A 70504-nucleotide genomic window follows, 5' to 3' on the forward strand; every position below is an offset into this window, starting at 1 on the left:
GGAGGCTGAGCCCTGCCTCCCACCAGCTCCTGGTCTGAGGAGACTCATGGAATGGCTGGGCATGTCCGATTTTTCAGGGCAGGATGGAGGCAAGGCCAAGCCATTTGGCCTCAGCTTAATGTCCGCTTCTTAAGACACTTGGAGCCACTGTCAACTCCTGTCCTTTCATCAGCAGGCATAAGTGACACCTCCCTGGTGAGTGTGCAAGAGCCTGTGACAACCAAGGAATTAGCTGCCATGGCCACGTATCTTTGGCAGAGACTCAGCAGGCAGAAGGGCTACCTAAGTGATGAGCACCCTGCTGGGGAAGGAGGCCCTGAGGGATGCTGCCCAGTGGAGAAACTGTAGCTGGGATCCCAAAGGGGCTTTTTGGGGTGAGTAAGGGCTGTACCAACTACCAAGGGTTAGTGTGAAGATGGAAGTCGGAGTCAAAGCTAGAGATACTATCTGCCTGTGACCAAGTTCTGCCCTGCTGGGTCATTGGAGCCTACTGACACTGGGTTTACCACTGGCTTCTTGGCCTCACTGCTGCCGGGTGGGCTTAGGGTTTTGTTTTCATACACAGCCCACTGCTGCTTGTCTGTGTTTTCAGCCTATCCCTCCGTCCCTATGCGCTGCACATTGTGGTTCATGTGGTGTGTGTGTGTGTCTGTGTGCGTTTGTGACTGTGTGTGTGTGTGTGTGTGTGTTGAACACATGTGTCGATACCTCAGCTCTCATTTCCAAATGCCATCCCGAAAATGCCCAGCCCTAAGCTCCCTCTTAAGACCTGGGAGTGCACATGAGTGGTGTGGGTGAACCTGGGCTATGTAACCAGCAGAGGCTGGCGTTGATATTAACCACTCAGGCCATTGGAGCTGGAGTTCCAGGTCTGGGACTTGATCTGGAGGGTTGGCATGGACCTAAGGGGTCAGTTTGGGGCCCAGCAGGGAGGGCAGCCAGAAAAAGGAGGCGTGACCCTAAAGGATAGAGCCTAAGCAGGTCCTCCATGTAGTCACGAAGCCATGATGGATGCTGGAGTCTGTCAAGTGCCTGCCTGTTACCAAGACAGGTGTCGTTGGCTGTTGTATTCTGAGTGTCCATCTGCCTGTTCCCTGTCTGGAGAGCTTTTCAGGGTAAACACAATAGAAGCGGGGCCTGTGTTACAGCCTCATCCCCCAAACTACAGCCCTTTGTATTTGAGGCAGTTCTTGGAAGTCCTTGTGGCTTTACAGAGACAGAAGCGAGCTCTATGAGCTTCGGGAAGCTTTCTCTTTCTTGGATTCTGTTGATTAGACTAGCAGGTCTAGAGTATGTTCCTCTCATCACCATGGTGCATGGCAGAGCCTCACAGGCCCTGCTGGAAAGCTGAGTAATGTCCAGTGTCCATCTTCTCATGGTCTGAAGTCTGCCCAAGGCTGAGGCTACTGACACAGGGCCAAGAAAGGCACGCCTACCTTGTTGACATGATGGGTTGTGCATCTGAGTAAACGCTCCCCTGTGGCGGGTGAGACAGTGCTGCACCTCTGCCCATGCCTTCCATTCAGCTGCTTTCACTGGTTATGGAGATGTTCTGGTGGCCTCAGAAGACTATGGTGGCGATGGTTCACACCTTACCTGGGCAGGCTTGGTTACAAGCTGTCTGCACATATCCACCAGCTCCCGACGAGCCCCATGCTACAGCACACTTAGATAAACCCATAGCCCTTGCTCTGTTGCCATGTCTGCCAGTTGCAGTGTTGTGATTTTCCCCAAGCGTGAGGCCTTGGGACCTCGGACACTCTGCTTGGCCTGTGTGTGTTTTCACTGTGCCAAAAGAGGAAGGCCATGGGTAGAGCTGGCCTGCACCACATGGCAAATCTAGTCACCCTGAGAAACAAAGGGCTGTCCTTAGCCCAGATATGCCACCAGCTCAGAGAATGCTCACTCTGGGAGCAAACACCAAGCCTTTAAAGCAGCAGGGTTCAGAAAAGAAAACACCACACGAATCCCATTCACACCCAGAGGAGAGGCAGAGCAGCCGCCAGGCTCAGCCCCAGAGACACTTCCAGGGCCGCTTTCTCTAGGATGTTCAGATCAACTTTCAGGAGATGTCCATCATCAGACAGGACATGGAGCAACGGAGCATAGGGCTTATCACAAGGTTTTGTTTTAACAACTGCATGACAGAGAGTGAACCGAGCCCCTGAGTATTCCTCGGAGGATTGAACTCATTCTGGTGCAGACTGTTCTGTTTAAAGGACATTGTGTATTGGAGAGGCAGGAAAAACAATTTATTTAAATTGCAGATTAGGTTGACATCAAGCTTCCTGTGGATTGGGTTACATTTACAGATGGACTCTGGGGGATGGGGAGATGGCTGAGTTGATACTGTACGAGTGTAAAGACCAGAGTTCAGATCCCCAGGATACACATCTAAAAAATGACCCATCATACCGGCACCTGACACAGACAGAGGGGGTTACCAGGGCAATTTAGACCAGCTGGAATCATTGAGTTCTGGATTCACCAAGAAACCCTGCCTCAGCAAATAAAGGCAAGCGTGATCCAGGAACAGACCTACTGTCAACTTTGGACCTCTATGAACATACGTGTGCACACCTACACACACACATACACACATAAACATGCAAACACACGTACTACACATGTTTTTTTAAAGACATAATCCAACCACCAGAGCAGACAGACAGATGCGGTTTGCTTCCTTGAGGGACCACTGGGACCTTTCCTACCGTCATGGTAGTTATTCTTACAACCAGGGCAAGGTGGGACTTTTTTTTTTTTTTTTTTTTTTAACCAGCGTGGAGGCTGTGACAGTCTGCCCTCAGATGCATGGAGCTGGGAGCTCACACCACCCCATGTAGCTTTGTTTAGCTCATGCCACGATTGCTGAGGAGCAAACACATACCTACCTGCTCCGGATGGTGAGCCCCGAGCTACGAGCTAGACGGCAGTGCACTCGCTGGTGTAAAAATGTTTCTTAACTGAAGGTGTTTGGAGTAAAGTGTTCCGTGCAAAGGACCTGTTAATATACATGGAAGAAATGTCCCGGGATTTTGAAGCGTGTCTCCCCCCATCCCGCCTCCCCACACCCAACCAGGATATCACTAATCTATAGAGCGGGATTTAGGTCTGAAAATCAAATGCCAACTCCACATCCCAAAGCACACCAAGGCTATACTCCTTTATTGAGACGGAAATCCTTGGAACAAGAACAAATTTCATCGGATCCGTCAGTGATGTGACAGCGTTTGGGAGTTCACACTGCTGCCAGAGAGCCGGGCTGCTCTTTCCCATCAAGGGCTCACACTGGGACAGGGCTTCGGGGATTCCAGCACCTAGCAACTGGAATCTCCTGCACTGCTTATGTAATGCTGTGCATTACGAGGGGCTCTGCTGTTATGTTTATCCACTGAAGGCCCTCTGGGATGACACCGTCCTGGCTTCCTGGCACAGGTGGAGGGCTGGGGGCAGGGTGCAGCTAAGTGGCTCTGATACAGTCTTTTTTTTTTTTTTTTTTTCTTGCCAAGCTTAGGAAATTAATGCCGGGCTGGCTTTATCCAGTGATCCGCATCCGCCCTTCAGCACCTGCCTGCCAGCTGGTGTTACATTTCAAAGGGAAGCTACAATAGATGTAATAGTGCCAAGAGGACTAGTTGGCCCTGTTACAGTGACGAAGGCTAAACTAGAGATCAGCGAGGAAACAGAGTACCACAAAGCCCACTTGACGCCCTTGGGAGCCAAGAGCAGGCTGAGCCAACCCCAGCCCCAGCCCCTTCGATGCCGATGCCGGCACAGCAAGGATCTGGCATGTCAATCATGCAAATTGGTAGAACCTTCCGGGTGTCTTTGTACTAAAAATGTAAAGTGTAGAAAACGTTACTTGGAAAATTGATCAATCAAGTAAAAATAGAAATAAAATGAGCAATGTACAAAATAGAAGCTGAAACAGCTAAGCGTGAATAAAGCAAAAGCCACACAAGTTGGGAGTTTTAGGAGAGGAGTGATGACTACATTTTAGAAAAACACCCGGTGAACATATTTGGGAGCCCAGCTGGCCTGGAGCTAAGATGGGCCTGAGGTGGTGTGGGCCTGCTGTTTTTGGGAAGAAAAGGATGTCCAAGGCCCTGGCAACCTGTCTGAGGGTTGACTGCTGTTCTGCTTGATGCTGTCTGACAATCCAAAGTTGAGGAACCTCCCCTGTCCCCCTCAAAGGTCATTGATTTGGAAGCAGTTTCATTGGTGGAATGCAGCTTTGCCTGTAGCCATGCGGTGAAATTGTACAAGGATTATGACTGACTTGTTGGAGAAGGGCTTTGGAATTGTTTTTCTCTTTAGGTGAACATGTGTTAAGAAGACAAAAACACAGTATGATCTGGAAAAGGAAGCTGGTTCACTTCCCGTTGGCATATAAACCCACTGATGAATTAGTCTGTGGACTATAGCATCGGTTTGTTAACTTATCTTCCCAGCAGACAGATAAGCGGCTCCTGCGACCCCAGAGCTACGCCCCCCCCACCATTCTATTGCTCTATTTCTATGCTCTCAGGATCTCAGCTGACTCTGAACTGCTAATGATTTGAGTCCTGTGTTGCAGAAGTGATTAGAGTGGATGAAGGGATGAATGAGTGAAAGGAGAAATGACTGAATTTCCTGATTGAATAAGTGAGTGAAGGAATGGATGAGTGGATGCAAGGGTGAGGAAGTGAACAAAAATACTGAGATGAAGGAGTTGTTGCCTTAACAAAGGGTGCACGGGAATGAGGCACTAAGTGCTTACAGAAAGATCAAATGAAGTGAGTCCTGAGCACTCCGTCTTAAGGACAAGACTGCCCCCACGAAGCCTGAGCAACTGGTGTAGGGATGATGGTGCAGGGTCACAACAGAGCCCCGCTGCGCTGGCAGGACCCTTTGAACTTCCTGGGTTTATTTTCTTACATGAAGCGCTGTTCCCCCAGTATCTCCCAGGGCGGGACTGTCCCAGGCAAATACAAGCTTCAGTAGGAGGCAGAGCCAGCGCATGCTCTGGGCGGCCAGGCTGCTCTTGAGAGCATTGATGGACTTTAGTTTCTGCTCTGGGCAGCTCATATCACCCAAGAGGGAAAAAACTGGGCTGGGCTGGGCTGTTTATTTTGGGTGTCCTCAGATAGACACCCCATTGATCTAAATCACCATGTAGGACTTAATTGCTGTCAATAAATTCTTTCCTTCTGAGTTCTCAGAGTGGCCATGTGTTTGGGGAGCGAAGGAGAACACACTAGCTTTTCTCTCCTGGTCCCTATCTGACAGTAGCTATAAGTCATCATATCAGGTCCATAGTCTGTGGGAAGCAGCTTTTGGTTTATTCATCACTTAATACCAATTTCCTTTCACCACCACCCCCTGCATGTTTCTCCACCTTGAGGATTTTTTTTTAAGATTTTTATTTATTTTATGTAGATGAGTGCTCTATCTGCATATACACCTGCCTGCCAGAAGAGGGCATCAGGTCCCAGTATAGTTGGTTGCTGGGAACTGAACTCAGGACCTCTAGGAGAGCAGAAAGCGCTCTTAACCATTGAGCCATCTCTCCAGCCCCTCCACCTTGAGTTTTATAGTTACCCTGTTTTCAGCTGCTGTTACATATGTGATGAGACATTATCCTTTCTCTCCTCTCTTCTCCTCTCCCCACCTCTCTCCTGTTACATATATGATTAGACAGTAGCTTTCCTCCTCTTCCTCTCTCTTCTCCTCTCCCTTCCCCTTCCTTTCTCCTCTCCTCTCCTCCCCTCCCCTCTGCTCTTCTCTCCTCTGTTCTCTTCCCTTCTTCTCTCCTCCTTGCCTACTTAGTCTTTCTGAATTTTCTACAGTGATTGTATATCAATTTGTCATGATAGAAATTAAAACAAGAAAGGATGCTTACTCTAAACTGAAAGGAAGGTAATTGAAAACAAGGGGGCCTTTAAATGAGAAAGTGGGGTTTTCTGCAAAGATCTTGAACATTCCTACCGTCATTTCTGTGGCCTGAATCTCATGCTTATGACCGACTGTATAACATTTCAATGCCCTGTCCCCCGCCCCCCCCCCCCAAAAAAAAAAACCAAAAAAACAAAAAACACAGAGCAAGGCCATGCTGTCTGAATTCTTTGACTTGTTTCTTGAGTTTTCTTTCATTGATGAAATTGAGAGAGCAAGTTAAGCAGAGCAGACATGTGTTCTTTTGGCTTAGTGTTTATCCTAACAACCTCCCAGGTCACCCTATTACCCTGGGAACTGCTCTTTGAGTTATGAATAGGCAGGGGTCTCCTTGGAAGACTAAATTGATTTGCAGATCCAGCTGGACCTGAAGGTCTGGCCTTGGCTTAGATACTGAGTTACATAAAGAGAAGATGCTGAGTGGCCGCCATTGACCCAGCTCCTTAACTGAATATGATGTCATATTTTCAGTAAAAACATACCAAGCCTTCCTTACCCAGTTTTCCCTTCCTTTCCATTCCATAACAGTCTCCCATGGAAATGTGGCCCCAGAAATGAGCCACCTGCAACCTGTGTTGGGAGGTCAGGTCTCTCCCATGGGCTCCTTACTAAAGGAGTGCAGGCCCCTGCTGCTCCTGACTCACTTTTTAACCTGCGCTGTGCTCTTCCACTGCGTTTTGCCATCCACCACAGGAGGAGGCAGCATCAGGCCTCCACCAGGTATCAGGACCAGATCGTGGGCTTCCCATCCCCCAGAAGGTAAGCCAACACCTTCCTTCTTGTTTCCTCAAAGTCTACTGAAGTACCCCTCTGGGGGACTCTATTGCAGCAGAAGGGTGTGTTATATTTAAGGTGATACAAGCATTTCTAGCTTCCTCTTTGGCTGGCGTGGGATAAATACACCCAATTGCCTGATATCATTTGAAGCCACTGCAAAGCCATCATTGGGAAAAGCACTTACCATGACATACAGTGCAGAAACTTGCGCAGCTCAGTCATCCATGGCTGCCAGCTCCTGCACATCGCAAAAGGCGGGAAGAAATGGTTCTAGATGTCTTCACCATAAGGGAATGGTGTGTGTTTGAGGAGGCAGGAATGTTCTCTCTGATTTAAACATTATGTCATGTGTGCTCATATTGAAGTACCACATGACATGTGTATCATATGTGCATGATTTTAAAAGGAAAAAGGAAACTCTGAAAGACAATGTCTTTGAGAATTCCTCAAGTCCAGAGGGCTCATCCATTTTCACAGGAAGTGCTGGAGTACCTGGGTGGGCAGCCTGGATATGACAGGACTTACAGTCTAGCAAGACTCTCCCCACTGGTTTCATTGTGCGTGTGCTCGTGCCTCCAAGTCCCTGATCAGTGTCACCAGAAACCCATTACATAGGAGTGGGACATGCAGATTTCATTCCTGGATTCTGAGCAGATTGGAAATTGAAGGCAGCATCTTTTCCACCCTCTCCTGGGGCCCTGACCAACTTGGATTAGGCTAGGTGAGGCCATTTGACCCAGGATCATCTGGGAGCAAATGCTTGGTGGACCGCAGCTTCCTGGTGATTTCTTTTCTCAAAAGCACAGGAAGCTAGCGGCTGCTGGTGGATGCCACAAAATTGTTTCAGGAAGAGTGGGATTGCCAGCATTCCTCTCTCTGAGTTCCTATGGAGTCCTGCCCTATCTTGAAAGTCTTCTCCCAGCACCTCTGCGTAGACATCAACTGGGCCTTAGCATCGTACTTGGAGAATGTCACAAAAAACAGATGTTGATGCCTGCCTTGATCTACTTCTTTTGATCTATAAGGAATCTGTTCCCTGAGTAGACTATCTTTGGGACCCACGCAAGCCTCTGCCTGGACAGATGCTGGGGAGCCTGGGTGTTGGGAAGGAGAAATCAGAGGGCTGTGATCACAGTCCTCGGGGAGTTCCTGCTGTCATGAGAGGGGCTCAGGGCTGGGTGAGGGTTGCTGGTTCCCTCTCAACAGTTTTGACTATCAGGTTGTCTGTTCACCAAGATCCACCCACCACGTGTTCTGTCTGTCACCGGGTGCTGCTTCAGGGGCTGCGCCCACCCAGGCATGTTGAGGCAGCTGTAGGATTGTGGCCATCTGCCACCAGGCAGCAGCTAGTAGCGGGCCTGGAGCTGCTCCTCAACAGTGATGGAGTAGATAGTCCCGGAGCCACAAAACCGAAGGCCCAAGGGAGACTGAATGGTGGCACCAAGCACAGGTGAACTTTGACATCTCTTTGGAAAGTGACAGTGGCTAATTCCAACAAAGGCATCATTAGTTTTAATATAAAACCATAAGGGGAAGTTTAAATAAAGCGTTCTACAGTGGCGGCTTTCTTCTGGGACCCAAACACATCTCAATTGAGAGGAAAATAGCACTGTCTTTTGCAAACCTCCTTCATATTCTTCCAGAAGTTGAAGAAGCCCACAATTAGAAAGGCTTAAAGGGCGTTTCTGAGTCTGTTCACTGACTCAAACATCTGAAAATGCCACTGTCTCAGATGAGAAAGATTAACTGGGCTCCCAAGGTGGAAATGCAGGCTGCCTTCGGGGTCTTGGTTTTTAAAGTATTTACTTAAAGCAAGCCCTTGCAGTGCTCCATGGAAAAGGCGTTCCTCCTGGCCCCTCTGACCTTTGTGACCTCTCCCCAGGGCACAGTGCTGGGGGATAATTATAGCTGTTTATTCTTCAGGAGGCTCTGAGGGTTCCCAGAGGTTTTAAAAATTAACCTGGTCCACAGACCAGCTATACATGCCCTGCCAGGCTCTTGGGGATGTCGACACTCATTCTGAGCCTCCTAGAAGGAGAGGGAATGGCTTGATTCCTGACCCCAGATCCTGCAGTCCTTAGATCACCGCCATCTGTCCTCTATCCCTGGAGTGTGACAGCATGGGGCAGCCTGACCCTGTTCCCTATACTGCCAAAGCAGGAGTTTGTTCTCCTAGGAAACCTGCTGTGATAACAGAGGGCAGGACATTGCCAGCAGCCTCATCTACACAGGCAAGTGTGTCTTGGCCTTAGCTTGACCCAGTAGTTGTGTGTCTCATGAGGTTTAAGAGTAAGATCCCTTCTACATGTATCTGGATGCTCATGAAGTTATAAAGTGTTCACTCGTGGTCTCTGAAACGTTCCTGGAATGGGTGCAGAGCTGGGCTTACGTGTCCCTGCAGTGACTGCCTGGATGTGATTTAAGGTGTGAACTGGGCCCTCACAGCCTTCGGTTCCCTTCTCAATGCTCAGGGCCTCTACTTACATTTGGGGGCCTTTTGTGAGCTTCCAGGTTAAAGATACCACTTGAGGAGGCGCGGCCCTGGGCAGTAAGTCTAGTGTGAGGCAGCTTCCCCAGGAGAGCCTGTGACAAAGAGGTCTCCCCCAGTCTGGAGGACCCTGGGGGTACCTAGGCCTGCATGGAGAGCTGACATGGTGACTTGTCACCATGGAGACACCACAAGGGACCTGTGCCAATGAGCACAGACTTATCTAACCAGAAAACTTGAGGGTGGGCCCTTTGATACATACCGATCACACTTCCAGCTTGGCTGAGGGCTTTGTAGGCTCTGAAGGGCGGGTCACTGACCAAAGGCCAAAGTAGGTCATAGTGCCTTAACAGAGAAGGCCTTGCAGGCCCCAACTTTTCTCACTCCACTGGGGTTCAGAACAGTAATGCCTCTACTCTCCACCCCCACTTTTCACCATTACACACAGCTTTCTGGCTGTGGATAGAGTCCAGAAGGCCAGGGCTGCTGGCACTGAAGAGCGGTGGTGTTAGCGGAGATATACCCAAAGTCTTCTTGTGTGTGTCGAAACACATTTTCAATATTCTTATTCACTCCCCACTTCAGCCACCGTCAGCAGATCTCTGCTCTTTTCTCATGCTTCCAGGCAGAGAGGACACTGGGGATTGAATCCAGGGTCTCCACACACCAGTCAAGCACAGAATGTTGAACTATTCCCTCATCCCTCTTTTTTTTTTTTTTTTTTTTTTAAGGCAGGATCTCACTAAGCAGCTCAAGGCAGCATAGAACTTACGATCTTGGACATCTTCCTGCCTCCTACTGAACATCTGATCTGACAGGTCTGAGCCATCATGTCTGGCTCCAAACTCTCCAGAGCAGAAGGGCTTCCTACAATTGCTAATGAAGGAGCAAAGTAAGTCAGAGACCCTCAACAATTAGCTCTTATTTCCTGAGAGCTCAGCAAACATGGGGACCCATCACTCCAGGGCCAGCAGCCTCAAGCTTCCTCTCCACCCCCACCCCACCCAGTGCCTTACTTACCTCTTGTAGCTGAGTCACCTCAAGCTGCAACCACAGCCTAGAGAGTCCAAGATTCTCCTCCCTCAGAGAGCCAGGAAACCCAAAGGTGCCTGGGATGAGTGGTAAAAGTATCCGTGAAACGGGAAGTGGAAATGCCAGCCCTTCCTCCACACAACTTCAAAAGTTTGCAGGGAAGGAGCACTGTCGCCGTGTCTACCTCAGAGCTGGGTATTTCTCATCTTTGTGGATTTTTTTTTAACCTTCTCTTGGGGCAATTAGAGAAAGGAAGAGGCCAAGAGTCCTAGACAAAAGCAGAGGCTCCAGTAAAAGCTCCCGAAGCCAGCTATCTGTGGTCTTACTGGTTGTCCTCTACTCAGGATGCTATGGGAGCTAGGTGGTGCCTGAGAGCCTCCAGGCTGCTGCAGGCGGCAGCCATCTTTGCTGAGGGTCTACTGTGGGCTACAAGGTGAACCTGAAGACCAGAAATGGTTGCTTTTTGCTTTCCTCAAATCCTATTTTCCCCTATAGGAAAATGAACCCTTTCTTGTTTATGTTAGAGGCGGGGACATGACCAGGGCATCTGTTTTATGCTTTTAGAGTGTGTCAACAGGGTCTCAGCAAGATAGCAGTGCTGTCCCAGCCCCCATCTGAGTGTGGGTTCCATAAGGACACAGCAGGGGAAGATCCCTGCATGTGGCCAGCGTCCTAAGGAAGAGCACATCAGAAAAGGGTAGTGGGCTATGAGAGAGCAGCGGCCCCCTCCACCTGAGACAGTGGCAGCTGAGCACACAGTGCTGTGTGACAAGGAGGCTCAAGTGAATCGTTCCTCAGTGAGCCAGGACCTAAAAGGCTTGTGTAGTGTCTGTCCATGCTGAGGGGGCCTCTGATTAAGGCTACACAGGCTTCGGGGGAGACATCACTCAGCCCTGACACAGGAATGCTGGGAGAAAAGCCTGCACTCTGTGGCACACCAGGAGTGCAGGACATTGGATAGTCCCACCCGGAGAGGCTCTGCACATCTCCTAAAAGAAGGATATTTTGGACCAGCTCACATTTCTGAACAGATTTTCCTCACACTCACCAGCTGAAGGAGAAATGAAAAAGCCTGTCCTGGCAAAAGGCAAGGCTAGGGGATCGTAGGAGGTGTGTACCCTGGAATTAGAACTGAAGGAGCCCACCTGCCTCCCAGTTCTTGATCCAAGGACTTCATTATACTGCATTTGTGTCATGTTATTTTCGCAGTCTGTCGGCAGGGAGTCAGGCTGCTTGAATCGTTAAGGTCCAGGGAGCCCAGCGCACGGCCAGAGTAGGCTTTCTTTAACGGCAGTGGGAAGCTAAGCTGGGAAACGAGGGCTTGCCGAGCCCGTGCCTCTCTAGCGGGAGTAGGCATGTCTGTGCGGATCCTCATCGCAGTGACAAAAACTTCACACAACACAATGGCCCCATCCCGCCCCAGACTGCCAAAGCAAGTGTGGGAACCACAGGCGGTGATGATGGATACCAAGGGTTGGATGGCAGTTTCTGGGCACCACAAGGTGTTTGGGGTGAATCCCAAGGATCACTCTACTCTCTCTCTCCCATTAGACTCATTCTGGGGTACCACATGAGGCTGAAAGCCATACTGCTGATCCATGTCCACTGGGACCGCCAGCAATGACTGCGATTCCCACTGGAGGTCTCCAAGTCCTTTAGCCTACAGGCTTTCATTTTAGAAGGAGAGCTGTGACCGCTAAGAGCGCAGGGTGTACTCAAGACCAAGAGAGCAGCCGCAGGAGCTGGGGTGTTCTGCCCACGTAGGAGATCACAGGCTCTTGTGCATTCACTCATGCACGTACATGAAATACCACGAACCACACAAACCCCATCCCCCAACGTAACTCCCACAACACACCACCACACACATGAATGTCACATACCACACAGCATACACACAGATACCCGACCTACCTCCACCCCAAACACATGCACAACACACAGACGGCTAACACATACTCGGGCACAAAGCCCTGCTGCTGTGGGGTAACGACAAGCGGGTGTGTCCTGAGGGCACTCTGCTTGTCCTTTGGAGTAGAGTGGCACGGCAGAGTTTGCACAGTTAGGCTCTTACTGTGTGCGAGAGAGCCTTGCTCCCTTCGTCACGAAAGAGGCAGCATTAGTGGAGGTCAAAGCCGGGACAGGTGTTGCCCTGGTTGCTTTTTATTGCCAATTTGACACAGCCCAGCGTCGCCTGGGGAGAAACCCCAATCGAGGGATTGTCCAAATCCCCTGACCTGTGGCCGTGTCTGTGGGGAATGGTCTTGGCTATAGATGGACGTAGGAGGGCCCAGCTCCCTGTGAGGTGAAGTGTTCCTTGGGCAGATGGTCCTGGGCTGTAGAAAAAAAAGAAATCCAGCTAAGAGGGAGCCAGGAAAAAATGTTCCTTCATGGTCTCTGCCTTAGTTCTTGCTCCAGGTTCCTGCTCTGAGCTCCTCTCCTTGGTGATGGACTGGCACCTGCAAGCATAAGCTGAAATAAACCCTTTCGTCTCCAAGTTGCTTTTGGTCAGAATGTTAAATCACAGCAACAGAAAGCAAAGCAGAACAGGCCCTCTCGATCTTGCTAGCATAGGTTTGTGGGTGTCGAGACTGAGTCTGAATGCTAATGAGAGACTAGCCACCAAGGCCACTGTTTTCTTCTGCCAGCCACCTCGGCAAACCAACAATCCTGAGTGCGTTAACTTGGAGACCTGTCTCCTGGGCCTCATAACAGGCTTTGCGGAAGGATGAAGCAGCATCTGTCTTGATTTGTACTCACTTGCTCGTGAAGTGTGTAATTCATATTCCACTCACAGCCCTTGCAATTTGCCTTCTGATTATGACTGAGCAGACTCTTGCTCTAGGTGTTTCTACCAGACAGGCAGGGTGGGTGGGATTTCTTTTCAGAAGAGCCCAGTTGGGAATCAGTGTTGTCTGTGGCCTACCCAGGCGTCCAGCCAGAGTGAGGAACAGCAGGGCTAAGGGATGGGCATTCGCTATGGAGAATCTTGCACCCCAGAACACCAGAAGTGGGGGACAATCTGCCCATGAGATGAGAAATCATTATTGCTCCGTTTAAACAGAGCTTAGCACCATCTGTTTCCCGTGCTGAGATGGGGCCAGCTGGCTGGGTGGAATCTCCTTACAGGCCCAGCAGAGATGGTGCCTCAGAGCTGGGCCATGATTATCATGAAGCAGCATGGCATGGTGCCTCTCACACGGTGAAAGAGATACCGGGTGTGTGGGTCTGTCCACAGAATAAGGCTGAAGTCCAACCAACCCTGACCCTTAGGTGGACACACATTGATCTGTTAGTCTCTAAGTGGTGGTGGTAGGGGCATTTATGGTGATTACTAAGGGCAGAGCAGGTCTCTGAATTCACTGTCCAAGGAATAAAATACCATATCCCACAATGTGGTGTTGCTTGACTTTAAATGGCCCAGTGTTGTCCTGCCTCTATTCCATGAAAGAAACGCTTTCATCAGCCGGAGGTGTGCTGGAGTCATTCTTCTCGTGTCCCTTCCCAGGCATTCTGCGTGTTTCTGACACAAAGCACGCAGCCACACAAAAGCTCCAGAGGAAGTAAGAGCAAGGCATGTGGTGTGGGACCAGCACCCCTGCTCTGGGGTGCACCACCTTTGAGGGGAGGGGTATGGCAGGACGCTCAGGGCAATTTGTGCTGTGTGCAGTCCTGCAAAGTTGCCAGTCAGGAAGTCGAAAGCGCTTCTGTTCCTTTAGAGACTGGTAAGTGCCTTTCACTGAACATCCAGTTGATTATCTTCTCAACTCCAGCTCTGCCGTTCCAGGGACAGTTTTCAGACTGGGCTCACTTTAAAAGCCACAGAAACCAGCGTATTCATGCCCCACCAACCCTGTGGACCTGAGGGGACTGATTAGAGATCTTACTACAAAGGGACCTTGCCTGCCTGCCAAACACAGCCCTTCTTTCTCCTGGTTAACCGCTTGGCTGCCTGAGCGGGGCCTCCAGTGGATGGCTGCAGAGGAGGTGAAGCACAAATGTCTTCTAGTTCCTTTTTAGGACCCAAATCTCACACTGATTATATTTACTGGATTTTTTTTCCCCCTAAGAAAAGCCATCTGTGGAAAAAAAAATTCTTCTATACATAAAGCTTAAGAGAAATCTACCCTAAAATAGTATGATGTGGGAGAGTGAAGCAACATATTCCACGTGGAAATAGAGCGCCGTCACGATGCGTTACATGCTCCTCCAGAGCCACTGCCCTTGGCCCTTCTGTGGAGGGAGCAAGCCTGAGCAGGGCAGAGTGGGCGGGGCTGTCTCTTCTAAACCCCCTGTTTACAGAGTAACCATTAGACATTCCTGAGGCAGAGGCCTGCTTTCTCCAGGGAGGTGGCTCTAACTATCGGCCTGATGGCAGCATTTGCTCTGTTTTCTCCGCTTCTCATTTTCCATTCCAACCTGGTTAACCTCCCCGGCTCCTTTGTGTGTGCTAATTCCATGTGTGCGGGTTCTACCTGCAACTTCAGGGCCAGGAAAGTGGCTGGATATGCTGAGGGAGGCAGCAGGCTGGCACTGACCCTCAGAGTTGTTCCTGGGCAGGGCTCAGATGCTGTGCTGGGGTCTGCAGACCCTGGGGCTCTGGACCAGGGACCCCTAGGTTGGCAGCTGGTACTGTCCGTGTTTAGAACAGTATGGGGGAAGTGTGGATATTGCTTTTAGTTCTCTCATCCCTAAAGTTCCAGTGTTTGCTTTTTTTCTTAGATCCACTTTTATTAGTTTAGATTATGTGTCTGTACCTGTGTGTCTTCATGTGGATGTCTGCACTTGCATGCACGTGCCAAAGGAGGCCAGCAGTGCCAGATTTCCTGGAACTGGAGTTTCGGGCTGTCATGAGCTGGGAACTAAACTCAGGTCCTCCTCAAGTGCAGTAGTCCATTAACGGCTGAGCCTCCTCTCCAACTTCCAGAACTGTCGTTTCTTGATGTAAGGATCAGTTAGTTCTCTACACTGGCTGGCTGGCAGACTTGGTAGAAGTCATGAGCCTGGCCTGAGCAGGTGAGCTGCCATATTTCTGGGTGCTTTGCTAACCATCCTGGTCATAGCGGGCCTGAGAAAGAAAAGACTGCAGGGGACCCTGGGGTTCTCTCTGGGCCGGCCACACCGGTGACAGTCTTGTTAGCACTGTGGGTGGGGTTCTTGCTGTCACAGGCTGGCAGCTGGGGCTCCTCGTTGTGGTCCATGATACCTCAGTCTGAGTGCCTTTGTTTCTCCAAACTGGGGTGAGCGTCTATCTCCCCCTCACATTCTTAGCCCAGTTCTGAGGCTTAGAACTCCCCAGTACTGCCCCTGGGGCAAATGAAAGAGCTCTTCACCCTGGGCACAGAGGCAAGTCAGCTCCCCGACAACCCCCCTTCACTGACTGTCACCCAGGACAAAATAACAGTGAAGGTGCTCAGGGTGTGGGCTCACGGACGCGCTCCTCTGTGAGGTCGTTTTACTGGAACACACACATAAGGTTGCAGCACCTCGAGCAGCTCAGTGGGCTGATTTCTCTCTCTCCAGGTTTAATGGTTAACATGCACGGCTATTCAGCCCATCCTGTTTAATTGACTGTTTAACTTAAGAAATGGGGCTCTCTGTGGGAGTCTAAAGACGCAGGTCAGTAAACAAGCAGGAGAAAGCGGAGCCCTGGCCCCTGCTGTTGGCTCTCCTTCGCCCATGTCACCTGCGGGTCAGCAGTCCCCCTCTGCTCTCTGATAGCCTTTGCTTGGCCCTCAGGCCTATGGCAAGTATGTGTATCATTCACACCCCAGACACAAGAGGCAGGAAAAGACAAAGCATCCTCTTTCGTTTCACTCTCAATGTCTCCAGCCCCGAGGCAAGGGAGGTTGTGATGTGTGAGCAATGGAAGAAAAATAATGAGGTCCTGAGGATCAAACTGATGGTGTCCGATGTCTGTAAAAAGAAACACCAGTGCTGGCCTGTGGGTGCTGCTTTTGTTAGTAAACTGACCTTCCCCCCCCCCCCCCCCCCCAGAAGCAGCATCGGCAAGAGTAAAATGTTTATCATCTGCCTTTCTAAAATTATGTCTGAGGCCAAGCAGCTCAGAGTTTCCCCCCACCTCCCACCCCTGCAATCAGAAAGGTCAGATGGTCCAAGATGTTCTTTATTTCATCTGCAGAAACAAAGACAGAGAGAGGGTGGGTCTGAATTGTCCTGAGTTCTGAATGGCTGAGTTCTCAGGGATGAGCTCTCTCAAGGGTCAATCCACCAGTCTTAATGCGTCTGTGACATCAGCACATCCTGTCTGCCTGTCAGTCGTGCATACCAGGGTATTTTACCTTGTGGCCTACTGTGTACTGTTATAGCTCTCTCACTTCTGTACCACCTACTCTCACCTGTGTCTCCTGAGCCTTTTCTGGGACCAACAAGGTGGACTTGACTGCTTCGTGGTCCCTCTGGCCCCATTCTCAGGGGGATGGAAGCAGAGAGGGATTTTTCTGCTCTCACAAAACATTTCTATTTGCTGCCCACATTTTTCAAATCACAATGCTCCTTTAGTCCCATAGAAAAATAAACCTTAATCCCCTAGGCTTCCTAAGGCTGCAAAGCCAGCACACAGTGGGGAGTTGTGCTTCCTAAGGCTGAGAAGACAGCACACAGTGGGGAGTTTTGTTTGTGTGCTGGCAAGCAAATCTTCCTGGTACATGGGCAGTCACAACAGCAGTACTGAAACAGGCTACACCAGGCACAGGTTTATACAGCTAGAGGTAAAGAACTGTATGAGTGACAGTTCTGAGAGGGTTAGCACATTTGGTGGCCCTAGGCCACCTCAGGTACTCATAGTGCAGACACCCTTCAGGACATCAGGAAGGTGAAACTAAGCAGGGTCAGCAGGTTGATTGCTGTGGTGAAGAGCCATATTTTCCTATCTTTAATCCAGCTGCGAGGCTTATAGGCACTTACAAATGCTAATCCATCTTAATTCAGGGATCCTCAGAGCCCAGTGAGGTGTAGGCAGGGTTCTCCCTGACTTTTTCCTTCCTTCCTTCCTGCCTTCCTTCCTTCCTTCCTTGGTTGTTTATTTTTATTTTTTAGATTTCCAATAAAAGCACCTCATTTACTCTTTCTCTTCCCTTCCTCCGAATCTTCCCATGCACTAGCCTCACTGAACTCTTTCAAATACATGGCCTCTTTTTCTGAAATTGTTGTTATGTGTATTCGTGTGTGTGCATTCCTAAGTACATGAATATAACTTACTTAGTCTGTATAATGTTACTTGTAGTTTTAGGGCTGACCAATTGGTATTGAACAGTCGGTTGAGGTGCTTTTCTCCTCGAGCTCTCTGCATTCCTTAGTTGCCTAGAGCATTCACTGTCCTTGAAAGAGTAGAGCGCTGTAACAGACATTCTTCCTTCATAGAGTTGAAAGCATCTTGAGGGTCAGTTTATTGAGTTTTGTTGCTGAAAAGGGTAAAAGGGTATAAGGAGTATAAGGGTAAAATCCACGAGTAGATGACAGTTTTCTTTAGTATCTATCAGGCTCATATTGTTAGTTAATCAGGTGGTCAGCGGTCTACCATAGTCTGAACAGATTGTCAAATCCCTCTTTCTACTTCTGGTGAGCAGGAGGCCCTGCTCTTCACAAAGGAACAAGGAGAAGAGAAGCCAGGGCCCAGGACAGGGCCACTCCTTCCTCCAGTCCTGTAGGGCAGAACTTTGGGGTACACAGGGAATCACTGAGAGTGGGGTCTGCAGCCCAGTTCTAGGGTAGCCTGAGCTACTTGACTCTCTGACCAGTAGAATGGCCTCTGGGACTTAGAAACCACTTTCTTTCCAGCACCAGCCCTCCTCTTCAGAGTGCCTGAGGAGCAGCATAGCTCAGCCAGCTTTTGCCTGTCCCCATCCCCTCCCCCTGGCTACTTAGGACTAAAGAGAACCAAGGGCTCAGGGCAGCGTTCAGGAAGGAAGGAGGCTGAAAGGGTATGCCGGGTCCTGCCTGGGAGGGGCTGGAGTTAAAAACCTAAGGTTTTTCCTGGTTACAGCCTCCCTTAGGGAGGCAGCCGCTCCCTGCAATCACGGGGAATGCGCTAGAAAGCAGGGCCAGGTGTACTCGCTAATCGCTAGGTACCTTACTTACGCAGATCTTTTTCCCAGCCAGCTTTGAAAATAGACGGGCTGAACAAAACCAGGCTTTTCAGACAAGCCCTTAGGGACATTTTCTGGGGCTTCAAAGCCTCCCAGAGGTAATTGTGAAAGTAGACAGAGGCTGTGCCCACATGCAGATCCCAGCTGCTGGCGCAGGCCCAGGGCCAGCATTCAACCACCACCCTGCTCAGAGTGAAACCCAGAAGTGATCCGCTCGGCACAGTCAGCGAGTAAGACCTCCCGACATCTTTTACTCAAAAGCTAGAAAGCACAATTCTTTTTTTGGGGGGGGGGAGGGGGGAGGGGTGTAAATCAAATTGCAATAGTTTTATTATGTCAGGGTTCTATAAGGTGCAATGTGTATATTTTGAGACCTGGAAATTTATAGTTATGGATGACCAAGATCAGGATGCCAGGTGTCATTCCTCAATAAATGGGTAAACCCCTGTCTTTCAAATTTTTTTAAAAGCTATATGAGCTCTATCCTCATCTTTGTTTGCGAAGTCAAGAAAATCAACTGGGCTGGGCAAGGTTCCCAAGTCACTAGCTTGGAGAAGCAACGTGCAAGCCCTGCCCACCATTGTCAAGGCTGCCTTCCCTCCCTGCCTCACAGTCCCAGACTTTCTGTTCTCTGCACCACAGGAGGCTAACTCACCAGCAAACCCTGCCTTTCCACTGTGGTCACCAAGGATTCCTGTGTCTGTCAGCAGCTGGAGCCCCACCCTGCCTGTCTGGGTGAGGCCTTCATGGGCCCTGGCGCAGCCTCTCAGATTTAGAAATCACTTTGTTTTTTAACCTAGTCCAAATTTAAATTCAGTTTTTTTTTTTTTTTTTCACACATTTTAAAATCCTTTTGTGGAAGTCAGCAGGAATGCCTCAGGCTAAAGGTTGAAGCTGGTACTGGCTGAAGCCTAGAAAGGGAAAATATATTAATGTATATGAGAAAAGCTTCATTTCAAAGAGAGCCACAGAAGCAGGGAACCCCCAACCCCCCAACAGCCACAACATGTATGGAGTCATGTGTGTGGCTCGGTAAAATGTGCTTTCCATTTCTTAAAATGTAATATATTCTATCATTTTGTATTTTATTACTGTCTTGCTAACAAAGTAGAAGAAAGCAAACATTCTTGCTGAGGGCAGGGCAGTAACATTTGCTAGGAGCTGTGGTCAGTGTGCCCAGAGCTGGGACACTGTGGACTTTCTGGGAGGGCCAGCAGGCACACCTGAGAGAGACCATTGCGTAGATAGTATCCATGCTCTTTCTCTTTCTATAGAAAGGTACTGCAAATGTCATTAGATAGCCACTCCTTAGCGGCTGGAAAGTTCCAGGAGGGTTTCTAACTGGGAGTTCCCTGTAGGCCAGCTCCGGTGTCTTCTCTCCTGACCTCCTAGCTCTTAGCTCCACACATACCAAGCCACAGAAGGAGGGCGTCCTCCTACTATTTATTTATTTGTTTGTTTGTTATGTGCATACCTGTGAGAGTTGCACGTGTGTAGATGTTAGTATGCGGAAGCCAGATGTCAATCTTTGTTGTCATTTCTCAAGGCCTGTCTGCTTAATTCTTTTTAGACAGCATCTCTTCCTGGGATCTAGAACCTACCGACTGGCCAGCCAGTGAGCCCCAGGGTCCTCCTCTCTCTACCTCCTCAGCTTACAGGTACATGTCACCATGCCCAGCCTGTACCCAGGTGCTGGGGACTGAATTCAGGTTTATGTAGAAAGCACTTTACTGAGTCATCTCCAAGCCTCAGAAAGAACAGGACTGCAAGGGCAATAGTGTGTGTGTGTGTGTGTGTGTGTGTGTGTGTGTGTGTGTGTGCAAATAGAGAAACTGAGGAGATCAAGCTGGACCAAACTGGAAACCTACTAGATGCTTGTGACCTGGTGGTAGAAACTCTCACTTAGATGTGTGCTCTGCCTTGGCATTTCTCTGACTGTTATTCTCATGATGGGCAAAGTGAAATGCCATTACCCAGAACCCCTATTGCATCCCAAGCCCAGTTCCCTAAGCAGCTGACTGGAAGGCAAAGCCTTGCTAAGACGTAAAAGGAGTGAATCAGCTCACAGTGTCTAGGTCTACACACCTGCTCCTCACCTGCCCGAGTCATGGGAGTCCAGTGACCGCTGTCTCAGCCAGGATCCCAGCACACCAGAGTCCTAACCCATGGCAGCTCTGAGTAGACCTAATTGAGAGATGAAGGAAGGTGCTATCCAATATGACAATGTTCTTATAACAGGAAAAATACAGAAGAGGGAAAACGGTGTGCCTGAAGACATAGGACGCAAGACAGCCATTAAACAGCCAGACAAAAAGGAGAGTGTGGTGTTCATGCTCCAAGAAATGTCACAGTCACCAGCGTGTTCCAAGTCTCAGTCTTCTGGGTCACCTGTAGCTTAGCCCTACAAGCTGGTGGCTTAAAAGCAATACACACCGATTTCATGCAGTTCCGACTCCCAGATACAGCAGATCTTTGTGGGGAAGGCTTCCCAGACCACACCTCACACACACACATCCACACACCCCTAGTTCTGTCTTCACATAGTGGAAAAGGTTGGGGAGCTCCCTGGAGCCTTTTATGTAAGTGCCAAACTTATCCACCCCCTGACCCAACCAATCACTTTCCCAAATCCCAATTCCCCACACCTTCTCCTTTGGAGCAAAGATTTCAGCAGGTCAGCTTAGGAGGAACACATGCTCAGGCACACAGGCCTGACCTGTTCTGATACCCGGCACCTGGACCCCCAGCCTTCAGAGCTGTAACTCCTGTGGTTCAGCCTCTGGGGACTTTGAAGTCGTAGAAAATGTGTCCATCAAGGGTTGCCCTACCATCTGTGCACAGTGGGGTTGGGTGATGTTCACTGTATTCAATGCTTACAGATACACACACACACACACACACACACACACACACACACACACACACAATTTTCTATCTTCATCTACCTATCTATCACTTTACCTCTCATGTATGTGTATATGTATGTATGGTCTATCTATCTATTTCTCTATCTATCTATCTATCTCTATTCATCCACCCCACCCACCCACCTACCTACCTTCCTACATATATATCTATCATTTATCAATGTTTACTTATTGTAGTGCTGGGGATCAAACACAGACACGGCAGACAATCCTTTTAGAACTTTCCTATCCCTAAAATTACCATTTTAATGTGTACAAGCTACAGATAGTGCATAACTTTTCCTTCTGTGCCTTCCATCTGGCAGCAGAAGCAGCAGCAGCAGCAGCAGCTACTGTGTGTGTATGTGGTCCTGTGGTTGTGAGGCAGAAGCTGAGGACACAGTGATGAGGAGAGAACTGAGGATGGGCTGCATAGGCTCAGCTTCTAGTGGTCTTCACCTGATACCTTGACCTAGCTGACTGAGCGGCTGGGTGCTAGAAGCCGGTCTTTGCTGTGTTACAGTCCAGGGTGTGAGAACAGGGGATAGTCCTTCAGGACAAAGCCGGATGGATACCCACGCTGTGAAAGTGACTGAGCTAGCCTCTGCCCCTGATATGTTCTGTCTGAGCACCCTGAGTATGCTGAGGGCTGGACCTGGCTACCTGTGGTAGAGATGAGGACACAGCATCTGCAGGCTCAGAAGAGGCTCAGTGGTACATTGCTGAGCTAGACAGAAAACAGGGAAGGTGCTGTTGGGAAAGCCCTCTGAAGACAGGGAGGACACACCAGCCCACTCTGTAACAGGAACCTATTCTGTCCCTTGGTCGCTGTCCCTGGTCAGCTATACCACACAAAGCTGTGGTCCTCAGAGTTATGTACCTCTGTCAGGCCTGTGTACCTATGTCTGCACCTCTTTCAAAGTGGCTGCCATGTGTTCACTCTCTGCATTCCTTCCAAGGAACTTCTGTCCTTCCTACTGGAGACACCAGGATAGTTTGCTGTAATTTTTTACGAAGCTTCTCTCTCATCTGTTTGCAGATCAGAAGACCTGGCAACAGCTGTGCACTTCTGGCCACTTTTAAGAAGGGCTCCCTTTATGCAAATAGCCAAGGACCAAGGCAGCCTATGTTGGCCTTTTCTCCTGCTGAGGCGAATCTTGGCTGGAAAGAACATGCGCTACGTGTCCAGATGTTGAAGGTTTACAGCATCATTAAACAAAGAGAGGTATCTAAAGGCCCAGCCCATGAGCTCTGAGCAAGGGCGGAGGCATATCCCCAGTGCCAGCTCCCTTGTCCAGTCTTGCCTGTGGCGTAGGATCATGGCTTTGTGTAACCTGGCATGGGGACAAGAAGGTGTGTGCATGCTTGTGGTCACTCCCTGGAGTCAGAGACAGCCAGGGTGTCACAGGAGGGAGAAGCAGCTTGTGGGATGTCTCATCTGGACCTATGACCACATTCTGATTCCAGCTGATGTCAATGTAGGGGAAGATGTCAAGACCTGGGAAAGCCAACCGCAGGCGGAGCAAAGGTAACTTCCATGGGGATCAGTTTCCCGGATGGAAGGAAAGCTGTCAGGTGTCCACTATGCGTGTGACTGTCATTCAGCTTAGTCTACAGGGGCCTCTCCACCTACAGCCCCTGCCACACTGTCTTCAGGAAGCCTTGGATCTAATGGAACACTGCCTAGTATATACCTTATCTAGCATCTTCTTGGCCTAGAGAGGTCAGAGGTGACTCTGAGGACATACAGGGCCAGGATTCCACATCAGGAGCCTCGTCCTTATCTCCCATCACTCTGAGGGTAATGTTGGTATAGGGAATATCTGGACTCAAAGCTTTGGTCACCTCCAGAGGACACAGCTGGAGATGAGCTGGCGTGTCTTCTTAGCAGGGAAGAGAGGAGTTTGCTGGCTGGCCTGGTCACACATCTGTCAGCCTCACTGCCTTGCTTGCCTTGAATATTATTCAGGAACTTGACTTCAAACTTTCACCCTTGCTTGCATGAAACACAGATGCCCTGGACATAACAGGATGCCCGTGTGCCTTGTCTGGGCAGTGCCCTGGTTCTGACCCTTGCACGCAGGAAGGTCTAAGAGATGTATAAGGTTTTTTTTTTTTTTTGCCAGCAGAAGATAAACATGTGGATAGGCTCTGAGTGTTTCTACTCACCAAAGTCCTTTAAGGTGGCTCTTTATGCTCAAGGGGGCACCTGGACCCTGGGTACGTCAGCTGCAGCTCAAAATCTGCCTTCCATTCTCCCACCCCTCATCCGACTCAAACACCGGCTGTACTGTGCTTGCCAGATGCAAACACTTGACACTCCTATGCATCCTGCTGCAGGCTCTGGGCACAGGGCCCTGGCAGTAAGTCTACCATCTGGTCTCAGCTTGCCGCAGCCCTGCACTGACCACTGTCTGCAGAGTGGTCCCTTGACGTTGCTTCTTCCATACAGTGGCACCTTCATTGTGCAAAGCAGGTGTTCAGTAAATAGGATGGATATGTCTCTCCTCTGTCCCCTCTGTCCTGATTGTAGGACTATTGTTTCCAGAGGGTTGCCTGTTCTCTCTAACTTCCAGGGTCTGCTTCTGTTAGCTTCTTTCCAGTACTTCTCCAAGGGACAAGCCTGGAAACCAATGGCCTGCAAAAAAAAAAAAAAAAAAAAAAAAAAAAAGCCATTCCCAGGATGTTGCCTGAATCCCATGTAGGATGCAATCAGGCTTCTGGGAAGGAGGGGGAGGGACCCTGAGGATGCCCAGTGCAGCCCAGCTTCGTCACCTGGACATGCAGAGCCATTCAAAATGCCTTGGACTGAAAACTGTAAAGAGGCATCTATATTTTGGGCCTTGGTTACACATTGTCACACACTGCTAAAAAGCCTGGGTGTTCTAACAGTATAACAGATCCTGGCCATTTAACGTTGATTTCTTCATTCCGGTTTCGACTGCTTCTCTCTGGATCGTCACTGGCCTGGTTCACCTGCTTTCACTTTCTGCCTTTGAAGAAGTCCAGATGGCCATATCAGCCAGGTGGAAGTGCCCAGCTGTTGGCCTCTGTCTCACAGGTGTCTCCTGGCTTGGCTCTTAGGAGGCGACAGAGGGAGGTTGGGTTCAAAGGTTAAGCTCTCCTTTGAGGAACGGGATGTTATCACCCAAGGTTCTCTCTGGCGCACCCCAGAGTTGTGGGATCACTCAGCAGTGTGCCCTACCCCCTGAAAGCCAGTGTGGCTATCAGTACCCTTGCTGGCCTTATGGGATCTGACTCATTTCCTGATAGAACAGTGTTGAGATCCATCTATTTCCGAGCATTGAGCATTTAAGAGGCATCACACCAGAGCTCAGAAAAGTCTGTTATGTTAGTTAGAATCACACTGTTTTACTGCTAACGGTAGGGAAGGGCTTCTCTCTAAGGCAGAACAGAGCTGTTCTTATGGGGTAGCCATTTTTCCCCTTCAGCCCCGTATGTTTGGTGCTGAGTGGGCCTCAGAGTAAGGCTACACAGGCTCCAGCTCTATGAGTTCAAGGCCAGGGCCCAGCCTGATGTATACTTTGGGTCTCAGGACAGCTGAGCCCTGGCCTTAAACTCACAGAGATCCTCCTGCCTCTGCCTACAAGTGCTAGGATTAAAGGTTTTCATCACCATGCCTGCCCTAAACCCATTTTCTTAAATGATACAATTCATTAAAGTGGGATGGGTACTTTCACTAACATTGTAATTTAATTAAATCATTTGCTAATTATTATATGTTTAATTTTGGCTTTCTTTTTTTTCTAAGATATTTTTTAATTCAAACATGCTAGAACTTATAAAAGGTTTCTGAAGAGCCCGTGGTGGAAGCCTCAGCTGACTGCCATGTGCCCTTTGAGAAGGAGCTCATCTGCCAGCCTATGCACCCAAGGCGCCTTCCAGTCTCCTTATCTCCGCCACACTGCCCAGAGGGCTCCTGCTGTTTCCTTCCCAGGAGCATGTATGTCTGTCTGAAAGAAAATTACTCTAAAATATGCAAGCTGATGCTCTCAGAAAAAAGCCACACCTATGTTAAACATTCTACAAGGCTGATTGACTGATTAGAACTTCAGTGACCGTGGAGAGATGGAATGTTATGGGGTGGGAGACAAATATTCTTGAGTTATCTTAGGTCCTCCAAATAGCCATTTATTGCCCAGTTCTGTATGTGGCCTAAAATCTTCCTGACCATTAGGTAAATCCTTTTGGAATGTACAAACAGACCCCTTACATTTCATCAACCCCAAAGCTAAGAATGGCATCCGATGACGTCTGAGACTATAGCAGAGATGTCCTTGCCCTGTTCTAACCCAGCTATGGGAGTCCCCACCAAAATATGTAAAAAGTGCCTGATTTATGACTTTCTTTGTTCTGCTGACATGAAAATTCCATAAAACTGTTAGCGAGTTAGAGCACGGTATTTGGAAAACCTGAATCTGTGTTCCAGGGCAATGTTCACTCGTGTCTGGCTAGAGAATGAACGGTCTCATTCCCTTTGTCTCATTTCCACTGTTATCAACCTGCCCCTCATCCTGAGTCCTACAGCACCACGTCTCCCTTTTTAAAGGAAACAAATTCTTCTGGTGGAGAAGCTGTCCTTACTTTCCCCAAGCTGTGTGGCCCTTCCTGTTACAAGATATGGTTCGAAAGGCCCAGAGGATCCTGGTGGACTCTCCTATGTTGTGTTCACTGTTGCCAACCCAGCCCTCAGGGAACATGAAAGCAGAAGGCATGGGATGAGTTTCTGACCGCTGGAAAACCAAAATGTATGTCTGACTTCCGGTCAGACAGGCAGAAGCTGGGCTTGAGATAAGTGTAGTCTTTGTGTAGCCAGTAGCTTCAGGGAAGTCAGGGGGCTTCTCCAGCTACCTGAGCACTTCCTTGTAAGTCACAGCTGTGCCCAGAGCCCCGAGGTTGCCTTTATCAAGTACCCCTCAGCTTCTACCACACACCAGGCCCTGGTCCCCAGGATCCCCAGGCCTGTCTTCAGTGGGAATCTTGCTGGTCATTTTCCACATAGGGTCCCTCACAGGGACATCAGAAGTGAGGTCCCTGGCTAGCACTACTTAGGAGCCTCATTTTTGTCCCTGCTGCTCTGCTTTCTGAATTTTAATGCTGTGCTTTAACAAGTCTCAGTGGAGATTTTCCCAATGAGACAGAACACAAGAGAAAGGGATGCTTGGGGACACACACACACACACACACACACACACACACACACACATACACACACACCGAGGGTGAGAGTAGAGAAAGCCATGAAAGAGCACAGATTTTGTGTGTAGTCGCATTGCTTTTGTGGTTAGCGGACATGGTTAGACAGGCCCACATCTCCCTGGCTGCCATGCAGAATTTTTGGTGGCATGTTGGCACCTGAGTGGTTTGGAAATCAAGGCAGCTATGCTGTGGAAGAGGAATACCAGTAACCAATACTGAGTAGCCCCAATCCATCCCAGTCCCTTCTATGTTGAGCCCGTGTCAGCAAATAGTGACACAGCCTGAGCTGCAGGGACAGCACAGGTCCCCAAGATCGATAAGAAAAGTGCATGTGTTTCATGGGGTACACATGAGCTCCACCTCGCCACACACTTGCACAGCTCCAGACAGAGACGACGCTCAGCAAGAGTGTGGACGTGGCATGGGGCCTTTGCCCTCTCTACAGGATGGATGCAGCATTGGGTCTGGGTAGGCGCACAGACAGCTTTGTCAGAACTTAGACAAATCTCAGTAGCCTCATAGGTGATGGTTCTGCCAAACCACTGCTTCCTGTCACCTCAGGAACAATGAGGGGAAGAATTAGGGCACTTTAGTGACATATCCCCTGCTATGTACTATGTGGAAGTCTGGAGCCATCTTTACTTTTTCAGGGGTTCCCAGCTAAGAGATTGCCTCAGCTCTCTGGACTCAAGACTTTTGAATGATTGTTGAACCCATAAGGCTGTGAGGACTCCTGAGGGTGGACTGAATATACTTTCTGAGGCCACAAGCCTTTGAGGGCCCCAGGTCGATCACCATCATTTGAATCTGGAGTGTCCCTCACAGGCTCCTGTTTTAAACACTTGATCCCCTGCTGGTGGTTGTTGGGAAGACTGAAGCACTTTGGAGTTGGGGCCTGGCTGGGACAGTTGAGTCACTGGAGGCTGGTCCTTGGGACTATGTTTTCTCTGGTCACATCCTGTTTTGATTCCTGCTTCCTGGCCCACCATGATGTGAACCAAACTGCCTTGTCATGCCATCTGTGTGACGGACTGAGCCCTCTGAGGCTGGGATCCAAAACACATCTCTCCTTCCTTCAGTCTGCCAGTCATTTTGTCACAAATGACAAAAAAAAAAAAAAAAAAAAAAAAAAAAAAAAACCACTTTATTTTTTTTGTTTTTTTTTTTTTTTTGTTTTTTTTTTTTTTTAATAAAAAAACCCTGCTCATGACTGACTTTTAAACAGTTGCTGTGGCCTGAGCAATTCTAAGAGGCACAGGCAGGCAGTCAAGACAGTTACTGGAATGTTTACTTTTCAGACATTGCTCCCTTGGCCCCTCTGAAATGTCTGCACTCTGGAGCGGTTTGCACAGAAAGCCCCAAAACTCCCAAAGCATTCATTCTCATTCCTTCCCCGCTCCTCTCTCAGGGGAGGCTGAGTTCTTTGTTCTAAACCTTAATCAATTTTCAGGTTTTTTTCACCCTGCATACAGCTTCTCACTGCAGGAATATTTAGCCACTGTGACGCCTCCTGTAGCAATATTTTCCACCCATCTTCCTGTCTCTTGATTTTCAAGGCTCCTGCCAAGGGTACAGAGCAAGGGCACCCCATGAAATGCACTCCCTTCTCCCCTCTAGGACAACATGTGATGGACCCAGAAGGCTGCCTTGTGACTGAGCAACTGGTTTGAAAACTCAAATCATTAAGAATGGTTGGAAAGTAAACAGACATTTTCTTCTCAAAAGACATGCGAAAATGTTCAGTTTGTTTTTTTGTTTACCCTCAAAATGCTTTTCCTCCCTCAGGTGAGCACATGGCCCATGTTAGAAAGGAAGGCAGACAGGACAGTGGCTGCAGAAGAAGGAAATGGGGTTTATTTGGAACCATACCAACATCGTGTAGGTTTATTAATGACTGTAATACAGAGCTGAATTCAAAATTGGTTCCCCCAACAAGATGCAATGTATGTAAGATGTCTCTGGGGAGGGACCTCTCCCCACAAACCAGCAAGAGTATGGAGAACAAAGCTGTGGCTACAATCATGCAATGAAAATGGCTGCGGGGAAGATCAGCCCAGAGAACTCACAACCACAGCGAGGGTGACTACTGAGAAACCTAAGCAAGCTGGCATCGCATCTGCTCATCGCATGGCACGGAAGAGTCTTACACCTTCTGGGGTCCTAGGCTTGTCCTGAAAGCCTGGCGTCACACCATGGTCATGACCTTCAGGGCTGCTGGCTGGAACCTACGGATCTTCTTCTTCAGGGCCTTGGAGGCCTTGATGCGGCACAGTTTGGGCACAGGGGGCAGGTGTGGCCTGGAGCCTCCTGGGGCCCGTGGGGACTGCTGGAGGGAAGCACGGGGCCAGGGCCGCTCCCCTTGCCCGGCGTCTGAACTGCCTATCACCAGGCCACGGCGGCTGCCCTGGACACAGCCTTCTGAATCGTTGCTGCTGGACTCGTCCCCGAAGCGGTTGGCAGTGTGGTCACTGGCCTCCTCGTCCTCGCTGGTCTCGGCAATGGTGGAGTGGAATAGTGAGGCGCACTCTGCGGAGTGCTCCGAGGGGTCTGACTCACTCCTCAGACAGGCATCCTGACGGGCAAGCGTGGGCCTGCTCTGGGCCCGGGGACCACCTGCTCTCCTGGCTGGGGACCGAGGGTGGCCCAAGCTGGGCCCAGGTCGGCTGACCGGACGGGCTTTGGCTGAGATCTCCATCGTGGACTGCCACTTGCGCTGCTTCCTCCTGGCTGCTGAGCTAAGGGGGGCTGCCTCCATTGGGAACAGCGCTTGGGATGACGCTGGGTAACTTTCCTGCTGGGCCACCAGTAGGGGGACAAAGAAGGGCACCGGGTAGAGGGTGGACTCAGAGCAAGAGCGTCCGGGAGGCTCTCTGGCTAGTGTGGGCCTACTGCTGAGCCCTCCCTGCTGGAGCTTGGACGAGGGCTCCCACTCTGGGGGGAGCGCAGCATGAATTCCCCGCGGTCTCTCGGGTTGCGATGGGAGCTGCTTCCCCAGCCGAGGCACTTTCTCACTAACTCTTCTTCGGACCTTCGTGGCCTTGCTCTGGGGAGAGCCTACCCTCATTGGGGATGTTTCAGCAAGGGTGCAGGGTAGGTAGGCAAAGGACCCCGGGGCCAGAGGCGGGCTGTCAGGGCCCAGCACCCTGGATGGTGATTGGACTCGTCCATGGCCGTAGTCAAGAGGGGACTGCTGAGCCTGGGAGCAGGGAGAGGAGCCTACAGCATCGTCTCCACGCACACAGGGATTCCAAGGTGCGGTTTCCTCCTTTAGGGGGCTCCCAAGGGGCTCCGTATCCACAAGGGACACAGGCCCCTGTTGCCTGAAGCTGTCCTTGGCGGCACCCCGACTTGGTTTCATTCCTCCCCTGTCTATCTCACAGGTCTGTTTCTCAAGCTGACCTCCGCTGCCTGGCCGCTGGCCACCCGGCCTCTGTGGGAAAGGAGCTGCGTCGCTTCCCTGCTCCTCCTGAGCCCCATCTCTCAGGGGGCGTGTCTGGCCGCGCAGGCGCAAAAGCCTGTGGATGTAGGCTTCAGCCGAGCCCAGCTCCCGGATCGGCCCAGTCTGAGTCCTGCTCTGATCAACAGGGACAGGAGGGGGCTCCTGGGGAGGTGAGTGAATGTCGAGACGTGGAGCTTCCTTAGGCAGAGCAAAGAGAGGGCTCTGCAGCGCCACCGCATGCAGGGGGCTCGGATATGAATACACCTCCTGGCCACCCCTGGCCACCAGATCACGCTGGTACTTGGGGTCCACTGTGTGGGCCGGGACCTCTATCCCTTGGCAGAAGAGGGATGAGGATGCAGGATCAGTACCAGCTCTCTGAAGCCCCAGGTCAGCTGGAAGGACTCGCTCAAGATCGCCTGGAAACGAGACCACGAAAACCACATCAACACAGACACATGCCAAGTCCCTCCTTCCCATAGATGCATGTAGAGACACTCAGCTCTTGTGCGTGGGGGTCAGGGAGAGTGAGCGGGAGACGTCAGTGAGGGTCCTCACTTAACCGGGGCTTGGAGGCTTCCTGGGAACAAAGGTCTATAGCCCTACGTGGGACAGCTGCAGCAGAAACGGCTCCAGCATCTACACAGAGAGATCGAGGCTGACACGGAGCCCAGGTGTCAGGGGAATGGAAGGGTCCAAGTGACATCTTTTTCTCTTGGGAAAACATGAAGGGTGCTTGTGACTCTATTCTCACACCATTGATTTCAGTGTTTCTTCCTAGCTTCCAGATGTTCATTTAAAATTAGACACATGCCTGCTCCACATGGGGTCAGCCTCTTCCCCAGTGGGCCCGGGGAACTATCATCTGTTGTCCCTCCCACCTGGGTGACACTCTCACCTGTAGACACTGGTCTGGGCCGGAACATGCCCCTTGGCCGGCCTGCGTCCACTTCACCATGCAAAAGCCTGCTATCTTCTCCACTGGACTGTGGGCTCCACACAGGGACGGTGGTCTCATCCGCAGAGCGGGGTCTCCAGTCCCCCATAGCAGACCTGGGCTTAGAGGGCTGGAACACAGGCAGCCAGCTGCCCAGGGACGGGGAGAGGCGGTCACTGCAGACAGATGCACAGGAGGTAGACAGGGAGCAGGAACCAGCGTCACTCAGCTCATAGAAACCTGGACAGGGCAGACGGAGGTCAGTGCACCCCTAGCCAGCGGCTCTGTCCCAAAGACCCAGAGCCTTTCCTCATGCTTTTACGGCACAAGGAGGGTGAGCGGCAGACAACAATGCCTTGGGAAGGGGCCCTGGAAAAGAATGTTCCAGATTCTTGCTGGGAGCCTTGTGAGAGGCTATAGGAACATTGACCCTACCTCACCTGAACCCTTATCTATCCTTTGCTTTAGGCACTCTCTCCTTTCTTTAACATGCAACTGCACGGGGCATTTCCTTCTTGGGAGTCCTCAGCCCCGGGGACTGCTGGGTCCCTGGTACCTCCTAGGCTAGACTGCAAAAGCCAGGTACAAAGAGTGCCAAGGGGACCCCAGACAACCCCAGGCTTTGTTGTCATGCCTGCCTCATGACCACTGTGACCCAGAGACAGGGGTCTCCATTTCCAACTTTTACCTGGAGGATATTAAAAGAACAAAAGTGACCATAGCCACACAAGCCACCTAAGATGGGGAGCAGACAATTCTGTGATTAGTTCACAGGTTATGCTGATTTAAGTGAAGTAGGTGGTCCGTAAAATAGCCTTTGGCATGGTCCATGGCGGTCCAGCATGGGATGTTTAATACAATCAAAAAGAAGATTTTTTTCCAACTTTCATATTATATAAAATATATATACATAGATATACATAAACTGGTAGTTTACATATATATTATATATATGTAATACATATATATAAAAACTATTATATATAAACTCTTTAGCTTATATATTTGTATATACTATTTAAATACTTGCTATATTTATATTTCTTTCTTTCAGCATTTTCAGTTAAAGCTTTTTCAGGTCCTCAGTCACCTATACTTCCCAGGGCCCAAGGGACTCCCCCCAACTCTCAGATCAGCTGAGGACACAGGCTGAGGATATCACTCTCCAGTGTGTCATGACAGACCGGGCCCATGACGGGTGCCAATGAATACTGTACTGCCTTCCGAGAGGGCAGGATCCTGGCAGCCTGGTGCCCAGCTGTCTGGGCGTAGTGGGCCATACCTGAGCTGGGCCTGCTGTCACTGTCCAGGGCCTCGCAGGACGACCTGCTCACATCCAGCTGCAGTTCGCTTATCTGCTGGTCCAGCTGGTCCAAGTGGGTCTTCAGGCCAGCATCCTGCCGCCTTAGCCTCGACTAGGAGGTTAAGAAGGGGGAAGGATAAAAACCAGTGTGACTACAGAAATGCAAACTGAGTGAGAGAGAGCCATCAGGAATATCAGTTAGAATCCTGAAGTCCAAGCGCATCTAACTGGCACCTGCCACCGGCTCACGGGAAGCAACTCTGTGAGTCTGCTGGAATGGACCACAAAGGATTTGCCACCCCTCGGTGTGTGCGTGCATGTGTGTGTGGGAGCGTGGGAGCACACCCATGCACACACACACACTGTACAGTCCACAGGAAGTGAGAGGAGTTCTGTGTTCACATACATAAAACGAATCAGTACTGTTTGTTAAAAACTTATTTATTTCTCTCAGCCGTGCAGTGTCCCGATTTCCAGCTCGGTTGCATACATTCTTCTTTTCTTTAAGTAACAAGTGAGTTTAAGGTAAACCAATGGTAAACCGTGGAGCTGTGGCTCTCCTGTTGAGAAGGTGGCCGTTACCTCAGAAATATCACCAGCAGCAATGACCTCCCTGCTCACCAGAACAAGCCCTTTCACAAACTGAGTAGAATGCTGGCCGGGGCTGGCACGGCTGTCGGGCTCAGCTGGCTCAGCCTTCCCCCAGGAGCTGACTCAGAGTGGAATCCACCTCCACACACACTCGCCCCCACACGAAAGAAGATATTCTAAAGACACAGTGGGCACCAAGAAACTGGAATTTCCCCAGAATCTCGTCCTGGGAGAAAGAAAATGCTGGAGGCCAGGGGCCAGCCGGAGCCAAACTAAGGTGAGTTCTGTCAACTCACCTACCGTCTTCTGGGCACTTGAGGGAGTGACACCCGGCTTGGGATTGCTCACCCCTCGCTTCTCTTTAAATCTACATGGGCACTCAGGCCAGTGCCCTAACGAGGAACTTGGGGTCCACTGGACCTTATGTGTCCCTCTTCTCAGTGTGGACACATTGAATAAAGGCCCTTTCTCAGCTTTTCATTGTGGCTTGTCTGTGTGAATGGTCTGTTGAGGGTGGGCGCACTGGCTGGTCCCAGGCTCTAACCCCAACTCGACTAACTCATGATCTGAAGGGGTAAGAGTGTCTCCTAGGACCACCGACGGCAAAGCTGAACAAACCTTTCCAGAACCACCACTTGGTCCAAATCCTGCTTCTGACACAAACTCTTTCCTGGAACAACGAGGGTAGAGACTGAAGGCATACCCTTTCCACCCACTCAGAAACTGATGCTGAGACTCATCAAGGGGCTGGCATGGATTATTTTTTTTCTGTGACACACTTTTCTTTGCCCTACCTTAAAGTCACAGGGTCCCGCAGTCACGAAGCACCTCTGCTTAGCAGCACCCGCTCTAGCGACCGACAGTAAATATCTACCTGCTTCTCTCAGTCCCAGCTTCCCTTCTTTAAAGGCCTAGCTGGTTGCTCGCACAGAGGTTGGCCCCTGTGTGCACATGGACCTGCTGCTCTGTGGGTAACACCTCCTCAGCCAGCCTCAGCACCCAGTTTCTAGTTAATGGTGGAGGTTTTAAGACCCCAGGGTCCTTAGGGGCCTCAGCGGTGAGGCCGCCATCCGGAGTGATACCACTCTCATTAACACTCCCTCTGCTCCTAGTTCAGGTTTTCATCACAGTTCCTTAGGATGAACTTCAGGGTCAAAGTCACGGTGACTAGGACTGAGCTACAAAGCCAGGCTGTGGAACTCTTCCCACAACCAAGCCTGTCTGTGGTCTACAAGCCTCACACTGATTTCACTCAGGCTCTGGAGCACTTAGGTGAATCCCCCAGAGCTGGGTCAGGGGTCAGAGGCCTGGTGCAAGGGAGAACTAAACACAGGCCCAGTGGTGACATCACCCAGTACACCCGTGGATCCTGAGCTCTTGCTATGTGGTGCCCAGGGCAGGCCTAGGGCCCTGGACCTTCACCAGCTTTGCCCGAAGGGATCGGTCTAGTGACCACCAAATGTCTGAGACCTGCCATTGTATGGTGCCACTAAGAGGGAGCTGGTGGATTTCTTTCAAGGGCTTGATCTGAATTTGTTCTACCTCCCCCATGGATACTTCCACTTTTCAACCCCAGCAGAAACAAGCAAGCAAACGAACAACACCCCCCACCCCAAACTTTATGGTGTGTTTGGAGGATAAAAGGTTCAGGATGTAGAGATGGTATCTATGAGACTTCCTTCCTCTCCTTGAAAGCCAACATCAACAAAGGAACTGTTTTATGCATGAATTACCCCTTGATGGCCTCCTGCAAACTTCACATCACATCAATCATCATGGATGTGATTGACAGTGACGCTGGAGAAGCCTGGCAGGTCCTTGCTCTTGACCTCATCTGCTTCTTATCTGACCTCCATCTGCCCCTTATGTGTCCACCATGCAAGCGGTCTGGCCCAAGGAAAACACGGTTCATGGTTACGGAATCTGAGCCTGCCCCATTCAGAAAGGGACGGCTGCATGTTGTCACTTTCAGAACGAGTCATGACCAGTCAGCCCTGCAGGATGAGCCTCATATCTGTGCATCAGCCTCCCGTCCCAGGGCACCTCTTCTTCTGGATGCAGCTGAGGCAAGATAGGCTGTTACAGCTTCCTGGCACCATGCCAGTTGGCGGGTGCTGGCCTACTTACGCCCACTTACGGGACTGAAATGCTAGCCGCTTTCTGAGACAAGTCCCCGTGAAAACACTCACAGGGAGCCTACTGCCCAAAGGGCCACCTGCAGCAAACGGTGGGGTCAGGGGTCAGAGGGCATGGCATTTCATTAGTGGAGAAATCTGGAATGAGGTGGACTGAGTGCCTAAATCACCTCTCTTTTTGGTCTCGGCCATTAACAGTCCCTGATTTATCTGGTGAACGAAATTCCTCTTAAGCAGCTACTGCTGAGTTCTCTTTGTGACTTTTGACACTGCAATTAGCAGGGCGCAGCCCATCTGATGAACACCAAATCCCTCGAAATGCTAAGTCCATCCTCACTAGAGAATCCCTGCAGTATGACTGCCGAGAACTCCCGGCAATCTTCCTGTCTTCACACCTGAATGACTGAGGGTCAGGTGAGCCAGCGGAAGGGCTCCGAGCTCCAGTTACCGCAGGGTTTAACCAGACTGTGCGGCCCTTTCACTATCTTCTTTATCTAACAGGCAGCGATGCTCCCTCCCTCCCACCCAACCAACCCCCCCCCCTACAGCCCCCCCCCCCCAAGAAAAATGTAGAAGCGCTAAAACCACATAAAATCCAATTATTTCCCCCTTTTTCCTGTGAACCAACTTTCATGACAAAAGCCTGCGTGTTCCCTCTGGTCTTGTGGAAAGGAAGGGGGGGGGGGGGGGGGTGTGTCAACAAAAGGCTTGTTTGATCTCTCCAAAGGCTGCTGGTAATTGGAGTGTGAGGGCTCACAGACTGGGTTTGTGGATCGCTGACGGCGAGTTAATCATTAACCGTAAGGGAACGGGCCATGCGTGTAACTCATCAATGCGCCTGTCTGGCTCAGATCACGTGACGCCGCGTGTGTAGCCCCCCGAAGGCCAGGCACCTGTTGTAACGCCTTAGTCCTGTGAGGGTAGCAGTTCGCGGAGTCCAGCCCCACGGCAGGGCAGCCATGGCCCTCGCTGGGCAGCAGCTCAGCGCCTCGCAGTACTGGAGGAGGCTGCCACCCAGGTTCCACCCTCAGCCAGATCTCCACCTCTCCCTCACACCCAGGGAAGATTCCCGGTGTCCTGGGGACTGACTCAGACACTGGACTTCCTGGTTCTTTCATCACAAGCAACAACGCACTTGTGAGCCAGAGCTGATTGCAATAGCAGTTTCACCCTGGACTTCACCAAGAGGCAACTCTCAACAGGGCAGATTCAAATTTCACCATGAAAGAAATCCCGCCTAAGAGTTAGGGACGCGACTCCATCACACTCGAGAGCATTGCTTTGTTCTTTTAAAAACACTTCAGTACTAAAATTTAAAAAAAAAAAAAATTCTTGAGCTGTTTCTAGAAAGGGGCTGTAATTCTACTCCCGAGGGGCCCCCAGTGGTCTACAGAGGAGGCCACGATGGGCGCGGGTAGCCTAGAAAGCGCCACCGGTCCCCTCTCTCACATTCTGCAGACTGGAGGACACTCGTGGGTCTTTTTGTAAAACGAAATCAGGTGACATGCAACCTCGGAGACGGTCCTCCGCAGGCAAGACTCCCCAACGACCCAAGCGAACCCAAGAGAGTGCCCCGCGGCTCACGGTCACGCTGTGCGGCCGGATGACCCGCTCCGGGGATGAGTCCCGTGCGTGCGCAGACTCCTGCCAGGCCAAATCGAGTCCGCGCATCCCCATCACCGCAGCCCTGTGCGCAGCCCTGTGCGCGGCCCGACTGGCGCGCCGCCGCCGCCGCCGCCGCCCCGAGGCTGCGTCCGCCGCAGAGGCGGTGCGCAGTCAACCCCGGGCTCGGCGCGCCGTTCCCCGGCTCGCGCCCCGCAGCGCGCTCCCCGCGCAGCCGCGCACCGGGACTCTCGGCTCGCTCCCTCCGCGCAGCTCCGTCCCGAGCCCGCCCCGGCGCGTCCCCTTCCTCTGGCCGCCCGCGCCCCGCTCGCTCCTCACCAGCTGCTCCCGCAGCGCCACCAGCGCCGCCTCCAGCCGCAGCTCCTGGCTGCGGGGCCCGGGCTCGGAGTGCAGGCCCAGGGCGCCCCGCACGCGCGCCTGCTGCGTGGCGCGCAGCCCCTGGAGCTCTTGCAGCCCGGCCAGGGCCGCCCGCAGCCGCGCGCCCACCCTGCGGCGGTCCCAGCCCGCGGGTCCCGGGCCGCTTGGTGCCCACATCCTCAGGACGCTCTACCGCCGCGCCGCGCGTCCCCGCCGCGTCTCCCCGCCCCCGGCCGCAGGTCGCCTAGGTGGGGTGGGACCTATCACCGGCCGCGGAGGGCGGCGTTTGCGACGCTAGAGGTCACAGCGGCCGCCCCCCTGCCCGCCCCGTTGGCCCGCCGCGCCCTCGCCGAACGCCCCGCGCCCTGGACCCGAGTGCTCCCCAGGGAAGGCCAGACCCCTTACGCAGAAGGACAGAGGAGAGCTCAGGCCTACGGTGGGAGAAAGATTTAGATTTAGGTTTCTTAATTAAAACAAAAACAAAATCCACTGCGAGAACCACCACGTTCTTCTTTGTAAGCCTGTTAATTCGGAAAGCCCACCACCTGTTTTTCCAGCGTCCTCATGTACCTGGAAACCTCTGCTTGGGTCTCAGTTTGCCCTTGCACACAGGCCACACGCCTGTAAGCAAGCTTCTAGGAAGGTCCTGAGTTGTGCCCCTCTCACCGTGCTGGGCCCGTCAGCAACTCTGCGTCCCGGAAGCAAGCCCCACACTGTCGGACGCCCCCACCTTCCCTACACACTCCACGCTCGGAGCCCTCCACCTGCTCCTGTGGGTACTGTGTTGAGTGGAATCCTGCTATCCGGGTCTTTTGCTGTTCTTAAGACTTCCGGGTGCTCTCATTTTGCACCACAGGAACCTCCTTTTTCCTGACCGAATCATACTCCTTTGTGTGGCTAAGACCCCCTCCTCCAACCGTCGCTTCTCTAGTTAGATGTTGCCACCTCCTTTTGGCCCAGGGGCCGGATGGAAACACCCGCCTCCCACCGGAGTGTCCACCTGAGGCAGGAACTGTTGAATCGCGGCCGCCTGCTTTCCCGGGTGCTCACCTTTGCCTCTGAAGCAGGAGGGAGGAGATGCCAACTGCACCCGCTGCCCGCAGGTGTGTCACCCAGAGCGCTCAGGGCTGGGGGGTGCAGCTGGCAGCGGTTCCTGAGGCGGAGGGGATTAGGTATCTTTCCCCTGCAGAAATGGGCCTGTAGGCGCTCTGCTTGCCTTGAATTGGTGACCTCTTGAGTGACTATGACCAGAGTCTCCTTCAGACACTTTCCTCGCCAGGCACCATTTGCAATTTCCTTCTTAGACACAGGATTTCCAGATTTTTTTTTTTTTTTCAGCCTATAGGTTTCTATTTTACTTCCCTGTTTTTGTTTAGTTCTGAGACAGGGTCTCACTCCGAAGCTCTTTCTAACTTACTATGTAGACCAGGCTGGTCTCCAAGGACTCCTGCCTCCCGTGTGTACCCGGATACCCGGGCCACGAGGCAGCGGGCCCCGGCTTCGTTCAAATCATACTCTTTCATTTTCCATAACTGCGCCTGTTTATCTCTTGTTACAGCGCGTCTTGTGTCACCACCGAGAAATGGCTTCCTGATTCGAAGCTGCAGACCCCTAAGCTCCTGTAGTTTTGGCTCATACCCTGAAGTCAGCCCTTCATCTGCTTGGGCTGAGTCCTGTCCTTGACCTGCCTGGGTCCCTTCCCTCTTCTGCAGCTGTGTATCCAGTGTGTGCTGGAAACAGTTTCCTCCCCATGGAGCTGTGTGGGACCCTGCGGAGAATCGCTGATACAGAGAATGAGTTTCTGTTTTCTGTCGTATTTGTCCTTGTTCCAGACTGTGGTAATGACTTCCTTTTTTTCCAGTGGGTTCTGAAGTTTGGGTTCTGAGCTGGCCAACCAGAAAGGGGCTGTAATTCTTTTTTTTCTTCTGGCCACTGTTGCCAGCCCTGGGCCCTCCATATTTCCACAGGAATTTATGGATCACTTTGCCGGTTTTTTCCAAGAAGACAACACGGGTTTTGTTGGGGGGGAGGGAGGGGGATTTCCAGAATCTGCCAGTCAACTGGAAGTACTAAGGTTGAGTGTGCCCGGGGCACAGACGTGGGCCCCTTTCCACATGGTCGGGTCTGCTTTCGTTTTATTCGGCCGTGCCTCACAGTTTATCCTAAGTCTTGTGCCTGTGTTAAAGCTGCTTTTGAGTGTTTTCACTTCTATAGCATTGTGAGTTGTTTACCAGTTTCATCTTTAGGTGTTCAATGCTGGTGCATAGAATTAAACCGTTTATTCTTGGATGCCAATGCCTGTAACTGAGCCCCGTCCCCATAGCATACGAAGAAAACTTTCCCTTCCGATCAGATGGGCAGACACAGGAAGGAGCAATGATGCCCATGGCTGGAGACACCCGCACTGTGATGGCTGGAGCTGAAGAATTGGGCCACATTGCACTCAGCTTGGCTGAGGAAGTGCATCTGGGATCCTTAGGCCGACTCCGTGTTCTGCAGGATGGCTTCTCACCTCGAACCTCTGTACACAGGATGAAGCTTAGTTAAACGTTACTAAATATTAACTGCTACGCTCCAGTAGGCATGCCATGCACTGAGCGGTCGCTCTGCCTCTGATGACTTAGGCAGCCCCCCCCCATCCCCCTTGGACCACACTCTGGAGGCCTCCTTGCTGCATGCTGCCTCCTTGTGGCCGGTTCCTAACACTGCAGCCAGCAATCCTCAACAGCCTAAGGAGGACCTCGACTCTCAGTTCTTAAAACCCTGGCGTGGCTTTCAGCCTCACACAGAAGGACAGCCCACCTTCCAGGGCCTTGCCTTTCTGATCTAGCTCAGCGTACCTCCACTGAGCTCAACACCGTGTCTATTGCCTCTCGCCTTCCCTGAAGCCCTTGGGTCTGCCTTGTTCTCTTCCTAAAGGGGGATTTGGGCGCTGGTCTAACATCCCCCCACCTCACCCCTCACCGTGCCTTTGCTTCTTGCCGCATCTTCCAGAACATGTGCAGGGGTGCTTTTTATTTCCATTATAGCGCACTGTTAGTCCCACACGCCGGGCTGTGAGGAGGTGGGGACTGGAGAGCTGTGTGCCCTTTAAGGAGACACTTTAGATCCTTGGACTCCGAGCCTGGCTCTCAGTAATATTTACTAAATAAACACGTGGTGACTGTTGCTTTTCATTGGCCTGAGCGGATTAAAAACAAAAACAAAAACGTATCGTGGCCTTCCTAAATAATTTATCATATTGCATAATGTCTTGTATAGGTATTTTTATTAGCAAAATAATATGGAAGATACAGTAGATGTGTAAAGATGGCTGAGGCCTTTCCAGTCTCCGTGAGCGGCGTCTGTCTTGTGTATGCCTCCTGGAGCCTCTCACAGTGTCTACTGTCCACCCGTCAGCTTAGCCTCTGCCTTTCCCGCGTTCCTAAAATGCATTTGTAGCCGTCCATGCTCTTAGTAAGCATTTGTGTGCCGTCTAGCTTTCCCTTTGAGTAAAGTATTCGGCGTACGGAGGAGCTTCCATCACTCAGCCGGCAGCCGGCCGCTTCCTTTCTTCTTCCCACAGCAATGCCGTGAAGATCACCTTTACACACGCGGTGAAACGACCGTATTAAATCCGTAATTGTGGTATTGCTGAAGGCAAGCGGAGTTATGCAAGGAGAGTGTGTTGAGATGCCGCGTCAATCAGCACCAACTTCTCTTATCTGTGAAACGATCTCCTGAGACATCCCCGCTGCTGCCGGGATCCACTAGCCACCCCCTGCCCCGAGCCCCAGGAGCGACGCCTCCTTTCCCTCCTGGGTAGGTCTAGTGTGCGCGGCACGTGGTACGGCAGAAGGAGGCGCCCCCTGTGGGATGAGGAGATGACTTCATTAGCGGTAGCTCACAAAACAGGTCATCTCGGCTGGCTTCAAGGGAACAGGCGCTTCACCTGTGGGAGGTGCTCTGTGGGAGCAATTTAAGCTGAACTCCCGTCCAAGGTGGAGGAAAGATGGCGGCTGTGTTGAAGCAGAGGTCAGCACCCACCCGTGCCCATCGCAAGGGCTCAGAGCCCACAGCACCATCTGTCCTTGTAGATCCGTGGGTGGGAGGGAGACGCCGGGTCCTGGCTGGTCACGGGCTTTGCAGCCACTGGTACACCTCACTCATCTGTTGCTCGTGACCAGGCTTTCCAGTGGTTCTTCGTGGCTCCCAGAGGCTACGAGGAGTTATGTATCTTGGTTTTCTAGTACGATCTCCTGCAAAGTGACGTTGCCATCAGTTGCCGCTCTTCTGTTTTCCAGAGGGTAGTATAGGGACTGGACCTCCTTGAGAGCCAGCACGGAGAAGCTGTCCCCAGGGTCAACAAGGTGTGACTACTGAAGTTCTTGGGAACAAATAAGAGTGTTGACAGCGTGACTGAAATTCCCAGTGTGCTTTGCAGCTGCTGTGACCCTCATAGACGCTGCCACACCCCAGACTCTGAGGTTCTGACTTGATTTTAAAAGTCACATTAAGCGTCTATAAAGCTGAGGCTCCGTGGATGAGCCAGGTCTGTGTCTGTTTCTAATTTATTACAGACACAAAGCCTTATCTCGGCTTCTGCCACATTAAAGCCCTGTCAAAGAGCCAGATTGTTTATTACACACACGGAGACTCACCTGCACTGCTTTTCTTTCTGTGTGCTCAGCAGCCAATAGTACGATTCAGTGGACTATCAGTCCTGTCTTCTGGCTGAACACGCTGAAGGGAGAGGCTTGACTAGGAAGACCTTGGGAAGATGATGGCCTCTCTGGGCTCAGGGCTGGGGTTACCTTTCCGTTGGAGCAGGAGAGCACCAACATCGGGAGATGCGCCATGTGAACACGGCTGTGGTGTGTGTCCGGGTACATGTACAGATGTGGGTCTGTATGTGCCAGTACATACATAACTGCACAAGTACATAAGGTGTGTGTGTGTATGTCAGACTGGTCTGTGGCTTGAGGTGACTGTATGCATGGGATGGCATGTGTGTATGTATGTGTGTGCTGTGCACATACATGCAATGCAGCTGTGTGCATGGGCTGTGTATGCAAGTATATACAGATGTATGTATTTTCCTGTACTGAGAAACAGATTATGGTATCCTTTTCTTTTTTTTTTTTTAAGATTTATTTATTTAGTATGTTATACAGTGTTCTGCCTGCATGCACACCTGTAGGCCAGAAGAGAGCACCAGATCTCATTATAGATGGCTGTGAGCCACCATGTGGTTGCTGGGAATTGAACTCAGGACCTCTGGAAGAGCAGCCAGTGCTCTTGACCTCTGAGCCATCTCTCCAGCCCCAGATTATGGTATCCTACAGCTAAGTAATAATCAATTTTTTTTTTTTTTACTTCAGTGTTTGAGGACACAGTTATAAATCTGGCTTTATTAATAGAAAATAATTGAATTATAGATAAAACTGCTTTTCAACCCTAGGAGCATGTCTGTCTGTGTGTGTGTGTGTGTGTGGTGTGTGTTGTACTATATTTAAAAGTGATTTTTCATGATAAGTGACCCCTGCTGCCATGGTCATTTGTATGGTGTGGTCAGCACCAGGCCTAAGGTACTTTCTGTCACATGTCATGGTGGACACAGGCTATCGGGTGCTATGTGAGTAGCAGATGGCTTGGGAAGCTGCAGATGAAGAGGCTGTGTGACAGTGTCCCTTCCCTCCCCCCAGCTGCAGTTCCTGTGAAGTGTGCATTCTTCAGTGTTTCACCCTCAGTGTGGGATTTGTAGTGTGTGGAGTCCCCCTCCATGTGCAAGTATGGGCACGCTGCATCCTCACAGAGGTGCTGAAGTCCATGTAATTTTTAGTGAAAACTTAACTCTCTTTATCTTAAACTGTTTTCTCCCATTTCCCATGCCGGCACATGTACCTGCACAGTCAGGAACATCCCTAGGACACACATTCCCCCTGGATACCCTGAGTACCTCATCTGAGCATCAGCTACAATCCCCAACCTAATGTCACTGGTTCCTGCTATTGTACCTCATTGTGCTCAGTCTATGGGAGGTTCCTGTTCTGTCTTCTGACCTGACCATCTCTGGCCCCTGTGTCTACTGGGCAGAAGGCACACACTGGCCTCAGTATGTTCTGGAGCCCACCGGCAGAGTCGAACAGTTCCTGAGTGGGGAGTGAGGACTGAAATAATTAAAGCAAAGTCATACTACACATGGATCAGCTGTCACACACAAGAGGGCTGTCAGTAAGACTGCAGCATGAGTTTATTCCACAATTCCTTTTTTATAGGCAAAGCAAAAACAAGTCACATCAATACAAGAAAGAAGTTTGTGGCCCTGCCAGACTTGTTTTTCTAAAACTACTTCCCTGTAGCAGGTATGGTCCAAGGTCACTCAAACAAGTTTTAAGGAACTTGGCAAAACTTCCTCTTTTCTCTATCTCAAGGTGAAGGAGGCCAGGGTGAAAACATGTTTTTCACTGAATAACAAAGCAGCTTGAGAAGCAAGCAGCTGGATGTGGAAATGGCTCTCAAATTACTCTCATCAACACTTTCACCCCAGCCACTGCCATGCACTCCCACCAAGAATATTTTTACTGAAAGCAACCACATTGTCCTACTTAGCTTTTTGATGCTGTGATAAGACACCATGACTGGGGATAAAAAAAGCAACGTGGTGAGGGAAAGGCTTATTTTTATTTCGGCTTACAGTTTATAGTCCTCTGTAGAGGGAAGTCAAGCGCCAGGCTTGTGGAGGGAGCTCACATCAGGAACTTGGAGGCAGGAACTAAAGCAAAGACAATAGAGGAGTGCTGCTTGCTAACTTGCTAGCTTGCTCCCTATGGCTTGCTCAGCCTGCTTTCTTGTTTTTTTTTTTTAATTTAAACATTTATTTACTTTTTATTTTATGTACATTGGTGTTTGACTGCATGTATGTCTATGTGAGGGTTTCAGATCCCCTGGAACAGGAATGTAGAGTTGTGAGCTGCCATGTGGGTGCTGGGAATTGAACCCAGATTCTCAAGAAGAGCAGTCAGTGCTCTTAACCACTGAGCTGTTTCTCCAGCCCCTCAGCCTGCTTTCTTATACAACCCAGGACCAGTGGTCTGGACCCTCCAACACCAATCATTAATCAAGAAAATGCCCTACACAGACTGCCTACAGGACAATCTTACTGAGGTGTTTCCTCAATGGAGAACTTGTATCGAGTTGACAAAAAAGCTAACCAGCTCATACATTACTTAAAAATAACTCCATGAGATTAACTAAATGTAACTATTAAAATTTAATTACATAATCCTCAGACTCAAGAGGCTAAAGAAAGTTAAATGTTGTATGGACTCTTTACCTTTGTCTCTCCTCTCTACTATACGGTGGCTAAGAGCCCTGTGTTCTTTGTTTACCTGTTTGTGTTTTCACTGCACAGTGGGAGATCTGATTTCAGGAAATGTTTCAGACCAAGGTCAGGACAAGGTGGAACTAGAGCAAGTCTGATTATCCCTTTTCAGTTGGGTGCTGTGGGCGATCACACGTAGAGCAGAAGCTTAGAAGCTTCCTCCCAGTGTGGGTGATCTCTGGGAGCTCACACAGCCAGTGCCATTTCCCACAGAGATCTCTGGAGGAACCCTGATACCTTGGCATTTCCTTGGTGCATCTGGGTATGTGGTCTGCAGAGTGGAGTGGTCTTCTCTGGATACTGTTTTGAGGTCTGGTTCTTGCAGTCTTTTTCCTTAGGCCTGCTCAGCTGGCTTGTACCCCTCATATCTGGCTACACAGATCTGCTTGGCCCTGGGCTTCCAAATGCCTCCCCAAAGTCCTCAGTCATGTCCTGCTTATCCTCAAGACATTTGCCTTCAGCCCAGAGGCATGGTGCAAGTTATGACCCTCCTCCACCCTCCTCACCTGTCTGTGGAAGACTCCTTCAGGCCCTCCAATCTCTCATAATTCGGTCACTGGTGAGACGGTCTCATGCTTCCCTGTTGCTGTAGCCTGTTCTTCCTTCTGTGGACTCCAACACACTGTGCATGTATTTTCTGTTTCTGTTTCTGACTTAGCCTTTATTCCTTTTGTGTTTACCGATGTTTAGGAATGTTCCAGAACATATACCTAAGTCAGGTGCTCAAGCCAAATGCCAAACACCAGTGGGATTATTTAATCCTCCCTGTGACACAGCCAGAAACTGAGTCAATGCTTATGTGGATTATCTGAGCTTAAATGGAGGCAATAAGCCATGGGAACTCTGCTACCAGCTGCTTCTCCTTGGGAGATGGAGGGACAAAGGTTCTCAGGTTTCTGTGGGCTTCAAAGACATTTCCTGGCTGTTCCGGGTGAACTGAGCCTGGGTTCCCATGTCTTTAAAGCCCTGGAGCATATAGGAATCCTTTCCAGCTTCTACAGAAGTAGTTCTTAACCAGAGACCATTTTCTTTTTTGTTTCTTCTTCTTTTACAGCAATTAAAGATCTATTGTCCAAAAGTATAAGTGCATGAATGCAGTTATTCTCTCCACTGTTTCCATGTTCCTATTGAGTATATGCAAAAGGGCCTTTAACCTCTGACTGCTTTTCATGACCTCCTTCAGGGCGGCAGCAATAGACTTAGCTCTGCCTGCTTAACCCCTCCCAGTGGCTCTGCTGCTGGGATCTGTTTTTCTGGGGGGAAATAATGAGGAGAGACCGAAGGCCATATGAAGGGCCCTTGGCCTTCCTAAACCCATTTAAGCCCTCTGCTCATAGTTGCTTTTTTAACCTCTCCACTGAAAACCTGGGCTCTGGAGAGGCTGAGTCACAAAGAGGAACCAATCAGGTCCCGTGGATGTGACTAACACAGGTCTCAGGAGACCATGGAAGGACCCTTTGTCCATGGGCATGCTCTTCTGAGGGACATCACAGGTGAAACTCACTGGGTACCAGTGCCTCGGCCAAGCTGCTTTTCCTTTTCAAACTTCTGCCTGCCGGAAATCTCCAGCTACCAGTTCATTGTAGATGAAGATGGGTCAGGAAGACCCATGAGTCAGGCTTTTTGTTCCCTAGAGGTTTCATCCTCCTGACATATTTTGAGTGGGGCACACCGGCCTCTCAGGAGACCATATATTGGCTGCATATATCTCTCCTGAACTTCTAAGGACCAGGAAAATGGAGGAGGAGAATGAACTGTTTTGTGTGTTGGTGGTTTACAAAGCCCAGTCTCGAACTTGCTTGAGCTGGAGTTTCAAGTGCTAGGACATCACACGGAGTTTTCAGAAGACATTGTGTGTGCACGTGTGCGTGTGTGTGCATGCCTGTGTTTGTGTGTGGACATGTGTGTATATGTGTGTGTGTGGTGTGCTGTGTGTGTGTGCGCATGTGGTGTGTATTTGTGTGCTGAGGATGGAACATGGGGCCTTGGCATACTGGACAAGCATATCCTACTGAGTCACTTCCCCAGACTTCAATGTCAAGTTTTTCAGGTTTTTTGTTTTGTTTTGTTTTTTCAGATGACATCTCGTAACTGTGGCCGTTCTTGGTCAATTGGCACCTCGTAACGGGTTTTGCATGCTGCTTGTGGTGAGAACCTTCTAGGCTCTCTGCCTTCATGGTTATTCACTGCACTTGCTTCCTTGTATGTTGTACTGTGGGGGCATGGGATGGTATCTGCTCTCCCCAGAGGGTACCCACCAAACCTTCATGTATGTGGACTATACATAAACTTTGATGCCCTTGGCAGGTGCCTGAGCTTGACACGGGCAATGCTGGCATCCTTAAAGAGCAATTAAACTGCCAACGCTATTTATTAACTCTGTTCCCTGGCTGTTGTGCAAGGGCCTGGAGGCCACATAGCCCGGGGAGTTCTACTTCATCGATCAGATTACATCCTGGGCCCTGAAGCTGCTCTTCTGGTGTGCATCCTAACTGCGTGGCCAGTTTCACCCAGCTGTGCAGCACAGTTGCTGCCCAGGGCTCCCCTTGAGCTCTTGTGCCCAGCAGAGGCTCGTGGGCTCTGGGGTATGGCGGGCATTGGCTCTGTTTCAGTGATGGCACGGATAGCTGGACACTGTGGGAAGCTGTGAGACTGTCCACACAAAGGTTTTCAGAGTGATAAGCCTCTCAGGGTTATCATAGATGACGATAATCCCTTTGATAAGGAGAAGTTCCTCTAAAGTCAGTCAATACATGTATTAACAGCAGGGTGGCCGTTCTTGGTCACTTGGCACCCGGCTTTGACACTCCCAAGGTGTGTGGTGCCATGCACCTGAATGTCGGTTTCTATGATGTTTCAAGCTAGGCGCCAGAAGGCGCCTTGTAAGGAGTAAATGGCCGGTATAACCAAGTCCTCAGAATAGGGCTCAATAAATACTGGTCGCTATGTTCAGTGTCAAGGTGGGGGCTAATGGTAGATGACATCCTTGTCCTTGGGAGGTTAATCTAATCTGAGGCCCAGGACAGCTCATCCTGTCATAATATCACTTAAAAAAAAAAAAAAACTAAAACTAAAAAACTATATATGTTCCTGACACCTGTGGGCTAATCTTTGGACAGTTAACGGATTTAATGTTTAGCCTGACAGTTCTTGATCGATTATGCCCTAGAGGTGCCAAAAGGTTGAGCATCCTGCAGGAAGTGAGAATATGAGCAGTGGCTTTGGCTATGCACACACTGGGTTAGCTCTTTTGGTATGTCACCTAGGTGAGGACAGCAGGCAGAGAGGGCAGGAGGGAAGCCTGGGACTGGACCAGAACACCAGGGACAGAGGGTCTGTACAGAACAACATGTTCAGGCAGAAGAATCTTCTCTGACAGATAGTTCTAGGACGTGGGGCTGGCTTTACCTGACCTGAGAGAAGCCATCAACCCTCTGAGACGGACGTGAGGGTGTTGGCAAGATCCTCAGGGTACTTGGTGTAGGGAGTACCTCAGAAAGTACTGCAGTGAAGGTAGGCGGGTGGTGCCTCTTCTTAGAGGCTGCAAAACAGAACCATCAGCACCCTTTCTGGAATTCGGGGTGTGAGGTCTGGCTTTACTATGAGGTTGGGATGGATTATAGTACCGTCCCTCACATCTAATTTTTATGAATAGGGAAACAGAAATGGAACACTCACTGAGGGGTATTTTTGACATGTGAAAAACAATACGCAAAAGAGGCTGGTGTTTTCAACCGTTTAAACAGGAAGCCAGCAAGCTGAGGCGGGAGCTCTGTCCAGCCATGGCCATTGGCATCTGCTCCTGGCCTAGCACCCTGCTAGCCTTGGAGTCAAGAGCCCCAGGGTCTCAAAGGCTCATGGAGGACAGAGAAGCATCGATGGAGTCCCAGGACCCCGCAGGACACTGGGGTGTCATGAGTCATGGGGACAAAGGACATCGGCATTCCCTCTGTGTCTGGAAGGATGAGTAAGAGCAGCCTCGAGCATAGGAACGGCACTGTGAGGGAGAGCTGTGGGGCTCACCCCGGGAGAGGAGGCGTTTGGGTGTGGATGTGTGAAGCCCCAAAGGGAGGGTATGGTTTTGCTGAGTGGCATCAATGTGTTTCCACATAGAGGAGAAGCAGTGCCAAGGTTGCTAAGGAGGTGGTAGGGCCATGGCGAGCCTCAGGGAGACCGCACCACTACCCTTCAGACCCGGCAGATGCCTGGCAAGGACAGTCTCAAAACGGCAGGCGACACTGCACTCTCTGGCGCAGGCCAGACAGAGGATTCTAACCTTGAGCATTCCCATTTGTCCCTCGGTATCTTTAGGTCTGGTTCCCAGAGCCGTGCAGACACTGACACCTGAGAACGCCCTAGCCACTTATGCAAATGGAATCTTCGAGCACCATCCTGGGCGTTAAGTCACGTCTAGCTGGCCTATAGCAAGCACACAGCCGTGTCACTCCTGTGGGGCGTTCTGCTTTCAAGTCAGCACTGCAGTGCACAGAGCACTGGTTAAGTTTGGCTTCCTCTGTACAGCAGCCGCATGACCTCACTGTATTTTGTTTGCTACCCCGTCCATGACACTGCTCCCCTGGACATTGACCTCTCTTCTCCTGGCACATCTCTCCAAGCGTCTCACGGTTCCTGCCCGGAGATGGAACTGTGGTGCTCATGGGTGTGCGCATGCTCAGTTGCTCCTGTGAACCTGGCTATCTCGCAGGAGTGGGGCCAACTTCCTCCGCTTAACCCGCCGGCGTCGGTCTCTTTTGAACACAGCCGTCTTGCAGTCTTGCCGAGTGTGAAGTATTATGTGATTGTAGTTTTAATTGGATTCCCTGGCTTAATAATGAGGTGAAGTCTTTCTTTGTTTATAGACCTGTCGTTGGAGTTGTTAGGATTGCCCAACAGGTCAATTAAAGAACAAATTAATAGTGTTAAGTGGAAGGAGAATTTATTCAACGTGGTCGCATTAGGAAGAAGAACAGAGGGTGTCCCCCCCCCCCGCTTCTCGATCCATCCTTGGGGTACTGACCTCAGGGTTAGGTTTAAATAAAAGCCTGAGGGATCATTATAAGCAGTCCTGGTCAGGCAGTGGTCCCGCGCGACATCCGAGTCTCAGCTCCAGGCTCTCCTGTAAGATGTCCTGACAAGTTGACAGAACAGTGTGAGACAGCGTCTTAAATGATCAAAAACCTAACAAAGCCACAAGAAAACATAAAGGCTTAAAAATAATTTTACCACCTTTACTTACTGTGTGTGTCCGGGGTAGGTGCCGTGGTGAGCCTGTGCAGCTCAGAGGACAACTTAAGGAAGTTGATTTTCTTCTTCCACGTGGGCGCCAGGGATCAAACACCAAGCCTCAGGCTTGGTGGCAAGTGCCTTAACCCACTGAGCCAAATTGTCAGTCCCATATAGCACTGATGGATGGATGGATGGATGGATGGATGGATGGATGGATGAATTGACTGATTAATTGTCTTTTTGAGACAAGCTTTCTATTATGTAGCTCTGGCTGCTCTGAAACTCACTATGTAGATCAGGCTGGCCTTAAACTCACAGGAACCTGCCTGCCTATGTGTCCCAAGTCCTGGGATTATAGGCTTGGGCCACCACACCCAACATTCAGTTTTTAACCCACAAGTGTTTCATGCAGTATCTTTTAAAAGCCCGAACAAAAAAAGAAACAGTTGTGCTTCCGTTTGTAACACTAGCCACGTGATGCTCTCAGCTGAAGGATAATCTTAATAAGCTTAATATGACAGAACAAAAGCTTTACAAATTGCTTAATTATTTCCCTTGCAATGGCTACTGAAACCTTAAGTTATCCACGCTTTCAGAAGAGAACTCAAGACATAAGCACAGCAGTGCTGCCAAACCACTCAATAGGTCAACTAGTCAGTGTGAGGAGCATAAAGCTGGGTGTGGGGGTAGGGTGAAGGGCTGGGGGGGGTGTTGGGGAGACAAGTAGGGGTATAAACCACAGAGAAAGATGGACATTGGGTGTTATAAGAAAGCGCCCTGCTCTTCTTTTACTAAGATGTCTATTGAGATAAATCTCATCTCTATGCAGACTGAGTGGACACTAGAAGATATTTCCTTCAAAAGGACTGGGCAAAAGGGAAAGAGGAAATTACAAACTGAATATAGGTCCACCCCAGGTCTTCTTTTAAAAGGACAGCTGATAATTTTAAGTCAAATCACATATTTTCACACCAAATTAAGCTACAGGATAATGAAAATCTAGTTTTAGATTTTCTTTGCCCCTTAGAAAACATTAGCTCCATTCTAGTAAGAGTTGATGTACAGCACACTAGCGTCTTAACAACTCAGGAACATGACAGAGGGAATGGACAGACACAGTGACACATTTTCAAACATGCAGAACAGTCAGCACAGACGGGAGTAAGACAAGTTTCCCAACAGATGGAGGCAAGTCTCAGCAACACCCGGGAAACATGACTGTCTGTGTGAACAATAGGAGAGTGGTGAGGGTGGGAAGGGGTGGAATTTTTCTATGAAAAGCAGAAAAGACAAAGTGAGCTCCCCAATGGGTTTTCTCTGTGAAAGTCCGCCAGGCTGCTGCTGCTGCCAGCGCGAATGTATACGTCTCAAGACAAGCACATATGTAATCTGTGCTTTTTAAAACATCATCTGAAAATGCCAAAAAGTGAGCATTTTTGAATAACATTTTCATCTAGTTACGTCCAAAGTTACAGTCACGATACATATCTACGGTCACATAGCTAAGGGTGTGAAAGCACAAATATGGAATCCTAAGTTAGATCCTAAATTGAGTGTTGCCTTTTTGTGAATGGTACAGGCTTGATCTTTTACAATGTACATATACGCTAAGTGAGATGTATAAATACTCAATCTCATAACATTATCTATGACAGAGTATGTTACCTATTAGCAGTTATTCCAAAAACAAAATTATCTCTTTCAACATTGACGGTTCATACATTCATGGATAAAGGCCCAGAAATAACGAAAATGTATCTTTTTACGCAAGACAATCCTAAAATCAATATTTTAAATTTACATTTTAAGTTTGCTTCTCAAAAATTCCTTTAGAAATTTTCTGAGTATTTTATAAAAGAATATTTAAGCATGTTAATCACTTTTCAAGTCATCTCTCTTGTAAATATTGTAGAGTTTTTTTTTTCCAGTCTCACTTTTGAGAATTAACATTTGAAGGTTTCAGAATCTTTATTTACAAAGAAAGAATGTTGTAATTGACAGGTCTGTTAGTGAACACTGTCCCATCAAGCCAGGTTTTTTTTTTCAGTCCCAAATTCAAATCTGTCAAATGCAATCTTCTTTGCATTTTAGCTATTATTTTAAAGGAAGTAAGAAAAAAAGCCCACTATAGTTCTTATATATTAATGTGGTCCAACTATCACCCCCAAATACCCAATCACTCACATGAATTTTAAATTAGACATGTCAAGAATAGTAATTTCAGCATTTAATAAGTTACAAAAAAAAAAAAAAAAGAAATGTAGGCATAAGCTGGACTGTGATGGTTGGTGTTAATTCTCAGCTTGATAGACCCTGGGCAAACTCTGGGCATGCCTGTGAGGGATTACCCTAATCATGTTAAGTGAGAAGACCTGTCCATGGTGGGCGGCTCCATTCCCTTTGATCCTGACTGTAGGTTCAGTGTGGATTCCAAGAAGGAGCTGAGTGAGCAGCGGCATGCCTTCTTTACTGTTTCTGATTGTGGATTCTCCTTCAGGCTTCTGCCTCCGTGTCCTCCGTGTCATGAGGGACCCTTGAAAGGTATGCTAAACCAAACTCTCAACCTCGCATTGCTCTGTCAGACTAATTTTGTCACAACAGGAAGAGAAATCAAGGCATGGCCAACGCGTTGCTATTCATTTATTGTCAAGAGTTCTAGGTACAGATTGAGTTTTGTCTGCTGTTCTTAGAAATCATGCAAGCCTACAGAGAACTAGTCAGCTGGAGTTCTCTTACTATTTTCCATGGTTACACAAGTCACAATAGAGGTCTTCTCACCAGGCTGTTTCTGTCTCAAATGGTTCAACAGAACCCCAAATCTGTCCTGCTCCACAGCAGACACTCACATAGTTTAAGGCTTTGTCATACAAATGGTCTGCTAGCCCAAATCTAAACAGAGCTGAAGTGGCTATGAAGAAAGCCAGGAACCAAATGAAAGTCACCAAAATGTGATTCAGAGTATACCAAAAGCTCATACTAACAGGAGGGGCAAAGCCCGAGGTGCACTACTCAGGGAAAGGCTTACCAGTCAGGGAGCTGCTCAGCGATTAGGGAGAAGCTCACCAAGGTTCAGACTTTCACAAGAACCAAGTCCAGATGCTCATTTCTCAGCATCACCAGGTTGGGGTAGAAAGTAGCCATGGTCAGCTCAAGTGGAATGAAAACTCCACAGAGTAAAGAGACTCTCCCAGCTGCTGGGTCCCTTCAGTCTCTACGGGCAACTTGTGATTAGCTCATACTAAACATGTGTTTTTCCTTTGGACTGGCTTGCCAGAAGTGTTCCCAGAGCTGTTTAGGGCAGACCTTGTGCCCGGCAGCTCTCTCAACAGGCTGGTTAAAAAGCAGGTAATAAAAATATCTGGGCCCAGGGGTCTTTTCTGAGACTGATATTCCAACCAAGGACTGTGCATGGAGATAACCTTGAACCCCTGCACAGATGTAGCCCATGGCAGCTCAGTATCCAAGTGGGTTCCCTAGTAAGGCGAACAGGGACTCTGTTCATTAACTCAATGGCAGGTTTTTTGACCTCTCCCCTCCACCCCTGAGGGAAGAGCAACCTTGCCAGGCCACAGAGGAGGACAATGCTGCCAGTCCTGATGAGACCTGATAAGCTAGGGTCAGATGGAAGGGGAGGAGGACCTCCCCTATCAATGGACTTGGAGAGGGGAATGGAGGAGATGAGGGAGGGAAGGTGGGATTGGGAAGGAATGAGGGAGGGGGCTACAGCTGAGATACACAGTGAATAAACTGTAATTAATACAAAAAATAAAAAATTGTTTAAAAAAGAAAAAAAAGCAGGTAATAGTTAAAAACAGAAAAGGGGATTTACTCAGTGAGCCTCCATTAAGAAGAGAAGCGAAGAAGTCCAGAGACACCCAACCCCCTCCCCACCCCTGCAAGCCCATTTTGTGGGTTAGGTAGAGGGCAGAAGGTGTGCATAGCCACAGAGTCCAGTCAAGATGTGCTCCTGCCCATCACCGAGCCGTCTTTGCCGGGCTCCAGTCTCTCTCGAAAGGTGACGATCTGGCAAGTTGTCAGGACCTCTCTTTCAAGGGACAAGCTCCACACTGTTTGGCACCAGGCTCCAGCTTCCTCCTCCTGGTGTGGGATTTCTGGAGAAATTACAGTTCCACACGTGCGGTCAACAGTGTGTAGACAGAGACGCAAGTGTGTCTTACTGTCAGGACAGCCACAGTCTTTGCTCTTGTTCACCTTCTCTGAAATCATGGCTTTGCTCTGACACTAATCCAGATACCCCAAAGTTCAGTGGGCCTGCTTCTTAGTGAATGTAGCAAGACTTTCCGTGGCTCCACCCCAGAACCACTATGTGCCTTCACCTGTTTCCTGAACTGGTGGTGCTACCTGATCACTAATATAAACCCTTCATGTCTAGGTTTTCTTTATCTCATCTTTTAAAAACCCAACCTCCCCCCTATAATAGCTTTATTTTCTTTTGTCTTGTTGTCATTCTTCTGTCTCTTTAAAAATGTGTTCAGAGCTTATACTGGGTTTAGCGACGCTGTCTGAGGGCCTAGCCGGCCACCTGCCTTCCTCTGGTTTCTGCTTCTCTGGCCTGTATCCTCATGTGCTCAGTGATTTGAGATCTTGGTCGCAGGTCATCTTCAATGACACCTAAGGAGAATTGCCTCTCCGGGAGGTGTTTCTTGCTGTGGCTTTTGTCAGGTGCCCGAAAACTGGGTCATCTTGGAAGCTGGACACACTCTCCTTTGCAGCTTCAGGCCTTCCCTTCAGGCCCCGCACTGTAGAGCTCAGCAGCAGCTATTTTAGAAACGGCCTCTCTTGTCTCACTTAAGTCATGGGTCCTTGTTGAGTTGGAGGGTCACATGCCCTTGTTAGGCGGAAGGTTTCCTCACTTTTATAGGCGCTCATAAGCCCATTTTAAAAGTTCATTAATTTGAAAGGATCACCACTCAGCAGCTTTCGTGGGTCAGCTGAGACAGTATGTGAGCGCTCAGTCGTCTAGACAGACTGATGCTGCCAGGCTCGAGCACCCTGTAAGTGACGCTGCTTCTAAGGCAACCGGAGGCCTGCTTAAAATCAGCCTCCTGGCTTGCGTGTGTGTGTGTGTGTGTGTGTGTGTGTGTGTGTGTGTGTGTGTGTGCCTGTGTGTATACGCGTGTGCACCTGTGCTTGTGTGCATGTGAACACCTGTGTGTATATGCATATGTGTGTACATCTGTATGTGTGTACACTTGTGTGTGTTGGCCTTCATGTGTCTCTTTTTCTCTGTGGAGCCTCACCTTCCAGTGTGGGCAGTGCGCCCTCTGGTGTTTATACCGGAGTTGCAGGGGTCCTCACCGGAAAATGGAGGGGCAGAGAATTCTCCCCACAGGACCCCCTGAGCACCTCGTTTTCTTGTGGACCTTAGAGGGAAGGCCACCAGCCCTTCTCACATGGCAGTGTTAAATCTTGGAGCTTTATAGGCAGTCCGCTTGCCCACTGTGCTGACAAGGGTCTGAGGGCCCGGCTGCTCAGCAGAACTTTCTCCTCTTTGTGTGAGGAACGAGCGTCTAGTAACAACCACTTCATGTCCTACCCTGGTCACAAATCGTGTCATCAGGGCTGCATGGACTTCTGCTACCTGACAGACACGGCCTTCCTGTAGTGCTTCAGGGTCCCATGCCTTTCTGGTTTCCTCTGAGAAGGGTCTGACATGCAGAGAGCTCAGTGGAGAAGAAATTCAGAACACCTCCAGTGATCTGTGAGTAGTATGGATAGAAATTGTTGCAATAAGGAGATAGAGATAGAGATAGATAGATAGATAGATAGATAGATAGATATATAGATAGATAGAGCTTCTAAGAACTGGGTTGGATACCGGAAAGACTTCATAGAGGCCTGTGGATGAACAAGGACGGAAAATTAGGGGGCCTTGAGAGACTGCATGAGCACGAGGTTCTGCGTTCGGATCCCCAGCACCCACATAAATGCAGGCAGGTCCTGGGCACACCTGTAACCTCAGAACTCAAGAGGCGTAGACAGAGCGTCCTTGCAGCACACTGGCAACTAGACCAGTCGGAACCGGAGATCTGTGGGCTCAGTTAGAGACCCTGCCTCCATAAACGAAGTGGAGAGACCCTTAATGTCCACTTCAGGCATCGACATGCACACACACGGTTGTGAGTCCACATGCACACGCACACAAAGCAGGTGAATGGAGGTCAAGACAGACTGGGTGACTGTCCATCCACAGGGCAGGCGGCGAGATCCCTCAATACAGAGCAGCCTCTGGAGTCAATAGCACCATCAGGTCTGCATGGACTGAGCAGAGAGGGCAGCCATTAGGCTACACATCCTAAGCACTAGGGTCTCCTGGTGGCCTATGTACCCTTCAGAGAGGTGGCTCATCTGTGACAATCATACCCCAGTGAGCCTGTTGAAATTAAAGCAGAACAAAAAGCAAACTGGCTTATCTGTTCATGCAACCAGCTCAAAATATAGGCATATTCACTCGTTGTCATTTGTGTTGCTTGCTGTCATGTGCAAACGACGTACATCACCTTCCCCCGTCAAAGATTCCACTTAACCCTAGCAGGGAGGAATTCCTCCGGGCCTGGCAGTCCTGTGGCTGCCTGTACGCTAATCCTCCCAGTGCTCTTGGGTCTGGCGCCCCCTGGTGGCAGGAGGCCTGGATGGTCTGTCTGTATGACTGACTGCAAGACTGTTGTTTCTGGCTGGCTTAACTGCTCCAGCAGCATGGCTGGCTCCAGACCAGTGAGCTGCAGACCCAACAGAGGATCCCAGCTCAGGCCCTCTGGAAGTCCAAGCCCTGCCACACCCGATGACTAGATCAGCAGGTCATGTGCACCTGCCTGAGAAGGGTGGGGCCACAGGTCCAGGCTGGACCTCTGTCCTCTGAGGACTTCCCGTCCAGCCGTGTACCTGTGTACAGGCATTACTTGTGCACACCCCAGGGTACCCAGAGAGTCCAAAGATTCACGGCTGTCACCTCCGCCCTGACTCTTCTGTCCATGCCTATTCTCCAGATCCCAGGAGGAAGTGAAGGATTTAGGGTTTCTCTGAAGGAAACACTTGCATTTTAGTGTTCAGACATGCTATCCAGTACATTTTCTCAGATTCAGCGTCAGGAGCCTTGCCAGCTGAGCTATCCAAGCCTTCTAGTACTTTCTCAATAACAGCACAAAGGACAGTCTCAGGTCCATGGTGCATAGTGCTGTGTCCCCAGAACCTGGTAGGAAAGTCTAACAGCACTGTGTCCCCAGAGCAACACAGGACATCACATGTTTCTGATTTGAAAACCCAGCCTGCAGTTTCAGAGCACTTGACGCCGTACTTTTTACAACGCAATACTTAGGGCGGAGGAGGGTCAGTGTGGCCATCTGCCAGTCAGTAGATACGAGCTCAGAGAGAACAAAAGTGGGCTAGAAAGGGGGGGGGTGTGAGATGAGAATAGGAGGGGAAAGAGGATGGAGATAGAGAGGAGGGTTATAAGGGTGAGAAAGCAAGAGATAAAGAGATGAAGGGAGAGAGTTAGACAGAGACAGACGGAGAGGGAGAGAGTGCTTTGAGAAGGCTTCGCTGCTATGGCTGCCGTTATGATGTGCTTCTGAAAACACTGTTACCAGATACTCTTTGTGAACCACCCTCTTCCCCAGGGTGAGGCAAACAACACATTTTCCTTAAGAAGTTGATGGTTCAGATTTTAGCCAACACTGGAAATGAAACCCAGGTGTTAGTGATGACAGGATCAACGCTTTTTGGAACATGTTCTTTATTTACATAATAAAAAGGTTTCATTTGTCTAACATAATTTTGGCGTGTGAAACTGATCTTTGTTTAACATATTAGATGGTGTTGAAAAATGGCCTGGGTTCTAAGGAGACACCCTTCCTGGAGACACCTGAGGAGGAAGGGAGGCAGAGTCCTTGGAACCGGTGGCGGGTTGATGGCGTCAGCTGGGTTGGGTGCTACCCAGAGGAATAGACAGCCAGGGTTCTGTTTCCAAGAGTTCCCAGTCAAGGGAAGATGAGAGGGAGGGAGGGAGAGAGAGAGAGAGAGAGAGAGAGAGAGAGAGAGGAGAAGCAGAGAGGAAGAGGAAGAGAAAGGGGGAAGGAGGAAGGAGGGAGGAGGGAGGAGGGAGCAGATTTCTCCACCTTTCAAGGCCTGGTTGTTTAGTGTCTCAGAAGGCATCAGCCAGCCCCACCAGGGAGGCCACAGGGAGAGATAACATTCCTCTAAAAGCAAGAACTCCTTTCCTGCTATTTATGTTGGAGTGATTAGAACAACATAAAGCCTTCCACTAGGGGAGCTAACGAGTCTCTGATAAGCAAGGCTGGCTGGGAAGATGAACAAGGAGAAACTAAAAGGGGACTCTGAACCGTTGTCATTCTGGGAAACGACTCGAACAGCCGTGGTTCAGAGAAGCCACGTGACTCAGACAGACCTTCCAGACAGCTCTATGGGGCAGCCCTGAGAGGCCGCCTCAGTTAGCAGCTCACTGCAGTACCTGGCCCTGAGACCGTGCATGTGGGTCATAGTGGGAACTGGAGGGGAGGAGCCAGGAGATGTATTGTCTCTGGGCTGTGCTAATAGGAATAGAGTCTGGGGGACCAAAAGGTGGTGTGCCGGGGCTTCTGCCAGCTGACCTTGAGTCCTGTGGCTGTTATTTGGAATACATGCCTTCTTCTAGGTTGCTGCAGTGGGTGTCTTCAGGCAGGAGCACCGGGCTCGGGCAGGGATGCTTTGCCTGAGGGCACATGATAACCGAAGGACCTTGCTTTCTTTCTTGTGGCTTGACCTTGAAGCCACAAGACACGCTCAGGAGCAGGACAGGGAGAACGAGTTTCCTCTGCATGGGCTTAGGCAGCTCCAGCCATGTATGTAGCCAGTGGCCTGGAGGACAGCGGTTAGCACATGGCTCTGGAATGTGTGGTCCGCAGAAAGAGAGCTTTTCAGTGTCTCCATGAATTAGATTCTGTGTTCTCAAGCATCCGTGAAATCCCTCAAAACCCACAACCTGGGTTCTCTGTGCCACGGAGGTTATTCATACTTGTGGTAAAGAGAATCTTGGCTACCAGTGAGACATCATCCTGGCCTGGGGACTGGTCATCCGGTAGCTAGAAATGTTGCCCAGAGTAGTTGGGAGTGACGAGCCACACCTGACTCTAGGCCACACACGAGCCCTGCTGTCGTCACCCCCACGCTTTAGATGTGTGCCTCACTGAGGGACCAGCCTGTTAGATTACACACTAAGGAAGGCAGGACACTGGAGTGATGCCACGTTTCATCCAGGACTATCCAGTCTTTCGACATTGTCACGGAGGCCTTTCATGAAGTTCACACTGGAGAACTTCACAGCTAGAGAACTGTAGAGTTACAAAAAAAAAAAAAAAAAAAAAAAAAAAAAAAATCACAAAATATACGTAGGCAAGTTTCTGTTTTGTGTTGAGCCACAATTGTTGTTTATCCTAAGACAAATGTGGCCGTGTGTCCCATAGGCTGCAGGTTGGATGTACCTTCCTGGAGGGGAGGCAGCCGGCCCTGGACCAGTGTGTCCACAGGAATGGAGGCAAAGCCTCTTCCTTCAGAACCCCCAAGCAAAACAGCTGTATTTTGCTCAGGTAGACTGGAGGCACACTCCTGCTCCTCTGAGGAAACACTTTTTTTGTTTTTTGAGACAGGGTTTCTCTGTGGAGCCTTGGCTGTCCCGTCACTCCGTAGACCAGGCTGGCCTCAAACTTTTAGAGATCCCCCTGCCTCTGCCCCCTAAGTGCTGGGATAAAAGCCGTGCACCACAACCACCTGGTAAGGAAACACTCTTAATTGCTTTCCTCAGGACTCTTTAGCGGTTCAGAAATGCCACGTGTGGTACGTGGGGAAGGAAGTTTTCCACCTGTAGTCAGCAGGCAGCTGTACTTGGAACCTGCTCTCTTGGTAGTCCAAAGCTCATTCCTGTTCTGAGGATTATCTGCTTGTGTAACACCTTGGACAAGTTTCTGGTCCAGGCTTCTCAGGGTTCCTCAGCAAGATGGGTGGGCAGTCACCACTCTGTTCTGATGCCTGGTGTCAGTGGGGACCATAGCTCCTTCACAGGAGCACACCCGCTTACAAGCAGGAGCCTCTAGCTTCAGGAGCCAGCACAGTGTGTGTGTGTGTGTTTGTGTGTGTGTGTGTGTGTGTGTGTGTGTACGTGTGTATAAACAAGTAGATCTGATCAGCCATAGCCAGTGCCCTCGTCATCCTCTTCCAGGTCTCACTCTGCATTCAGACACTCATGTATATAAGCACCTGTGTGTTCCTTCGTTCATCCATTCATTCTTTCACTCTCTTCTGCATTCAGATACTTGTGTATTTCACTCATTCACATATTCAGACAGTCAGGTGTTCATTCAGTTATACATTTAAGCGTTTATTCATTTATTAGTTGACTCATTTGTTCATTCATTTAGTCACTCATACATTCAGTGCAGGGTGTGTGTGTGTGTGTGTCTGTGGGGGTGGGAGGGGCTGGCCTTCACGGGTGACCTGCAGAGAGAAATCCTTGGGAGGCAAGAAGGCAGCTTGGCTCCAACACTACTCAGTAGTGCTGTTGGCTCAAACGTCTGGATTCTGGCCCTGAGTGGTTTATTTTAGGCATATTTAAGCACAGGACCGTTGGGTGAAAACTTTTCTGGTGGTAACTAGCTGAATCCCATGTACACAACAAAGTGCGCCTAAATCTTTTTGAGGAACAAAGTAAGCCAAGTCAAGATTGAACTCTCTGTAAAGTACACATGGCGCCTTCCACAGAGATGGGTTCTATAGACGACCTGAGAAGAACAAGCTTAGGATAAGGGTCTTCAAAGAGGATCAGCGGTGGTACGCACCTTTAATCCCAAACAATGAAGGTGAAGTTAGTTTGTAGAAGGAGGCACCCATGTTTGAAAGTGATGTCTAACTGAGTGGCAGAAAAGGTGATGACTCAGAGGAAGAGTTGAGGGAATAGGATACCAGCTATCATAGGAAGACAGAGAAAAGGGGAAGCTATATAAGGGGTTGTACAGAGAGGAGAAGAGGCCGTTTTACCGGGACAATACTAGGGAGACAGGTTGCTGAGAGAGAACTCAGGTGAAGACCAAATGAGCCAGAGAATGAGAAGGAGCTGGGAGATTAGAAAAGATTGCTGGAGTTAGTTTGAGGCCAAGCAGAGCAATTCAGAGAGAAAGGCCAGATTGAATAAGTCAGGTGGAAGAGGAGCTTGAGCCGGAACAACTGAGTTGAACCAGCCAGGCCAGAGCTCAGAAAGAACAAGAAGGGGTGAGCTTATTAAGCAGTAAGTCGTCTCAGAGGCTGAAAACGTTCTAGGCCTAGGTTAGAGTGTAGGGAGGCTAGAAGCTTCCAGGACTAAACCTAGCTTAGTAGAGGCAGTACGTCTTCCAGACAACATTTGAACCAGGAAAATAAAAGTTCCTTTTATAAATAAACATTATTTTAAGAGTAAAGTTTCACTCTGCTGGCTGGAGAGACAGCTCAGTCAATAAAGAGCCTGGTGTGCAAGCAAGAGGACCGGAGTTTGATCCCTAGGACCCAAGGAAAGAGGCAGGTGCAGTGGTTCATACTTGTAATCTCACTGTTGGAAGAGCAGAGAGACATGGACCCCTCCTAACTGGGGCCCAGGCCAGTGAGAGACCTTGTATCAAAAATAATCAACGTCACCTGAGATTTCCTGTTGACAAAGAGCCTTCACTGATCTAGGAGGCGGGCCTGTGGGGAAGCTATGTACGGAAGTGCTTATATCCTGTGTCTTATCTGGACACAGCCTGCCTGAGGGACTCTGGAACACGCTTGGAGCTTTAGGACTCAGGCCCCTGTGTGGAAACCTGACTCCTTAAAGAACAGCCAGGGATCAGGGCTGTTTCCAACTTCAGTGGTCCCAGCCTGCAGAGTAGATAATCGGATAATCGCTCAGGAGCTTTAAAGGTCCTGATGCGTGGGTAGCACTTGGGCTTCGTATCAACATGCTCCCGGGTGCCTGGCCAGCAGGACTTTAAAATGGCCCCCAGTTGTTTCAAACGTGCTGCTCCGTGGATGTGCCCTGCACTCCATCATGCACGCTCCCAGGCACCACCCCACCAGCTCCTGGCCGTGAGCCCAGGTGAGATCGGCTCCCAGTGGAAGGCTGAGGCTTGCTGGGGAGTGGATGCTGGCTCTTGGCTCTGAGCCTTTACTGCTGTGTGATGGATGATCTCGCTGCTTTGCTTTAACCACCTCTGCGATGCAGGCTGACATCTAACCCCACGTCTTCCAGCACAAACAAGGAGCCATCACTGGTAATGATAAATGGGACCAGGCCTGAGCAGTGGAAACAGCTCTTCAGTATCCTCAGTGCCCTTCCCTTGGAGGGAGGAGAGGAGGCAGACAGAAGTTCTGTTCTTGGTTGGAGCCTGTAGGTGAAAGCCTGGTCTCACTAAGACTGTATTTATAATCAAATTCCATTGCCACTCAGAGCAGCATTACTGTTTTTATTTTTCATCTGGAAAATGACTTGCAGACTTGCTGGCTCACTTCGAAGCTCAGAGTACTATGTGACTCCGTTTCTAATTTTTTTTTTTTTCAAGATTCTGGCAAAAGCTGTGTCAAAGTGTGAAGCATGTGGAGTCTTCCTGATAAATGGTTTCAGAAGCTGGCAGATGAGAACGCTGTGACCCTTGCTTAGAACTGATTGCCTACCCTAACTCCTCCTTAAGCAGACCATGAATTGCTCTTCATTTTCCTTCTTTCACTTTCCTTGCTCTAAATTGCAAAAGAGAGCTGGCAAAGCAGGGACGACGCAAGGCTCTTCATTTCTAACTCATACATGGGGTGCCCTCTAAAGTTCCTGCCCCTCCCTGACCCTTCTGCAAGCTCCCTTTCTCCCCATACAAACTCTTTGTTCTTGTAAGATCTCTTCTTTCACTAAGTTTTTTTTTTTTCTTTTTTGCCTGCAGGCTTTCTCTCTTCAGGCTTTCTCGCCGTAGTGTTTTCTCCTTCCTTCTCCTCCTTCTGTAGTTTTTCTTTCCCCTGTAGGAATCTCTAAGAAGAGCTTGCTTTATTTTTTCCCAGCCCGGATGTGCATTGAAGTTAGCAAAACATGAGGAGAGAGAAGTTCTTGATGAAGATGGCTACTTCTGGTTCGACTTTCAGGATTACCAGGGAACCTCAGAGACTGTTTAAGTTAGAGAATCTGTTAGGAGAAAGCAAATGGGCCTGCTTCCTCTTTGTGCTGTGAGTAGAGCATTGGACTGGCCACGGTCTCGTGGAGAGCTCTGGGGGTTTTCTGGAGACAGAATATAAAGGCTCACCCTACCATTCTTTTCCCTCACCCTGCTTACAGACCCAGTGGAATTTTCTGGAGCCTCCAGAAGGAGGGTGTAGGGATGGTATGATGAGCTCTCAGGACTATTGCCCTGAGTTTCTAAAGCACGTGAGCTGAGTGGAAGTGAGCCATCTCTCTTGCAGTGCACAGTGGCACTGATCTCGGTCTTCCCACTCTACAGGCACCTCACGCTTAAGGCCCCTGCTGTCCCACATGATCCATCTGTGTGACTACCACCCTCTTCTTGTTGCTCACTGGGACCATCTGTAATGCTGGCCCTCTTAGAAAAATCTTGCCTGTTAAGAAATCTCATCTCTTCTTTCCTTACTTGAGCATCCTGCGTTCCACAGTGTCAGTCACAAGGGAACCAGCAGCTCTGTCCCTGCAAAGAGCTGAGATTAGGTTAAGATCTGAGTGTACAGCCTTCCTCCGTAGCTCTGCAATGCTCCTTACTGCATTGGTTAAGCTCAGATATGTAGGGCCTGCTGGTTCAGACTCTGAAGGCCAGGCATGTTTCCCTGGCTTCGCTGATCCTACATCTTGTTGATCCTATCCCCTGCCAAACAGGACAAAGCAATCTACAGAGGAAAACCCACCCTCTGGATAGCTGGGGAAGCTGATTCTGCCCACCCCCCAGTTCTGTACTGGGTGCCATGAGCACACAGAGCAAAGAGCCTACATTTTCACAAGCAGGTCAGCAGGTGTACACACTCTGAAGGTGTTCACCCAGGACCCCTATCAAGAAATACGTTCCACCACATACACTCTAGAAGCATCTATCTTAGAGGACTCTGTACTGTAGAAATTAATTGAAACATATGGATGACCCTGTGACTTATATATTTTCATGGTAATATATGCTTGGTACCAGGAGCAATGAAACAATGAGCTCAGGGCTGCCTTCTGCCTGGAGACGCTGTACTGATCATAATGGGTACCGGATTTCTTCGTAGCTGCCAGGAGGTGGGTAGGCAGCTTGTGCTGTATTGATCAGAAGTGAGTACATGACTACCAGGAGCTGTAGTTGCTTGGAGAGACCCTGAGTCCTACCACTTGCTCATGAAATGTCCAGCTTGAGCAGTAGAGCCACGAGGGGGCACTCTTGACCCACGCTGGATGAGGCCTTCCTGAGGGCTGGATGGCTTTAGAGGTGGACCTTCCAGTGGGAGGCAGAAGAGTGGTGTCTAGCCTGTTGACACAGGAGGAACAGGCCCTGCAAGCTTTCTACACCCAGCTCCAAATCCTCTGTTGCCTAGGCTGCTGCTCGGCCCACTGTCCTGGGGAGCCGCTGTTTACTTTGCCATAGATAGACCCAGGCATGAAGTCTACTGGAGCGGCCAGATGCAGGAGCTCAGGGCAGGCTTTTCTGAGATGTCCTTGGCAAATTGTAGTGGGGTCTTGGAGTTCTGCTGGGACTGGGCGGGCTGGACAGCAAGGTTCATGACCTCCTTGTCCTTTTTGGTTCTTGAAGGTCAGTGGTTCAGGGCTTTGTGACTTAGACAAGTGCCACACAGATGAATTGTTATTCTGCAAAAGCAGCTCGTAATGAGTAGTTTGGCTAGAAAATGCAAGCGTGTCTGACCTCCTTTCTGTCACTGGCAAAACAAAGAGGCAGAAGGAGAAGCCACAGTTGGTCAGCGTGGTGCTGACCCAGGAAATCCAAGCAAGTGGACGGAGCAGAAGACACATGTTTCCCTACGGTTGGGTGCAAGTCCCCGCTGAACATCACTGTGTCTGGACAGTGTCCCTGTCACCTGAGCGTCACTCCAGAGTGATGATACACATACCTTAGATGGGTAGATGATTCGAATGCATTCATATTGCTGACAGCAGAGTCACCCTTCAAGAAAGGAGCACAAGGGCTCTCTTTGGTGTCTCGTCCCTTCTTGTCACCTAGCCCGATTCTGGTTCTGGCTTCAGTATGACCTTATTTTAACCTGACATAAGCTAAGGCTCTATTCCTAACCAGGTTCACATTCCCGAGAACTCGGGGTCAGAATTTTGATGTGTCATTCTGGGTGACAAAGCCTCTCTTCTCATAAGGAGAGGCTGGGTGACCCGGGCATGTTCCCTCTGCCGCTGAACACCTAGTCCTTGGCAGGGGTGGATTATGCACCACTAGATGGCACTGGGGACTCAGGGACAGGTGTCCCAGGGCTCCACAACCCTCAGTGGGGAAACTGAGCCCCACAGTGGTTGTGGAGCTGGGTGATGATAGGCCTTGCCGCTGAGACCGGAAAGGCTCTCTGCTTCGTCAGGAGTCCTTATGGTCACAGCAAAAAGCTTGCTCGTCCCTTTACCAGTTCTGAAAACACTGGTGCAGTCCCTAGGCCACTCTGGCTGCGTGTTGCCAGGCTCGACAAGCACTCTCAACAGGTTGGGAGAAGGAGAAGTGAAGAAGGGCTGTCTGAAAAGAGTAAATGTCTATCTGTCTAAATTCACTGTTGCCCTGGAAAGGGGATGGGGACAGACAGAGCCCTTTGAAAGTCTTCTCGATCAGTGTTGTGAGGACATGAGCTGCAAAAAGGCTGGAAGATTCCAGAACCAATGACTAAGTCAGGCATAATGCCTTCGAGCTACCATGAAAACACTGGCATGCACACTTAAAGGTATCCCTAAATGTAGGGACACACGGATGGATGTGTACACACACATGCACCCTTCACACCAGGATGCGCACATGCACACACACACACACGTGTATGTGTGTGTTTACATCTTCGATTCTTGAAAACTCACATATGCACATACACACTTGGCCACGCTCACGTTTATACAAACCGCCAGGAGTAGAGCCTTACCTGTGGCTGTCACAGTGTCACCTGTGGCCAGATACTGGCCCAAGATGGCGCTCATGGTGACAATGTCTGATCTAGACGTAGCTCAAAGACCCAGCCACTCTCCCTATAGGCCTGCATCTCAGCATTGAATTACCCCCTGGGTCTGTCTCCGGGGTGAGGTCTCCTTTGGATTCCTCCTCCCCACCCCACCCCAACCTAGTGTTCATCTTCTTTTCCATGGACAAGTGTCTCCTAGCGTGTCCTCATTAGTGGCATGGAGCAGCCTGAGCAGAGCTGACAAGGCCTTTCATGGGCTTTATGGTTGTGTTTGGCTACTTAGGAGCAGCTTGCTTTGATGTGGTGTGCAGCAAACAGGAGCATGTGCCTGGCCCTCAGTAACAGTCTTCTCCTGGGGGGCTCCAGGCTGGTGGCTCTTTCTAACAGTCTTTTATGGCCTTGCAGGTGCCTGAGGCCAGGATAAACTGGGCAGGCAGGCGGTTATTGATAAGGAAACTTAATACCTAACAAGTGCCAGGTGACATTTCCTCCTTGATCCACACAGGGATGAGGGCTTAGATCTGAGCTGAAGTGAATAAAAAGGATGATTGTGAAGGGAAAAGAAAACAAACCGTCACCTGCCTGGCAGCGATTAATGCACACCTGTGTTGACTTACTGGTAATGAGAACTCTTTCCCCTTTAGCTGGCTCTCTGCTTACCCAGAGGCCACATCTTTGGGCCCCTTTCAGAGAGAACTATGGCTTCAGGGGGAGATGGGTCTTTGTTCTTTCATTTTAGGAATGTGGACAACAGAGACTCAAATGAACAACTTTAGTTCCAGTTAAGAGTCCTAGCTCTAGGCTAGGAGGTGGCATAGATTCCCTCTGAGTCCAGGCTGAGCCTAAGGTAGGCTCCTCCATGCAAGAGACTAACTGTGCTGAGCTAGAGCCAAGCAGAGCTGAAAGGAGAGTGAGAGAGCCAGTCAGAGTTAGAGCAAGAATCAAGTCCAGCAAGGGCTAAGCCCAGCTTGGGTTAAGCCGAGTTGGGTGGAACACCCATCCCGCTGTCCTGGGACTTCATTGCATTGATTACTTCTGCATGGCTTCCCCTTTATGGTGCACACTCTCTGCAGACCTGCACTGGGCCCAGTCCTGAGCTTTTATTGCCTGTGAGCCCTCTGCGCTATCATAGAGTTAGTCAACATATTTATCTCCTTCATTTTATTATCAAGTAAGCCTCATAGGTGAGTCAATGGAAATGAGATCAGATGCTTCCACAAGCTCTCAGCAGCAAACCTGGGAATACTGTAAGGTGGAAATGGCTCCAGTTCTTCTTAAGCCATTACAAAAGCCAAGGGGATGTGACGTTGCTTCTCCTTGGAATGAGAGACAGAGTGAGGTCTGTGATGAGTCCAGTTCTCTGGAGGAAGAGAAGGATCTGGGTTCCTGCCTGCAGTAGAAATCCAAGGCAGATACAGCCACTGGGAACCCTGGGCCTGGGCAGGCCCACCTCCTCAGCCATTCATCCCATGCTTGATGCCCAACTGTTTTGGATCTCAAAGACAGGAGATGTGAGAACTTACTGAGAGCACAGATGTGCCCTCTTGAGGCCAAATCCAGCATTCAGCACAGAGATGTCACATGGGGCTAGCCAGGGGCTCAGACATGTGGTTATCTGGGTGTAGCAGGAAGGGTCTTTGTGAGGACAGAATCTGCCATGGTGCAGGGAAGGTGGTAGGGAGAGTGAAACCATCTTGCTTTTCTTCAGAAATGATCGGTCCTTCCCTCTAGGGTCTGCCACCTCCCGCAGCTGTCTGGAAACTCCAGCTCCTCCAGATGAGGTTGGGGCCGTTATCTTCAGGACCTTCTTGGAGGCTGTTTCTGTGTCCTGTGAAGGGTCCAGGTGAAGCCTTGAGGTACGTGTCAGTTCCTCTCACAGGGCTGCCTTGTTCTAGCTATCTGAGGAAGGGCTTCAGCACGTATCAGTGATGTCAAGGGAGCACCTATCCTTGCACAAGACTTCCAAGGCCTCTAGAGTTTCAAAGAGCAGTATTTACAGAACCGGAAGCTATGAGCACAGTATGAGCACAGGCGGTCCTATGACTCTCCTTTCCAGGATCAAGAGATCTGCTGCAAAACCTCAGGCTGGGCCTTAAGCTAGCACGACTCTGTGCCCCCAAGAGAAGGAGCACACTCCACACTTACCCTTTGCCTGTCTGTTACCACTGTGACTATCATCAAACAGTAGTCCACACTGGGGCCAGGGCATACTTGGCTATGGGACCAGATGGTGGTGGCAAGACTTGAGCCTTCATTCGGTCACCAATTCGTTTTGAGAATTTTGATACCCCATGCCAAATGTATCTATAAAACAGGTATCATAGTACATTATGCACAGAATTCTCCATGTAAGAAAGCCATGTTCCAGCATTGACTAAGAACCGGGTGGAGTGTGAGGAGCATTGGCTGTCAGTCCTGGAGGGTCCCCGTGGACAACCTTGAACCACCTGTGTCTCATTCTCCTGAAGCAGACAGTCTTGTAGTGCAAACAACCCATCTCACTGATCTCTCTAAAGTGAGGGGGTTGCTCTGAGGTAAGGGGTGTGGCCTGGGGTCAGGAGGATCACTCTGGGGTCAGCAGCATTGTTCTTTGATGAAACACTGCATGGCCAGGTGCTGCTTGCTCCCTCCTCAGCCTCTGACCTTGAGCTGGCTCCTCTCCTATGTGGCATAGCTCTGAGCAAGGTGTCTTTTGGCTGAGAATGAATTACCAGAGGCTGGAAACTGGGTCTGGCCTCTTGGCCCATCTGTTCTGGAAGTGTCAATAAGGAATGATGTCAGGGATGCCTTCCTATTCCTTTAAACATCCTTTGCATATGGCTGTTCAGACAGGCCTTACACTGATCAGCTTAATGGCGTCCATACATCTGATGGTTTAAAATATCCCAGCCAATGCATCCTTTTTTCCACGGCCTCATAAAACCTGACATTTATAATCTTTCTGTAGTCAGGCCTTAAAAGATTGGTACCACAGAGGTGACCCAGCCACATATGCACATGGTTAGAGGCCTTTTTAAATAAAGGCATCTCTCGGGGTTTGTTTTGTTTTGTTTCAGTGTTTTCATAGTGCCAGATGCTTAGTAATCTGTTGATTTAGTAAAGTATGTATTTCATCCCCAAATAAAACTCTCAAGCAGTTGGCACCCCCAAACCTCTAGGCATGGACTGAGTTTTGAACAAAGACTCTTGGCTTCTCCAGACCCCAGTGGGTCCCACCTGTGAGCAGGAAGGAGGACACGGTGCCATGTTTAACAGTCTCCGCCTGCATCGTTCAGATCAGATACTATCACCAGCAGCGTTAAAGAGTAACCAGGTGTTACACAAGCAGAACAGCCCAGGCCCACATCTATACCTGTACAAACCGCGTCTTCATCTTCACGAACACTCTGATTTTTTTATTTTAATATTTTTTAAATTTTTAAATAATTTTATACATTCACTTGTATCCCAGCTGTAGCTCTCTCCCTCTTTCCCTCCCAATCCTCCCCTCCCTCCCTCCCTCATCTCCTCTCTGCCCCCTTCCGAGTCCACTGAGAGAAGGTGTCCTCCTCTCCTTCCGTCTGGCCCTAGCTTATCAGGTATCTTCAGGATGGTTGCAATGTCCTTATCTGTGGCCTAGCAAGGCTGCTCCTCCCTTGGGGGGAAGGAGAAGCTCATGAGTTCATGTCAGAAACAATTCCTGTCCCCCTTACTAGGGAATCCACTTGGATATTGAGCTACCATGGGCTATGTCTGAGCAGGGGTTGTAGGTTATAGCCATGCATGGTCCTTGGTTGGATCAACAGTCTCATAGAAGACTAATTCCTCCTTCCTTCATATGATTCCATACACTCTGCCAAAGGTTTGGTTATGGGTCTCAGCATCTGCTTTGATACACTGCTAGGTAGAGTCTTTCAGGTGCCTTCTGTGGTAGGCTACTGTCCTGTTACTTGTTTTCTCCTATTTCCAATGTCCATCCCCTTTGTCTTTCTAGATGAGGATTGATCATCTTACCCCTGGACCTCTTTCTTGTTTATTTTCTTTAGGTGTACATATTTTGGTATGTTTATCCTAACTCTGATTTTTTTTTTTTTATGGGTGGCGGGCCGTATTTTCTGTTCTCTCCACCAAACTTCTTCCTCAGATTTAAGAAGATGAACGGTGAGTTTGCTGGTTAGTATTTGCTCTTCCATCGGACACTGTTCTGGGGGTACTCAGAGCCACTGGTCAGCTGGGGACAGGGAAGTCTTTCTGTCCCTCTGACTTGCATCCTGAGAGCTCTGCCCCAGACCACACAGCGGGGGGTGTGACAGTGATGGTGACAGGATGGTCCTGGTGTTCAGTGGCCTCTGATGTGGCTCTGTCTCTGAAAGACAGAGCTGAAATGGGCTACACTGCTGTTAGGTGTGAGCCACCTTCTCCTGCCTGTGACTTTACGGGGAGCCTTGCCAGGTTCCTGGGGAGCTACCGTTAGGTGCTCCTGTTGTCCTCTGGCCAGAGACTCCAGTTACCCCACTTTCTGGTAAGATGCATGTTCTACCGCAAAGCCCCTTCACTCTGTCTTCTGTCTCACTATCAGGCTTGCCAGTCCACACAATTGCTTCTGATTCTTGAAGGAGAGGGCGTGCCTGGCAGGCATGTGGCATGTGTTTTGGGAGCCCATTAGGTTCCCTGTCTTCCTGGGCACGAGATGTTGGTATGAGGTGAGGGGTTTTTCCTGCCGCTGGCCCTTCATTTCTGTAGTGGAGCTGAATCAATTGGGCAGCAACCACACCCGTGCCTGCCTCACACCCTTCCCAGCAGAAATCAGTGTGCTCCAGTGTCACAGGAGCTAATGGCAGCCCTAGGAAACTGATCCGTCCTGTCGAAAGAGGATTTCTGCCATTTCTAAGAGAGGGTTGTTTTCTTAATTCCAGTTTATTTACTTTACA

General features: G+C 49.9%; 1 protein-coding gene and 1 long non-coding RNA gene across 3 annotated transcripts in view; one reads left to right on the forward strand and one right to left on the reverse strand.

Annotated features, from left to right (window-relative positions):
* Positions 1–28306: 28306 nt before the first annotated feature.
* Positions 28307–37063, reverse strand: Dact2 (dishevelled binding antagonist of beta catenin 2). 2 transcript variants are annotated; one of them, XM_055616172.1, is made up of 4 exons: positions 36815–37063; positions 32127–32259; positions 30806–31084; positions 28307–30326 (listed from the first exon to the last, which is right to left on the reverse strand). In XM_055616172.1, exons 1-4 carry the CDS (start codon positions 37028–37030, stop codon positions 28654–28656), a joined length of 2301 nt encoding a protein of 766 aa, XP_055472147.1. In that variant the 5' UTR covers positions 37031–37063; the 3' UTR covers positions 28307–28653. The 2 variants fall into 2 exon arrangements, with proteins under 2 accessions (XP_055472147.1, XP_055472148.1); XM_055616173.1 differs by lacking the exon at positions 36815–37063 and adding an exon at positions 36458–36727.
* Positions 37064–67410: 30347 nt separating this feature from the next.
* LOC129683306 (uncharacterized) overlaps positions 67411–70504 on the forward strand; it is an 8405-nt gene continuing 5311 nt past the window's right edge. Inside the window, exons 1-2 of the long non-coding RNA XR_008721133.1 lie at positions 67411–67450; positions 69718–69734. This is a non-coding gene — a long non-coding RNA (uncharacterized LOC129683306). The remainder of the gene's footprint in view (positions 67451–69717; positions 69735–70504) is intronic.

Source organism: Psammomys obesus, unplaced genomic scaffold (assembly GCF_907164565.1).
Source record: "Psammomys obesus unplaced genomic scaffold, mPsaObe1.curated_primary_1811, whole genome shotgun sequence".
Classification (NCBI taxonomy): Eukaryota; Metazoa; Chordata; class Mammalia; order Rodentia; family Muridae; genus Psammomys; species Psammomys obesus.

What these genes read in the sequence shown, in the direction of transcription:
- Dact2 (XM_055616172.1), bottom strand. Translation starts at nt 37,030, where the DNA reads ATGTGGGCACCAAGCGGCCCGGGACCCGCGGGCTGGGACCGCCGCAGG. An exon ending in TGACAGCAGGCCCAGCTCAG is followed by an intron (nt 31,085 to 32,126) that starts GTATGGCCCACT and finishes TGCCCTGTCCAG; the next exon opens with GTTTCTATGAGCTGAGTGAC. An exon ending in GCCCAGACCAGTGTCTACAG is followed by an intron (nt 30,327 to 30,805) that starts GTGAGAGTGTCA and finishes TCTCGTTTCCAG; the next exon opens with GCGATCTTGAGCGAGTCCTT.